The sequence below is a fragment of the Papaver somniferum genome, chromosome 2, assembly GCF_003573695.1.
Source record: "Papaver somniferum cultivar HN1 chromosome 2, ASM357369v1, whole genome shotgun sequence".
Taxonomy (NCBI): domain Eukaryota; kingdom Viridiplantae; phylum Streptophyta; class Magnoliopsida; order Ranunculales; family Papaveraceae; genus Papaver; species Papaver somniferum.
This window is the reverse complement of record NC_039359.1, coordinates 98,382,484-98,454,572: the sequence shown is the minus strand read 5'-3', so window position 1 is coordinate 98,454,572 and position 72,089 is coordinate 98,382,484. Positions and strand designations below refer to the sequence as shown.

Here is a 72,089-nt window from a genome sequence, read left to right as displayed (position 1 = left end):
ACAAGAGAGGAACTAGGGGGGATGGGAGATGATGCAGCTTTTCGGTGGGCAAAAGGGTGGAGTGGACACACTTTTATCTTTCAAAGTGACTCAGAAGCAACCCTCATGCTGATCAGATATGTATTCAAGATCAAAAGAACAAAGATATAAGATCAGTAATGACTTTGGTAGTGCAAACCAAAACTTTAGTAATTTTAAAATCTCAGCCCTCTTTCTTATTAACAAGATAGAGATAATATGGGTTGCAAACATTTCGGCTGTTTGTAATAGATTTTCGATAAAGAATACTTGAAAATGAGAACCACTACTAGGAGATCTTTTAAGCTTCAACTCCGATTACTGTAACAATTATGTAACTTGGTCACTCCCACTTCCTATAGTGGTGAGTGAAGCTCAGTATTAATATATGAGGTTCATCCTCGTTTTTTCTGGAAAAAAAAAGTTATGAAGTAATCTAAGTACCCTTTATCCAAATGATTTTTGTAATGGCTAAATTACCACGTATCCCACAATTTCACTCGGTATCGAATTCAACCTAGGTATTGGTTTCATCAGCAAATTAACATCGATTGTTGCAGTCAGTATTGTCTTCAAACTCAAACCAATACCGACTGCAATCGGTTTCTTATTTTATCCTAACGACGTTAGACACACACCTTTCAAATCTAATACTTTAATTACACGAGAAGAAGATAGATTTAAATATTTCATTTATCTCATAAATCGGGTGGGAAATAAACCCTCCACCTTCTCTCAATTTCTCTCTGTGTTTACCATTAACAAATCAGTTAGAAACAAACCCTCCACTTTATCTCAATCTCTTTGTATCTCTAAGTGTTAACCATTAACAAAATAATCTTTCTCTCCATATATTTAGGGTTTTGTTTTATTTTTCAAAATTTGAAAATCCATTTAGCGTTTGAAATTTGAATACTACCGGCTATCAATCTCATTTTTGTGTATCCGATTTCCATAAACCCTAAAATGAGTAGTCAAGTTATTAATCCACCGAGAAGAAATCATTTGTCTACAAAACGCGGTGGTCCTGGTCTCCCAGCAGATTTTTTGTAATTGTTTAGTTGTGTGGATAGAAGCATTGAAATTTTTTGTCTGATTTAGATTTAGGATTTGAGGGGGATGCCAAATTAAAAACACCCCTTAACCAAAATACAACCTTATATAACTATGAGTATCCCCCAATTTGTGAGAGTATCCCCCAATTATCCTTCTAGATAGTATAACTAATCAGATGGAGCAACAACAACGTGACTTCTAGTGGGGTAAAAATCGTCATGGAGGTGTATATCTAATTCAATGGAAACAGATATGTTCCTATAAAAGTCAGGGGGATCAGGTTTTAAAAACCTGAAAACATTCAATATTGCTCTTTTGGCTGAAGAATCTTGGAATTTGATCCATGCTTCTGACGCTTTGTGGTTTAAAATTCTTAAATGCAAATATTTTAAGAACTGTCATCCCTTTCATTATCAAAAAAACATAAAGATTGTTCATTTGTTTGGAGAAGCATTTGTCATGGTTTAAATTTCCTTGGGGGATAATTGCATTTGGGATATTAGAAATGCTAACAATGTATGTGCTTTTATTGACTCTTGGATTTTTAATTCTTCTTATCCCCTTTGTATCCAGGAACCAAACCAAACTATAAGGTTAGCATATTCATAGATCAGGACACTAAACAATGGAATATGAAACTTTTAAAAGCTTTCTATACCAATGACAACGTGACCAAAATCCGTAGCACCATAATCCCTATCACCGGCGAAGACAAGTTAGTGTGGCCTTATACCAGGAATGGTTTTCTTTCTGTTAAATCTTGTTATAGACATTTGACTACCCAGACTACCACCCATAACCAGGTTCAGAATGTTGATTATAGCTATCTATAACTCATATGGAAGTTAGATGTCATACCTACAAGTCCAACTGTTCATTTGGAAATGTTACCAAAATATTCTTCCTACTAAATCTAGGCTTGCACCTTACCATTCAAACAACAATGATTATTATAGCATGTGTGATAGTAACTCACGGGAAACAGTGGAACTCTTGATTTTTCATTGTCCTTTTGCTATGGTTGTTTGGTCTTCTCTTCCATGGAGTCAACACATCATGCATGACTTAAATAGTGATATTCCTTTTAAGGATTTACAAGGAAGTATATTACTAATAAGAATCTTAGTGATCATTTTGGTTCCATCTTCACCAGTGTTTGGTGCATTTGGCGAGACAGGTATTACAAAGTCTTCCAAGACAAAAGTCAGAATCATTTATCGACATATAGATTGGCTATGCAAAAGGCTAATGACTTGAATAGCATTTTCCATAACACTAGCCGTAACCTAGCTGTTGTTGTCTCTGCTACCCATATTGGTCAACAACTAAACTTCCAGGAACTACCAGATTGTAGATTGTTTTATTGTGATGCTAGTTATGCTGAAAACAGTTTCTCATCGGGTATTGGTACTGTAATTACAGATATCGCGGGGGCGTACGTAGGATGCAAGATGGTTCCGGGTACTGCTAGAAGTGTGGAAGAAGCGGAGAGCATGGCGGTGTTGGAAGCTATCCAGTGGGCTAGGAGGATGCAGATAAACAATGTTAACATTTATAGTGATACCCGGACCATCATCATATTGTATTCACAAAATAAAAAATAAAAAACTTTTTGGTTTAGCAACTCTATTTTAGATAACAACACTTTCCTTCTAAATAATTTTCAGTTTATTAGGATCAATTACGTTAACCGAAGGTTTTATTCAATGGCTCATGATGTGGCTAAGTATTGTAGGAAGAACAATTTGACTGGTGAATGGTTGGATAATTACTCCCCTTCATCAGCCTACCTATGTAACTCTACAAATCAATAAAATTACTTTTTTCTAACAAAAAAAATAAATAAATTACTATTAAGTTCACTAATATTAAGAAAAATATGTTGACATCTCGGTGACCGATCAACAAGGCAAGAGTCTTTAGCGGGGAAAAAGAAAAGTCATACAATTTCCTATAAAATACAACAATATATATAAGCAAAAATCGTTTCGGGTTTAAAAAAAAGTCAACTCTGTCGATCATGTGATTAGTTTTCGTTTTCTAGTTAATATATTTCTCCATTTAACACGACTTAAATATAAATAAATTTATAAAATTTGATTATTCGATAATTTTTAATTTATATATAACAAATCATATTTAGGTGTGATGAGTCGGATTATGAGAGTTAGAAAAAAAAACACTAAATCTAACTTAATATTGGTAATTCAACTCTATAGATTAATGGTTTGCACTCGATGGATGACTTGACCCTTCTCATTAGAGGGAGAGCAAAATTATAGATGACTCGCTGATTAAGACTGGTTTAACTATTATTATTAAAACCACCAAAATTTCCCTTATCACCATTTGTAAGGTTTCTTGTGAGCATGATCGATAACCACATCCTTAAACACAGTCACACTACAAATCTAAAATTGTAACCTAACCCCGAAAATCCCAAATTGTCCGAACAAACCCTCATTTTCTAAACGTAACTATGGAACATGGATGATATGGGGTTTTGTAGATTTGCATATGGTGATTTTTACCAGTAGTCATCTAGGTAATTGTTTTCGTATTGGTTTTCCTAGTTGTTGTTTTTTTCATTTTATTCTTTTTTAATTTTGACACAATCAATAGGGCTTAAGGGACCTAGCCCATTGAAAAACCAAAATAAGAAAAACCTCCACCCCATCCAGAGGTAAAAAAGCTAAAGCCCATAGTACATCTTCTGATTTCTGTCATCCCCAATGATATTTTCAAATTTATCACCCAAACTATGTTAATCCAACACCTCATAACCAGAAGGGGGATAAGTGCATGCTAGCTAGATCCCCGCCCTCTTAGTCTCGCGATAAATGTGTTCCACCTTTATCCATTCAAATTACTTCCTAAGCTTAAAAATATATCTCCAAATGTAAATGACATCCCAGGAAGGGTCAGGATTTTCACTATTTAGAAGGACCACTGCATTCATAGAGTCCAATCCCAACTTAGATCTTCTAAATCCATTTGCTATAACAACCATAAGCCCAATCTCAACCCCTTTTAACTCATGACCCATCACAGAGATAGCTATGCAAGAACCAGACATAGTTACCGAACAGACTCCCACAACATTTCTAATGATAGCTTCAAAACCCCCTAAACCATCTCCCAAAAAGCCGTCAGAGTTAAGCATAACTTCACCCTCTTCAGGTCTCTTCCACCTGTTAGAGCATTGCTCGGTTGAACCCACCAAGCGTTGGTATGTCAAGTTTGGTTGTCATATTTTAGTGAATCAAAACTCATGTTAAGAGTCGCTTGATTATGTACTAGAGTTAAACTTCGTATAGGTTAGCTTGAAAGCATTAGGATATGAGACATTACAAGTATTGCGAAGTCTTGAATATGTGAAGAAGCAAGGAGCTACAACGACAACAATCATCCTTCCACTTGAGCTTAGTGATATTTGACTTGAACTGTTTCATTCCCTAACGTATCTTTCAAGTCGCGCATATTGAAAACATAACTGCGAAGCATATATGAACTCTAGATAGACATAATATTAAGGAATACAATACGAGTTTTACTGCTTAACCATTAAACATTGTAGATAAGACATCGCCATAATCATTTGAATGCTATTGTGATTATGTATGTGTATGAGGTGAGGATTTCATCATAGGGAACAATGTTTACATGTGTGTTAAGGAAGTAAGTTCATAAACTTGTTTGTGAACCGAAAATGAAGTTTCCTGGAGTTATTGGTTTTGTTATTCATTGCATATCTTATGAACAACCAATATGTGTGATAGAGTATAACCGCTCACAATTTGTTGCGTTCTTGGTAGAACTATTCACAAAATCCTCACTTTTGTATTAGTGTAACTTTTATTAGTAAAAAAAATCTTAAGTAACCACCTGTGGTATGATCAGATTATGTCTGCCTTGGGGAAAGGGAACCGATCCTAGTAAGGGGAAGGGAACCGATCCTTGTAAGGGAAAGGGAACCGATCCTAGTAAGGGAAAGGGAACCGATCCTTGTAAGGGGTGCAGTACATCAAGGGGAACCGATCCTTGTATGGGGTGCAGCAAGGTTTATAGCAGAAAGAGGAACCGATCCTATGGACATGTGCAACACGTATAAGTTAGATACCATATTTATGTGGGGAACCGATCCTAGTACCTAGTCAACCGAATCTTTGGGAAGCTAATGTGACTATGCGTAGTACTCACATGGAGGTAGAACCGAAACTTGTTTTGGTAGAACCGTAAACCCATGATTGTGATTGAATGTTGGTTTGATCAATCATATAGATCTTGAAAGTCAGATGAACCAATTCTAAACTTGTTTGGAAGTGTGGAAAATCGGTTTCAAGGTTGTAAGTGTGAAAGAGAACTTACAAAGTAAAGATGTCGACAAACTTTGAACATGTGCTGTGAATGTTTATTTCTATAATTGTTCAAAGATATTCCTTAACGGCCAAGGGAAGAGAATCCCAGGATCGAAACATAAGTAAGTTAAGAATCTTTTAATTAAGGTTATTAATTTCACTTTGTAGGGAAAATACATAATTAGTAATGTGCATTTACTAATTAGATTTTCGAGAGATTTCGATTGTTATTTTTGGACAGAGCATTTCCAGGAATTATGAAAACCGAATCTGTGCTTTTATGAGTATCTTGAGAATATTTTCGGTTTTGAAAATTCCTTGGTGTCCAAACTTCCTTTTCTATAAATACACGAAGTTTTCCTTTCTAGCAAACTAATCCTTCGTAACAACAGACTTCCTCTTTTGTCTTTGTTACTGGTGTAGCCGCCTATCGGAGAGGAGAGTAATCTAATTAGGTGAAATCTCTTACGGCCGCTCGTTTTAAAGTCTTCTTTGGGATTGAGAAGCTCTAGCGCGACCCGTTGGTGGGAAACTAGATAATTGCGGTTTATCTTTGTTTTCGATTGATCTGATTGACTAATGGTGGTTGATATCTGATTGCACCTAGTTGTTTATTCTTGAGAATCTTCTCGTCTGATATAAGATTCACTCAAACTAGCTCAGAGTTTCAACAGGGATCTTTAGACTGTTGTTAGTTCTAAAGACGATCTTATGATAATCCATTGTTAACAGACTCCGTTCTGTGCGTGATTGATCACAAGAGATACAAGTGATCGTATGCAGGTTTTTATTGAAGATTTAATAAGATTTGAAGACAAAGAAGATATTGAAGATCTGACTTGGGTTTTATAATCTTTGGTATGCACAATACTTGTTTGGGTAAAAGAGGATCCAATTAATAATCGGTTTATCCTTGTGGTAGATTGGACTGATTAATTGAGTAGATCGGCATCAACACGGTTCTTCGGATTAAATTGTTGGCTTAATCTTAATCGATTACCTTTAGGTAATTGAACATAAGATAGATCTAAACTCGACGAAGGAGTTTATGTTAAGGTAAACGGAAGAGCCTTTGTCCGACTCATATCACTTGGTTGAATAGAGTTGATACCAAACAGATTTCTTGTTCCTTTATTGTTTGGAATATGAACCAAAGGGATTGTTCCAAGTACGTGACTTATTCATAAGTCGGAGGCGTGGGAATACAGACGGAACTGGGTGAACTATAGGGTTAGTTACTTGATCTCAACTACACGAAGTTAAGTGTAATTTTGTGTAGCGGCTTAATGGTAGGCATTTAAAGATGTGAAAATAAGACAATAAATGGATGCCTACAGTGATACCTGCAAGTGCACAGGGTCAGTTGTAGCTTGTGTGCAAGAACAGGGTCATTCCACAGGGACTTGGGGTGTTATGAAGTTTTCCTAGCTAAGCTATATGCAAGGCAGTGACAATGAGGGATAGGCCAAGGCAGTGAGCAAGGCAAAGCAATAAGGCAGAACAGTTAAGAACCAAGGCTGTAAGCCAAGGGCAGGGGGAGTTTGTGCACTGATTTCAGTGCACAACAAGCTGTAAATTGAACAAAAACTAAACAAAGCAGCAAGGAAAATTTAACTAAGCAATAAGAAAAACAGATTCGGAGTTGCAAGTGACTGTGAAAACAAATTGTGGGTTAAGCTAAGGCTTTGAATCCACCCTTGTGACCTATCCAGATAATGTAATTCTAGGTTGAATTCCTAATGGAACTAAGTGACAGCTAAGGTCAACTTATGATCCTAAGCATACAAATGGAATGGAAAGAAAATTAGCTTGCTCAACTAATGTGCTCCTAGCATTGACTGTCTTTTGACAGTACAATCAATCACAAGCACACAGATGAGCACTAATTTCTCCCATTGCTCAATCAAAACAATGCACTAAGGCTCTAACCTAGCATTCCACTATCATACAGTGCACTGAGGTTTCATCTAAACCTCAGCTGCAACAATTTATCTCATGCTCAACATATAAACAACATTAACATTCATCACATATGATAATAAGAGAAAATTCAAACAAAACATGACTGAAAATTTACAAAACAAATGAACCAACAGTTGAGGAACTGGCTAGTCCAGTCCTCTTGGGTGAAGCTCTGGCTAATCCAGGCATCCCCTTCATCCTCTACACCATGAGATATTTATACTTCAAAAGCCCCAATAATTTACAAACCCTAAAATTAAAATTAGGTATTTTCAATTCCGAAATTGCTCACCAAATCCGCTGAATTGGTGGTGACCCATGCCTTTTCTCTTCTCTCTCGATCCTTCTCTGCCCTCAATTTCAATCTATAGCCTCATCTATTTCATCAACTCTTCACGCCTAGGGTTCCAGCGAGAAAAAGGGGTGATGGGATGATGTAATAGATGGCTAGAGAGTAGGGGGATGTATAGGTGATTGAGACAGAGGAGTTGGTGGTAGAGATGGTGGTGACAGGAGCGATGGATGATGGAGTTGCAGTCGGGAAAGGTGGTAGCAGGTCGGGAGAAAGAAGAAGAAAGAAGGAGGAGAAATGATTTGGGTTAGGGTTCTCTCTTTTGGGGTATAGGGTAATTAATGTTTGGGTGTGAGGCAGTTTCATCAAATTTCGATGTCTTGCGATGCTTAGCCGTGGGGTGTGGAGATGAAGATTGATCTAACGGCTAATAGTGAAGAGGCTGGCAGCGACCGTTGGATGCATATATACAACGAAACTAACGGCGCCAGATGGAGTTAGGTGTTGTAGTGTTAGACAGGAGCTTCCGATTTCGATGAACGACGATGAAGCGACCATTGGATGATGAGATGGATCCAATCCGACGGCTGAAGATGGAGGCGGGTTTGGATATAGGAAATGGGTTTGGGTGAGGGTTTTGGGCCTTGGGTATGCCAAGCCCATATCTTCTTTAAGAACAATTCTTCCTTCTTGAGCCCATTCCTAGCTTTTTGGACTTGTGCGCACCATTCTTTGCGGCTTCCTTGCGTAATTTCTCCCGGCTTTTCACTACTTTTCTGCTCTTTTCGCTCCGCTATTCATCCAAACTTTATTTATTACCTAAAAATGCAAAATTAATTAATAAAAATATTTATTCTTGAAAACAATGAAAATACAGAATATGGGATAAAATGTAGAATTAATGCACAAAAGATGAGTTAAATGCCAAGAAAAATATATAGAAATATGCACTTTTTAGCACTCATCAAATACCCCCAAACCTGAATTTTACTTGTCCTCAAGTAAAACAAAACTAAGGAAATCCTACCTATACCACTGTCGCTGGTCTCTCGAATGCATTTAGCGTATGCACTAAGCCTTTTAAACCACTAAGTGTCCCTAGTGGACGAGTGAAGTCTCGTGAAGGTTTGCTTAGAACGTACCTACAAAGTTCTAGGTCAAAATATAAGCTCAGATTCCATCAAATGTGACATGTGCAAGTCAGTTTAAGCTCACAGCAAAATGGAGATGTCAATCTAGCTATCAAAGGCACAATCCTAGCACTGATAACAACAAAGACACGTGATAAGAGTGTAAAGTGTATCTACACATGTTTCTAGAATGACCTGAAGTTATGACTACTAATCACCAAGAGATAGTTTTTAGGCTAAGAACCGAATTCTAAGCCAAGCTAGCTGTCCGGCTTTACGAGAATTGTGAATGTTCACCCAATGAGTTGGTGATATTTCAGTTTACCCGCGTTATACATCGATGGCTGCACCCTCCTTGCTTATTACAAGACTATTTACAACAAAAAGATGACTCTTTACATGACTCTTATTTACATTGATTACTCTCTTTTATTTTTGGAACAAGAGAGAATATTGTCTTTAACATGACAAAACATAGAATAAATAAATACTTGAAATTTTTTATTTTTTTATTTTTTTTTTTTTTTGTAAGAAATAACTTTGATCTTTACAACATAGTGACACTTTTGATACATGAACAAAAAGAAAAACATAATTACATGACTCTTAGCAAGAGGTGGCCCTTATCGAATGCATCCGGTCAAATTCTATGGTTGCTTTTCTTAACGTATCCTCCAACTTCTATCCCAGCCAACCAAAAGACAAGCTAGTCAAGTCTCATTCAGTATTCTAAAGTGATTGCAATCTAACTTCCTATCAAACACCTTGAAGATCGAGGCTATACATGTATTGGTAGATCGTGCGCGTGCAAGTTTCTTATCAAAGTGAATTGTGCTAGAATCAGGGTGCCTAAATATCTAGACTAAGACTCCTAAAAATTACATATTTGCACAAGAGTCAACATTTCAAGGTAAATGAGCTCCATTTTTATGTTTTTATTTTTTTAATTTTTTTGGAATTTTTCAATTTTTTCAAAAAGAGGAGTTCTGTTTTCAATTATGGCATATTATCAAAGTATCTACTTACCCCCAAACCTAAACTAAACATTGTCCTCAATGTTTCAAAATATGAACAAAATTATAATACAACATATGAAGAGGATCATGTTGAGTAGAGAAAAAGGAAAGAGAATACCCGATTTCGGCGAAAGCAAGATTAGAACTCCGTTATTCAGGCAAAATCCAACATACTCACGAGATCATATTGGATTAGCAAATATATACAAAAGGAAAAATGATTATAAAATTTTATCTACGGATTATATACAAAAATTCACCATATACATACATCTAAAGAGTTGAGGATCAACCCAAAAGACAAAGTGTAGAGGTTTCAACAGCTTCACACAATAATAATATGATAGGCATGCAAGTGAAGCTGTGAAACAAAATGAGCTACCCCCAAACCTGGATTTTTCAACAGATAAAATTTTGGATTCAAAATCTCGCAGTTTTTGGGGTTCATCATGCACAAGGTCTAATTCGAAATGAACTTTGCTAGGGACGGGTACACATGCTAATTCCAACTGTGGTTCCTCAAAGATATTATACTTAGATGCAAAATAGTCCAAAAGGACTTGGGAAGCACACAGTTCTAAACCTAGATTAGGGACTCTCAGAAAAATTGGTTTGACAATATGGGTACAAACCAACTCTAGGTTGGGTGGAAGGGTATCAGATTGTGACTTAGGCAAGAAAGTGACATCTAAGTGTCTCACATGCATGAGATCAAGAGAATCAGTATTATCAGTCACATCAGCATTATCTAAGTCACATTCAAGATGTGTAGCATGCTCATCATCACAAAAAATTTGCACAAGTCCTAATTCAGAATCGTGGTTATCCGATATATTCAAATTATCATCAACAGAAGCAATATATTGTGGCTTAAGTATGGAATCAGACACATCAACTATGTTTTCATGCATAGGATCATTAGTGTCAACAGAAGATTTACCTAAGTCATGCTCTTCACAGGATAATTGCACAATATCAAAATCAGTATCAACATCACATGCATATGGAATATTAGAAGAAATATCATTCATGAAGGTCGGGGCAGAAAAGCCTATTGTATTTGAAACCAAAGGTTCCACAACATTTTCAGCATAGACATGTTCTTCTAACATAACATTATCATTATCATCATCATAGTAATATGCATACTTGTCCCTATTAGCAGTTGTGGTGTTATTAGTCAACTCGTGTTCCTCTAGATTAGGTTCATATTCAATATCATACACATGAGAAGGACTAGACATGCTATTTCCAAAGTTCAATTCATTACCACCTATATCATGTGACAGTGTCTCAGTTTCCCTAATGGATTCCCAGTGACGGGTTTTCTCTGCAATCTCAGTTAAAAATTTCCATGCATCATCCACAGTTTTATCAAGAAATTCACCATTACACATACACTCAACCATGGCTCGAGATTTAAAGTCTAGTCCCTCATAGAGGATAGCGACAAGTCTCCACTTCTCAAATCCATGGTGTGGACATTCGCTCAACAAATCATTAAAACGTTCAAAATAGTCAAAAACAGTTTCCTCATCCAATTGGACAAAACAATTGATACTTTGACGAATAGCGATGGTCCTATGATGTGGAAAGAATTTTTTGAAAAATAGATCTGTGAGTTGGTCCCAAGTGTTGATTGATTGTGGTCTCAAACCATAAAACCATGTTTTGGCCCTTTCCTTTAGAGAAAATGTAAACAAACGCAATTTCAAAGAGTCTTCGGACATATGATCAGGTTGCATAGTCCGACAAATTTGTTCAAACTCTCTTACATGAGTATAGGGGTTCTCAGAATCGAACCCTCGAAATAAAGGAAGTATTTGTATCATGCTTGCATTTATTTTAAAAGGGTTATTGGTTTGAGGTAAGACAATACATGATAATGGAATTTTTATTGTGGGATACATGTATTCATGGAGAGCACTAGGTTGGCCCATATTGAAAAGACACAAAGCCCACTATTTGGTTTTAAAGGGTTTTCAAAAATTTGGTTTTTTATGGGAGAATTTTGGTTTTTTATGGGTTTTGAAAACTTTGGTTTTTATGGGATTAAAAATTTGGTTTTCGAAATTAGGAGCAATTTTTTTTTTTTTGTGTTGGGTTTTGAAGCCCAAATTTTAGTTTAAAAGAAACTACAAGCCTAACAAACAACTAAATTACAAGCCCAAATAAAGAAAGAAATAAAAATAAAACTAATTATTACAAACCCACAAAAAAAGAAAATAAAAATAAAACTAAAATTATTACAATCCCAAATAAAGAAAGAAATAAAATTAAAATTAAAAAAATTATTACAAGCCCACAGATTAAAAATGGAAGCCCACAGGTTGGGTTCTCTTAATGGGTTTATGCTTACCTTTGAAGCACAGCCCAGCTGTTCAGTTTGGTTGCAAAATCCCAGTTGGGCTTTGGATCATCCTAAGCTTTGGCTTCAACACTCAAGGCCCAGTTGGGCTTTGGTCTTTCTTCTCCTTCAGCAGCTTACAGCCCAGTTGGGCTTGGTTCAAATCAGTTCACTTCACAAGCCCAGTTGGACTTTATCTTACACCAGCTGCAGCAGCTTCAGCAGAGATTGCAGCAGACTTGGCCTGGCACCAGCAGGAGCACCACAGCAGCACAAGTTCTAGCAACAATAGTGCAGCACCAGATCCACAGCAGCAGCACCACAAGTTCAGAGGCACCACAAGGCACAGAGCAGGACTTTAGGCAGCAGTTCTGGCACCAGCAGCAGCAACACCAGGTTCAAGGAAGAACCAGCAACAAAGGTGCAAATGGGCTGCAGTTCACAGCAGTTCACAGCAAGAAATGCAAAAAAAAATGCTTATACTAAGATGCAGATGATTACACTAATATGCAGATGCTTACAAGAACTACACAGCAGGTATGAGTATGCAAAGAACAGCAAGAAAAACTTCAAAAACACGGCATCCAAGTCCCCGGCAGCGGCGCCAAAAACTTGGTAGGCATTTAAAGATGTGAAAATAAGACAATAAATGGATGCCTACAGTGATACCTGCAAGTGCACAGGGTCAGTTGTAGCTTGTGTGCAAGAACAGGGTCATTCCACAGGGACTTGTGGTGTTATGAAGTTTTCCTAGCTAAGCTATATGCAAGGCAGTGACAATGAGGGATAGGCCAAGGCAGTGAGCAAGGCAAAGCAATAAGGCAGAACAGTTAAGAACCAAGGCTGTAAGCCAAGGGCAGGGGGGAGTTTGTGCACTGATTTCAGTGCACAGCAAGCTGTAAATTGCACAAAAACTAAACAAAGCAGCAAGGAAAATTTAACTAAGCAATAAGAAAAACAGATTCGGAGTTGCAAGTGACTGTGAAAACAAATTGTGGGTTAAGCTAAGGCTTTGAATCCACCCTTGTGACCTATCCAGATAATGTAATTCTAGGTTGAATTCCTAATGGAACTAAGTGACAGCTAAGGTCAACTTATGATCCTAAGCATACAAATGGAATGGAAAGAAAATTAGCTTGCTCAACTAATGTGCTCCTAGCATTGACTGTCTTTTGACAGTACAATCAATCACAAGCACACAGATGAGCACTAATTTCTCCCATTGCTCAATCAAAACAATGCACTAAGGCTCTAACCTAGCATTCCACTATCATACAGTGCACTGAGGTTTCATCTAAACCTCAGCTGCAACAATTTAGCTCATGCTCAACATATAAACAACATTAACATTCATCACATATGATAATAAGAGCAAATTCAAACAAAACATGACTGAAAATTTACAAAACAAATGAACCAACAGTTGAGGAACTGGCTAGTCCAATCCTCTTGGGTGAAGCTCTGGCTAATCCAGGCATCCCCTTCATCCTCTACACCATGAGATATTTATACTTCAAAAGCCCCAATAATTTACAAACCCTAAAATTAAAATTAGGTATTTTCAATTCCGAAATTGCTCACCAAATCCGCTGAATTGGTGGTGACCCATGCCTTTTCTCTCCTCTCTCGATCCTTCTCTGCCCTCAATTTCAATCTATAGCCTCATCTATTTCATCAACTCTTCACGCCTAGGGTTCCAGCGAGAAAAAGGGGTGATGGGCTGATGTAATAGATGGCTAGAGAGTAGGGGGATGTATAGGTGATTGAGACAGAGGAGTTGGTGGTAGAGATGGTGGTGACAGGAGCGATGGATGATGGAGTTGCAGTCGGGAAAGGTGGTAGCAGGTCGGGAGAAAGAAGAAGAAAGAAGGAGGAGAAATGATTTGGGTTAGGGTTCTCTCTTTTGGGGTATAGGGTAATTAATGTTTGGGTGTGAGGCAGTTTCATCAAATTTCGATGTCTTGCGATGCTTAGCCGTGGGGTGTGGAGATGAAGATTGATCTAACGGCTAAAAGTGAAGAGGCTGGCAGCGACCGTTGGATGCATATATACAACGAAACTAACGGCGCCAGATGGAGTTAGGTGCTGTAGTGTTAGACAGGAGCTTCCGATTTCGATGAACGACGATGAAGCGACCATTGGATGATGAGATGGATCCAATCCGACGGCTGAAGATGGAGGCGGGTTTGGATATAGGAAATGGGTTTGGGTGAGGGTTTTGGGCCTTGGGTATGCCAAGCCCATATCTTCTTTAAGAACAATTCTTCCTTCTTGAGCCCATTCCTAGCTTTTTGGACTTGTGCGCACCATTCTTTGCGGCTTCCTTGCGTAATTTCTCCCGGCTTTTCACTACTTTTCTGCTCTTTTCGCTCCGCTATTCATCCAAACTTTATTTATTACCTAAAAATGCAAAATTAATTAATAAAAATATTTATTCTTGAAAACAATGAAAATACAGAATATGGGATAAAATGTAGAATTAATGCACAAAAGATGAGTTAAATGCCAAGAAAAATATATAGAAATATGCACTTTTTAGCACTCATCACTTAATCCTGAGAGTATAAAATTCTGGACTAGGTCCCGGGGTTTTTCTGCATTTGCGGTTTCCTCGTTAAAAAAATCTTGCTGTATCATTTACTTTTATTTTCCGCATTATAATTGTTTTATTATAACTAAAGTAAATTACACAAATGTTAATTCCTATTTACTTGATAAGCAATCCTATTGTGTTTGGCTAAGTCCGAACCTTTACATCAAGTAAACATACTTTGTTGGTGTATTGTCTCGATCTCGTATCCATAGACGATCACACGAAGTGTGAACCGATTAGTTGTATTGTCTCGACTCAGTCCATAGACAATCACTTTCGGAGAAAGGACTTATAGGTAGGAAAATTTTTAGCTTGAGGTATATTTGGGTACCCTCGCCTTTTCAATTGGTATCAGAGCAGGCAAACACGAAAAGATCTAACAATCTGTGTTTGGTGCGATCCAACCTATAAGAATTGAATCTAATGAATGATTCAGTTAACATAAAGCAAGACATTAAGAGTTCTGAATTAACACTTGATGATGGCATCTACGAATCAATATCTGCAGATATCATCACTAGAGATTCTACTAGACAAGTTAATCTTGTTAATAATGTAGAAACCGATAACGACTGGAAAATACATCTACAAGAAAGATTAGATGAAATTTCCGATGATGATGACTCAGATTTTGAACAAGAAGTAGAAGAGGATATCTCAGAATACTCTGAACTGCTGGAACCTTTGAAAAATGAAAAACTGAGAACTTCGGATGTACTTGGTTTTATAACTCCTATTTGTCGTGAGAACAAGAAGTTGAAGAAGGTTTTTCAAGGATATTATATTGGTTTCCAAAACTGTAATTATCTTCTTAAAGAACGTAAAAATGATCTAAATTCTAAGAAATTAGAATGTGAAAATCTTCGAAGAGAACTGTTTTTGTCCGAAAATAAACGTGTTGAATCGGAAGCAATGTTTAATTCTCGACAAGTACAGGGTCTTGAAGAAAAAGCCAGTGCTAGTCTCTCTCAAAAAAAATTGTTAGAGAAAGAGTATGATGTTGCTCTTAAAAAAATTCACTTGTTGGAAGAGAAACTTGTTGAATCTGATGCAAGGATTAACTCTCAACAAAAGAGTTTTGAAGAAAAAGAAGGTGTATATCTCTCACGAGAAAAATGCCTTGAGGCTGATCTAGCCAGTGCTCTTGATAAAATCAAGATGTTGGAAGAAGAAAATTTGGACCTTAAAAAGTTCAATGCTAGCTCAAACAATTTAACCTCAATGTTAGAAGCAAGTAGAAATCATCGTGATACACGAGGATTGGGCTATAAGAGAATAGATGTTTCAAATATTAGCAAAGATGTAAAATTTGTTAAAGCTACAAATGCTTCTCAATCAGAGGTTTCCACTGATGACAAAGATGCTCATATTTCTTGTAAAGAAGGGAAGTCTGTCAAGAAGGCAACAACGTTGAACAAGGATAAGAAAAATAAGAAGAAAACTCGTCAAGCTACAATGCAAGAGGATCCACAAAAAGGTAACATTAAAACTCATACTTCGTATATTTATACTAATCATTGTTATTATTGTGGTAATACAGGACACCTTCAATGGGGATGCAAAGTTCGTAAGATGCAAGATGCACTTTCTTTTGTATCAAATGAATTGGCTAAGTTTGCTCCTCATAAGAACTCAGATCGTTATTGTCCTAAGTTTAGGCAAAAAAATTATTATGATGATAGTTTTGCATATCACTCGACAAGGTAATCTCATAAAATACCCAATTATAGAAAGAGAGATGACGTTTCAAATGCAAGACAAGATCTGATGTTCCAGATTGGATAAAGGATGTTTCGCAAAATATTCAAAAGGACAATGATCCTAATGGTATTGTGCAGGAGAAAGCTGCTCCTGCGAAACCCAACTCTAAATGGGTCCCTAAGTCCTCCACAGCCAAGAAGGGACCAAAATTTAGTCACAAGAATGACTCTCAGTTGTTAATTGTTGGTGACAATAATTACAAGAGTCTTCTTGAAAGACTAAAAAAAGACATTATGTCTGAAATCTCTTGTACTAGTAAAGGTTGTGATAATGACACTCTTCATCACAAGTCAAAGAAGAAAAACAAGAGATGGAACAAGAGAAAACAAACCAAACAAGAGGTCAAGAATGATGATTCGGTGTTAGTCACTTGTGACGAACAAGACAAGGATCAACTTAACACAACCTGGTTGTGTTAGAATATGCATGCTCACCTTAGTGCTCAATCTTTTTAAAGGTGAGGAAGCACATGAAAAACTGAGCACATGATCTCTCGATTATTATATGACTAATTAACATCTTTAGGGAGATTTATCTTCTGTACTCATACCTTATCTATCTTTATTTTGGGTTTTGATAGAAACGGTAATTTTTAGTTGAGATGTTGATATATACTGATCATATATGTGTAGCTCTTGCTTTTGTGGTCAAAAAGAGCCAAAAATCACTAAGTTCGGACATCGTATGCAAAAGTTATATCGAAAACAGTTGAGTGTTGTGATCTGTCACAGGTACCCTCATTGGAACCGATCCTAGTACCCTCATGGGAAACGATCCTAGTGCCATGTCATGGAAGGGAACCGATCCTAGTGAGAGGTCCCCTTACGAAGAAGTGTAAAACTGTTTTGCCCATAACTTCTTCGTCTGAAGTCGTAATGACCTCATTCTTTTTGCGTTGTTTTGATAATTCAATTTCCTACAAGATTGAGGTAATTGAAATACTTGATTTTATGTTGAATATTTATGGTGTACTGCAAAGTGATTTATGGGATGTTTGTTTTCGGTTTTACTACCTTAATATTCGATCTCATATATTATGAACCCTCATGGTTTGGGTGACTTTTTGATTTAACGGGATTAAGTTCTAGCCCTAGTAGGTAGGATTTATCAAAGGATTATGAGGGGTTCTAATAGAAACAGTATGTGAAAAAGTCGCAGTATGTTGAATCGGTTTTGGTTTAGCATAAAAGCATATGTGTTTCGAAGGTTTTCAACTTTTGCTTGCAATTGTTAAAACCGGTTTTCAACCTTTCTCTGGTAAAGGTTGAGGTGTGTTGTTATTCTTTTGTTTATGCATAAGGATGACAACATGGTGATATTTCGATATCAATTCTCCCTGGACGAAAATGCTATCATATTGGAGAAGTGGATGCGAAATTTGAGGTAACAATCTTGTTAGTTAATTGTTTTCCTGTTTAAGAAAATCCTGAGTTTATATTATATATATTTGTTTCTTTTGCTTTACAAAATTTCGGTACAATTGACGTTTGTGTGATTCAATTGGTTCCGGTGAAGAAAAACTATCGTTATCTTGCTTTTGTATAATTTCAATGGTTTAGGCTTACAAAATTATGGTGCAATTGCGGTGCTTTTAATGTCTATGTTGTTTCAATTTCTTCCGGTTGAGGTGAATAATTATGCAAGTTGATTTATGTTGGTTTGTATGAATTATTTATTGCTTAACTAAATAATTTGTGTACGGGATGAGTTGTTTAGTCCAATTCGATTCCGGATAAGAAACTAAGTTAATTCTGATCTTAGTTTGTCTTATCGAAGTGAGGTTTCGGTTATTCAAGTCTAATTGAATGCCTAAACAAGGAAATGCTAGTTAACTAACCTAGTATTTGGTTTGTTTAAAATTGGAAGGTCTAAGTTTATGGATAATTAGAACCTGATGAGAAAAATGTATTCTATCTTTATTTTGGTCTTGTCGAATTAAACGGTTGTTTTCGAACAATCGAGCAAAGGAACTAATGTGATTAGTTGTTTTTGGTTTGCTAAACTAAATGGGAAAAATTGTTTCGGACAATTGTTTCCTTGGTAACATATCAAAATAAGACTACTTGTAGTTTCGGTTTTGATATCGGTTATCAGAACATGATATGTGGAACCCTCGTGCTTAACTCTACAGGTTTGCAAGTCTATTATGAGATTTGTAAGATTCTTTTCGTGTTGTCCTTTATTTTTTTTCATTTTTTTGTCATTTTTGTGATAAAAAGGAGGAGAAATATATGGAGTAAACGAGTAATACTATAATTGATTTTATATTAATTGGTATCTCTAAGGAGAAGAACATTGGTACTTGAATGTTTTATATAGCAAAAGAGTGAAAGCACAGACTAAGGGGGAGTAACATGTCATATGAATTGGTATAACAAAGCCTGCGGTTTAACAAAGCTAATACTCTTTTTCTTTGTTATTATAATGTCAACAGCGGCATTTTCAAGTATTGAATGTAAGCAGTTTTACTGTGCTGTTGAATCGGGAATCAAGCGGAGTGTAATGAATTCTTGTAATTTGTTTATCCATATGATGTAAGAGTTTTGTCACTAAAATTGACAAAGGGGGTATTGTTAGAGCATTGCTCAATTGAATCCACCAAGCGTTGGTATGTCAAGTTTGGTTGTCATTTTTTAGGGAATCAAAACTCATGTTAAGAGTCGCCTGATTATGTACTAGAGTTAAACTTCGTATAGGTTAGATTTAAAGCATTAGGATATGAGACATTACAAGTATTGCGAATTCTTAAATATGTGAAGAAGCAAGGAGCTACAAGGACAACAATCATCCTTCCACTTGAGGTTAGTAATATTTGACTTGAACTGTTTCATTCCCTAACTATCTTTCAAGTCGTGCATATTGAAAACATAACTGTGAAGCATATATGAACTCTAGATAGACATAATATTAAGGAATACAATACGAGGTTTATTTCTTAACCATTAAACTTTGTAGATAAGACATCGCCATAATCATTTGAATATTATTGTGATTATGTATGGGTATGAGGTGAGAATTTCATCCTAGGGAACAATGTTTACATGTGTTCTAAGGAAGTAAGTTCATAAACTTGTTTGTGAACCGAAAAGGAAATTGCCAGGAGTTATTGGTTTTGTTATTCATTGCATATCTTATGAACAACCAATATGTGTGATAGAATATAATCGCTCACAACTTGTTGTGTTCTTGGTAGAACTATTCACAAAGTCCTGACTTTTATATTGGTATAACTTTTATTAGTAACACCAATCTTAAGTAATCACCTGTGATATGGTCGGATTATGTGTACCTTGGGGAAAGGGAACCGATCCTATTAAGGGGAAGGGAACCGATCCTAGTAAGGGAAAGGGAACCGATCCTTGTAAGGGGTGCAGTACATCAAGGGGAACCGATCCTTGTATGGGGTGCAAAAAGGTTTATAGCGGAAAGGGGAACCGATCATATGGACATGTGCAACACATATAAGTTAGATACCATATATATGTGGGGAACTGATCCTAGTACCTAGTCAACTGAATCTTTGGGAAGCTAGTGTGACTATGCGTAGTACTCACATGGAGGTAGAACCGAAACTTGTTTTGGTAGAACCGTAAACCCATGATTGTGATTGAATGTTGGTTTGATCAATCACATAGTTCTTGAAAGTCAGATGAACCAATTTTAAACTTGTTTGGAAGTGTGGCAAATCGGTTTCAAGGTTGTAAGTGTGAAAGAGAACTTACAAATTAAAGATGTCAACAAACTTTGAACACGTGCTGTGAATGTTTATTTCTATAATTGTTTAAAGATATTTCTTAACGGCTAAGGGAAGAGAATCCCAGGATCGAAACATAAGTAAGTTAAGAATCTTTTAACTAAGGTTATTAATTTCACTTTGTAAGGAAATTACAGAATTAGTAATGTGCATTTACTAATTAGATTTTTTGAGAGATTTCGATTGTTATTTTTGGACAGAGCATTTCCAGGAATTATGAAAACCGAATCTGTGCTTTTATGAATATCTTGAGAATATTTTCGTTTTTGAAAATTCCTTGGTGTCCAAACTTCCTTGTCTATAAATACACGAAGTTTGCCTTTCTAGCAAACTAATCCTTCGTAACAACAGACTTCCTCTTTTGTCTTTGTTACTGGTGTAGCCGCCTATCGGAGAGGAGAGTAATCTAATTAGGTGAAATCTCTTAAGGCCACTCGTTTTAAAGTATTCTTTGGGATTGAGAAGCTCTAGCGCGACCCGTTGGTGGGAAACTAGATAATTGCGGTTTATCTTTGTTTTCGATTGATTTGATTGACTAATGGTGGTTGAAATCTGATTGCACCTGGTTTGTTTATTCTTGAGAATATTCTCTTCTGATATAAGATTCACTCAAACTAGTTCAGAGTTTCGACAGGGATCTTTAGACTGTTGTTAGTTCTAAAGACGATCTTGTGATAATCCATTGTTAACAGACTCCGTTATGTGCGTGATCACAAGAGATTCAAGTGATTGTGTGCAGGTTTTTATTGAAAGATTTAAGAAGATATTGAAGATCTGAGTTTTATAATCTTTGGTGTGCACAATACTTGTTTGGGTAGATCGACATCAACACGGTTCTTCGGATTAAAGGTGTTGTTGGCTTAATCTTAATCGATTACCTTTGGGTAATTGAACATAAGATAGATCTAAACCCGACGAAGGAGTTTATGTTAAGATAAACGGAAAAGCCTTTGTACGACTCATATCACTTGGTTGAATAGAGTTGATACCAAACAGATTTCTTGTTCCTTTACTGTTTGGAATACGAACCAAAGGGATTGTTCCAAGTACGTGACTTATTCATAAGTAGGAGGCGTGGGAATACAAACGAAACTAGGTGAACTATAGGGTTAGTTACTTGGTCTCAACTATACGAAGTTAAGTGTAATTTTGTGTAGCGGCTTAATCCTGAGAGTATTCAATTCTGGACTAGGTCCCAGGGTTTTTCTGCATTTGCGGTTTCCTCGTTAACAAAATCTTTCTGTGTCATTTACTTTTATTTTCCGCATTTTAATTTTTTTTTATAATTAAAGTAAATTACACAAACGTTAATTCATGTTTACTTGATAAGCAATCCTATTGTGTTTGGTTAAGTCTGAACCTTTACATCAAGTAAACATACTTCGTTGTTGTACTGTCTCGCGTATCCATAGACGATCACATGAAGTGTGAACCAATTAGTTGTATTGTCTCGACTCAGTCCATAGACAATCACTTTCGGAGAAAGGACTTATAGGTAGGAAAAGTTGTAGATTGAGGTATATTTGGGTGCCCTCGCCTTTTCACCACCAACACCCCAATTCAATTTTAAGTTTAAAGAAACAAGATACATTCCAGTTATAAGATAATTGTCTAGAAGAGGGGGTACCCTCAACAGTAATATTATGTGCAATCAAGTTTTAGTTTAACATACTCTACAATTAATCAACTGACCTGATTAGTTACCTGATTTTGATTCATGAAAACCCTAGTATTATGCTCCTTCCAGATATGATAAGCAAAACTGTTGAATGTGAGTTTCCTAATAGTTGTAATGATAGAAGATCCCACAAAAATAGAGTTGCACCATTGAATATCCTCCTTCCAGTTGGACATCTTCCCTGTCACATAGCCCATTTTAATAAGCAGCCCCTGCCAAATCTGAGAAGAGAATAGACAATGATGAAACAAATGTTGTTCATCTTTTATTCCTTGATTGCAAAGCACATACAGATGAGACATATCCAACCCCCACCCAATAAGCATGATTTTAGTCTTAAGTTTAGAATTCAAAACAATCCAAGTAATAAAAGATTGTTTGGGGATATAGAGTTTGAACTAAACGAAGTTAGTCCAGAAAGGAGACTCATTGGAATTCATTAAGGCTTTATAAGTATCCTTGACAGTACACCATCTAGAGGAGCTGGGAGACCAAATTACATGATCCTCCACAAATGGACCCACACAGATACTCCCGGTCTGATCAATAAGAGTTGCAGTGAAATAGTCTTCAGAACGAGGGAGTATTCAACCATGCTCATCAATGTATTCAGCCACTCTACAATCTCTACCCAAAAAAACAGAGTTCACGATCTCCTCGGGAATCCAGTCAATGAGTATGCCATAAAGATGCCATTTTCCAGTTAAGATAACAGTGGACATCCTATTACCAACACAAGTCCTCGAAAATCTAGCAACTTCAGCTCTCTGGCCCAAAATATGTCTCCATCTCCAAGAGGCATCTTGTGGACATTGCATAGTCCAATTTTAATTTTCTTTAATAAGATTTTTCTTTATCCAATTAGTCCAAACTGAACTTTTATTGGAGGCCAACTCCCAAACATGTCTTATACCAGCACCCAAATTAGTAGTATGAAGATCTTTGACAGCACGCCCACCCTCATTATAAGGAGAACAAACATGATTCCAACTAATGGGACAACTACATTTTTTCTTTATCTCTGCGCCTACAAGAATTTCTTGAAAATAGAGTCAAGGCACTTAATAACCTTTTTAGGTAGAACAAAGCAAGAGAGCCAATAAAAGATCATTCCATTAAGGACATTCTTAATAAGAATTAATTTACCAGCATAAGTAAGATGTTTAGACTGCCAAGACTTTATGCGACTAGTGACTGTATCAATAAGAGAAATACAGTCTTTGAAAGAGAGATGAGTAAAAAGAAAAGGTAAACTAAATACCTTACTGGCAATTCCAGTAGCACACATCCCAAACAAGACACAATATTTTGCTGATTTATCTCACTGAAAGTTGAAGAAAATAGGGAAGATTTTTCCTTACTGACCTCAAGACCAGAGACAGCACTGAAATTTTGGAGGGCACTATTGATCGCATACTTAAAATCACCTTTAAATAAAATCAACACATCATTTACTAAACTGAGATGAGTGAAAGAGGTATTCTTGCATTTAGGATGAAACTCATAATCACCACTCTTCACCTGATTCTTCAAGCAAACACTTGGAATCTCCATAACCATCACAAATAAATACCGAGACAATAGGAAACCTTGTCTCAAGACATACTTAGCACCGAAAAACCCATAGGGGGGAGGGGTCCATTTATCATGATATAGAATTTAGATGAAGTAATACAACATTGAATCCACTCAATAAATATACTCTAAAAACCAAACTTCTCCAAAGTAATGATCACCGCCCTCTAACTAACCGTATCATAAATTTTCTTTAGGTAAACCTTGAAAGCATATCTCGGGGACCCCGAAGCCCTATGGTAGTTTGTTATAGCATAGCTAGGTTGAAATCACCAAGCATTGGTATGTCAAGTTTGGTTATCATATATTAGTATCAAAACTCATCTAGAGTCGCTTGATTAAATACTAGAGTCAACTTTGTTTAGTTTAGACTAGAAATTCTAGGAATGTTGAGACATACAAGTATTACTCCGAAGACCTGAAGAATGTGAAGAAGTAACGAACTACAACGACGACATCATCCTTACACTCGAGGTTAGTAATATTGACTTGAACTGTTTCATTCCTAACGTATGTTTCAAGTCGTGTTATATTGAAAACATAATTGCAAATTTGTATATATTATACATATTGTATAATACTCTAGTGATGTGACATGATCATAGTATTAAGGAATTAGACTACGAAGTATAACTCTTATATTTTGACCTTCGTAGATATGACATCGACATAATCTTGTATATAGTGTTATGATTATGTGAATGGGTTATGGTGAAGATTTCATCCTTGGGAACAATGTTATACATTTGATTAAAGGAAGTACATTCATGAACTTGTTTTGTGAATCGAAAGGGAAATCAATAGGCTTATTGGTCCGGCTATTCATCGCATATCTTTGGATGACCAATATGTGTGAGATGGTAGAACCGATCTTGACTCGGGTTATGTATCTTGGTATAACTAATCACAATGTATATACTTATGATTTGGTATGACCATTTTTGATAATTGGTGTAACCGATCCTAAGTAATCACCATGTGATGGTATGATCGATCCATGTAATTGGTGTGACTGATCCTAGTAATTTTTGTGACCGGTCATAAATGTTGTGTGGTCGATCCTTGTAATTGGTATAACCGGTCCTGGTAACTGGTGTGACCAATCACAATTAGATACCATGTGTAGATGGAACCGATCCTTGTAACTAGTGTAACCGATCACAAGCAATTCCATATTTAGGTATAACCGATCCTAGTGATTGGTATAACCGACTGAACCCATGTATGTGATTTGATATGATCAATCACATAGTAGTCTCGGAATACAGGCAAACCAATTCTAAACTTGTTTGGAAGTGTGGTATAACCGATTCCAAGAATGCAAATCCATGCAAATATGAAAGGATTTGCAGTGAAAATATGTAAACATACTTTGAACACGAACAATAACTCTTATCATTTAGATATTCATTGGTACTCAACATGATCTTGTGCCGAAATAAATTAAGAATCTTTTAATTAAGGGTTTTGGTTTTATATGCTTTAATTACCAGCAATTAATGCATAGCTCTAGAAAGTAAAAATTAGTAATGTGCATTTACTAATTGGAGATTTTATATTGAGAGATGTCAAAAATATTGGACAAGCATTTATTGGAACTAGGAAAACCGAATTTTGCCATTCATTGCATATCTTGAGAATATCTTTGGTTTTGGAAATTCTTTGATGTCCAAACATCATTGGTCTATAAATATAACTAAGTTTGCATTTCTAGCAAACTATCCTAAGAGCCATGCAAACTCCATTTCTTGTTGTTTCTGGTGGAGCTGTATATTCGGAGAGGAAAGTATCCTAATTAGGTGAAATCTCTTATGACTGCTCGTTTAAAGACTTATGTGGGATCAAGAATCTCTACGAGTATCATTGGTGGGAAACTAGATAATTGCAGTGTTATTAGTTTTCGATTGATTTGATTGACTTACAGTTGTTGAAACTTTGATTGCACCTAGTTTGTTTGTGCTTGAGAATCTTTTCTTTTGATATAAGATTCACTCAAACTAGATCAGAGTATCGACGGGATCTTTAGAATTGTTGTTAGATCTAAAGACATCTTGTGATAATTCATTGTTAACAGACTCTGTTCTGTGCGTGACTAATCACAAATAATAGTATGCAGGTTTTGAAGATAAAAGAAGATTTGAAGACGAAGAAGAATTCTTAATAGTTTTCATATCTTGTGAATTGTGTGGACAGAACCTTGATCAGCTGGGATCCAACTAGAATCAGTTTATCTTTGATAGATCTGATTGATTAGTTGCTTGAGATCGGCATTCTGTATGCTTCTCTTTGAGATCTATATTGATGGAGTGCGAATCTATACTTGACTATTTCGGTAGTTAAAGTTAGATTGATCTAACTAGAAAAGAAGTTTATTAGATTAAACGAAAGAGCCTTTGTCAACGACTCATCTAAATCTTTAGCAAGATTGATTAGAGTGGTTACCAAACAGATTCTTCATTTACTGTTTGGAATACGATCCAAAGGACTTGTTATTCACGTGTGTGACTCTAGAAATCGAAGACGCAAGGATACTGAGGGAACTAAGTATCTAAGGGTAGTATGTTTGGTTTCAACTATACGAATTTGGTATTATATTTTGTATCGGCTTAATTATGAGAGTATTCAAAACTGGACTAGGTCCGGGTTTTTCTGCATTTGCGTTTTCCTCGTTAACAAAACATTGTTGTGTCTTTTACTTTCATTTCCGCATTATAATTGTTTATTATAATAAAGTAAAATACACATATGTTAACTCCGCAGTACTTGATAGTGATCCTATAGAGTTTGGTTATTACCGAACCTATTATCAAGTATCACACTTTGTTGTAGTATTGTCTCGATCTTGCATCCATAGTCAATCACACAAGTTATCTTGTTGTTGTATTGTCTCTATCTCGTATCCATAGACAATCACACAAAGTGTGAACCGAATTGTCATATTGTCTCGATTCTGTCCATAGACGATCACGTTCGGTGGAGGGCTTATAGGTTGAAACAAAAAGATTGTGGTGTATTTGGGTACCCTCGTCTTTTCATAGTTCCTTAAAATATCATGAGCCACAAGAACGTTTTCTTTAATAGATCTCCCAGAAATAAACGTAGACTGATTCTCACTAATCAAATTAGATAGCACAGATTTCATATGCAAGGCAATGATCCTGGTCAAACACCTGTAGATCACGTTACAAATGTTATTAGTCTAAAATCTATAACAGAATTGGGATTTTGTTTTTTTAAAACTAAAGTAAGAAAGGTGCTATTTACCTCCTTTGGAAGTTTTCCTTTGCGAATTTTTTTGAATAACATCTATAGAATCGTCTCTAATAATACTCCAACTAGATTTAAATAACCTAATCGAGAAGCCATCCGGGACCAGAGCTTTGCTAGAACCAATGGAAGATAAAGCAGTCACCACTTCATCTCTTGCCACAGGTTTAGATAAGGAAGCTCTATACTCATCAGTAAAAATATTAACAAAATGAATAACACTAAACATATCAGGGTCGTACACAAAATAAGAAGACACATCATCAAATAAATCAGAAAAGAAATCCACACACTCCTCCATAATCTCCTCATCCTCCTGCAACATCACATTATCCCTTGACATCATTGTCAAAACATTGTTTCTAGAATATCTGGCTTTTAAGGAATTATAGAAGAAATGGGTATTGGAATCCCCAAGGTTCATCTATCGTACTCTGGATTTTTGCTTAACCATATATTCTTCATACATATAAACCTTAGCAAAATGACGAATAACCACTTTTACCTTTTGAGCTGACTCCACACAAAGAGGAAACTAATGGATATGCTGCTGACTAGATTTTAGTTCCATCTTATTTTCCTTTTTCCACGGTATAATCTTCCCTTTAACACTGTGAAGTTTAGTCACTAGCTGGACATACATTGGATTCCCTCTCGTTGTCTTCATCCAAGCCTCTCTCACCAAATCCAGAAAGTCGGGCTCTTCAGTCATGAGTTGAAAAACTTAAATGGAGATAGACCATGATGGCGATTTTAAAAAATTGAAAAAATCATTGAAGAATGATAAAATATCCCTGTTTGGAGAAATTCAGCTTTAGAGTTCGGGAAACTGCTCATCTGATTCATATTCACAAGAACTCTATCAATCTTTAACAAAATTCTACTATCATCAGTATGACCATTTTCCAAGTATAAAAATATCTAGAATAGGCTAAGTCAAAAATATGACAACTCTGCGTACAATTCCAGAAATGCAAATATTGCTAAGGAGAAAAAACACTGCCAATCTTCTCATTAGGGAACATTATAGAGTTAAAATCTCCCATAATCAATAGAGGCACAAAATAAGAAGTAGAAAATTAAATAAGATCATTCCAAAGCTTCTTTCTAATCCCAACATCATTATTCCCATAAACAAAACAAACTACAAATTTCAAATGTCTATTAATATCTACTTCAACAAAAATTGCATGGTTTGAAGAATAAAGAATAGAAAGTTGAACCTCAAAATGATCTCACCATATCCAAACTCTACCAGATTCATTATTTATATAATTATTAATTATTTATATAATTATCAACAAAATTCCAATCTGGTCTAATAACTCTTCTAATTTTATCTTTATTAGAACTCTGTACATGAGTCTTAACAATGCCTATAATAGACAATCTATTCTCCCTAATTAAAGTCTTTACTTACCCTTGCTTAAGAGGATCATTCAATTCTCTTATGTTATAATACCCTAATTTAAACAACAATTACAACTAGAGGTATATACTTCTTTCCTCTAGCGGACTTCTTCAAATCTGTGCCCTTCTGATGTAGACCAACATGACCAAGATGAGACTTCTTTACAAAATGAACTCTAGCACCGTTCCTTCGAATAACATTGAAAGAATTCTTCACCACCCCCAACATTTGAGTTCTCATTTTTACCTAGAGAACTAACTATACTTTGAGCATTCATATCTCCTCCCTTAACAGGTCCCCTATCTTGTAAAATATCAAAAGAATTCTTAACAGGTACTAAAGAATTTGAGACTGCACTAGTCCTCTAACCAACTTCAGAACCCATAACTTCTCCATCATACCGCCTCTTTCTACTTTCAGGTGCAGATTCCATAGTAATCTCTTCAACCACCGCATACCTTTTTACAATCTCAGCATCCATAAGCTCCGTCTCATCAAGAAACACAGTAGGACCAGTTGGAGGTATCCCTTGTTCTTTCCTATGAGTCTTCACAACCCACTCAGTCCTTTAATGTTGTTGCTACTCATTTCCTTTATTTTACTTGCCATCCCCCTCCACATGAGATTTAAGACAATTAACATGAGAGTGACCAAAAAGTCTTACATCCTCCACACTTTGGGGGTTTCCATGAGTATTCCAAAGGTAGATGAAAAGATACCTTACCATCATTAACCACTGGAATTTCAGTTGGGTAATCAAAATCGAAATCAGTCTCTACATATACTCTGGAAAAATTCATCATAAACCTCTCCAATGTTCTCCTATATGTCATAATCCGTATACCCAAAAAGCTAGCAATAGTCCCAATACACATTGAATTCCATAAGAACATAAGAATCTTCCTAAGAGAGACCCTTATGGGAACCGTTTTCAAATCCTATACCATCTTCTCAACCAGGGAGACCATGGTCGAATCATAAACAAACGACTTGCAATATACAATGACCATGCTCAAGAACTGCTTGTCTATCCTCAGGGAGACTAAATTCAAAAGAAAACAAAGAATCACTACGAAGAGTCATATGAACCTCACCTTTCAATTTCCATAGATCAAGAAGAGAGTTCTTTACAAAATTAAAGGAGAGTCTACGGCCCACAAAAGCTTCATCAATCAGATCCTCACATTTCTTAATGTCTTTCTCAAAACTAACCATAGAAATTTCCGGAACCATTTTTGGATTACCAAGCTGAAGAGATGTAAACTTCAATGAACCATCCTCATGAAATTGAGGAACATCTCTTAGTCATGCATCCATATTATCCCAATTGATCTTACTCTGCACAGATCCACCACCAGCCAAACCCAAACTAGGGTTTCCCCACTTACCACCGGGAAGAGAAGGAAACTTCTCCAAATCATCCTTTTTACTAGAGATATTCGATGCTTCTCCCTTACCCTACATCATCATGGAAGAAGATAAAAGAGGGGTTACTGAAGCAGTGAAAGAACCGGCGACACCAACAGGAGGTGATGCCATGAGAACATGAGAAAGATAGAAGAAGGAATGTCAAACCCTAAAATCGCCTTGGTCAAAAGAGAACGGCTAAGGTCAAAGAGAGATAATATTTGATTAATATTTGTGGTTTTCCTGGTTACTGGTATAGAAGAAATTATTCGTGGAGGTGATCCCAGTACAATAAATTAATTACGAGGATTTTAGTGATCATCATTTTCGAATAAACACTAACTCGATCAAGAATGAAGCCATGATAGGACCAGTAGTACATAACATCATCATTGTAACAACAATTAGAACAAATTTGATTCTTTCACGCGTTCCCAACTGGGTTTTTCTCGTTTGACCAATTGTTCTTAATTTTTTTTAATACAATCAAGAAATGCCAAATAATATGATAACAACCCGTGGAACACAACTATATCCATATCATTTAAGTTTCATCATGTATAAATGATTTGATCAGGGTTAATGATTATAAAAAAAAAATAGTCAAAAAAATAATAAAAAATTACTCATTATCTGACTCGGTGAGTCAACTACAATTTTGCTTTTCTCAGATTTATTTTTGCTCTTTAACAAAAATCAACTTTCACATGCCCTTAAGTAAAATTTTGATAAACTAATCACCAATAAATTAATAACTTCTTTAAAATGTAATAGTATTTTTTCGTCCCGGCTTGCAAGAATAAATTTGTAAGATAATAAAAACAAATCTAATATGGCCTAACTGATGTATAAACTTATCAAAATAAGTAAAAAAAATTTAATATATAGACAACGGCCTTCAAAAAGGCGAATGGTCCCCCTCAACAACTGGCAAGAACCAAATTGGGGCACAGACCAATACATAGTAGACTTGTTTGTTTTAGCCCATGAGCAAGCTCATGAGCAACATAATTACACACACGGGGTTGAAATGAAACATAATCATATAAACTAGAAGAGTATTGAATATCCTTAAAAATTGCATCCGCTCTAGAGTCTCTATCGAACACACCAACAGAAAATTTGTCGATGAGATCTTTAGCATCACTTTAAATGATGATGTGAGAAAGTTTTTTCTCCACAACTTTTTTCAGGACACCCCAAATAGCTCTAGATTCAGCTTCTTCAACAATATTTAATTCGAAAACTATAGAAGCACAAAAGGAAGCTTTACTGGAAAAGTCTCTCATCACATAGCCTGCACCATTTTTCTCAAAAATGTCATCAAAGGTACCATCAATATTACATTTTATCCATCCAATGGGTATGGGCATCCATTTATTACAATAACCAATGGATATGGTGGAAGAGATGATCATATTTGGTTTCCTAGTCAAAAGCATGGTTCTAGGCCTAATTAGAACAACAATATGAGTTTCCTTAGTGTTTCGGAAAACCATATTATTTATACTACTCCAGAAAGACCAAAGGATGGTAATACACAAGCATTGAGATTCATCAGGAAGCTTAGAATCAGAATCAATAAGCCAGAAAGTCATCCAATCTAGAAAAGACTTGTTACTAAAAGCCTGGGAAGACTAGAAATTGCTGAATCAACTGCTCCTCCAGTATTAAAACACGGAGAAGAAAGAAACCAAACTCGACTAACAAAAGGACAAAGAAATAAAACACGCATAACAGATTCGTAAGGATCATTACATCTAGAAAAGTCAACAACAAGCACAAGCATTCTAGTATTTAAAACAGTCATAGTAGGTATGGCATTTCTAGTAGCTTTCCAAGTAAAAATTTGAATTATATGAGGAACTCTGATTTTCCAAATGCGCTTCCAAAGATTACTACAAGGGGAAGACCTAAGTCCTCTAGTCCCAACTAAGCAGATTTTGAGGAAAATTTACCAATTATTTGAAATATCCCAAGCTCTCTTGTCAGGAGCGCATAACTGGCTTAAGGGAATGTTGATGATCTTCTCAATAGAATCATCATCAAAGTGGGCGTTTAGTCTCCCAAGATCTAGTAGTAGCATTAACGAAATAAGAGACTTTAATATTAGGATCTGAGGGGACAAGAGGGTTAGGTGTGGCAGATCCCATAGTTGGAATCCATTTATCACACCAAGGGTCAATAAATTGACCATCTCCCACAATCCAAGAAATAAAAGGTTTTATCATTGCCTTTATAGCATGAAGATACTTCCAAGTCCAGGAACAGTTGCTGGGACATTTAGCATTTAAGAAGTCAGACTTGATATCTAGATTTAAGAATAATATCCAACAGGCAGTTAGGATTTTCTATAATCTTCCGAGCATTTCTGGCTAGCATAGCCAGATTTTTTAACTCAGCTTTCCAGAAGCCTAAACCATTTCCAGACTTGGAAAAGCAGATGATATTCCAACCTAGCAGATGAAGCTTCTTATATTTTGGGTATAAAGTTTTTCCCCACAAGAACTTACAAAGATATGAATCCATTTTCCTACAGATATATTTAGGAATAAGAAAGGCCCCCATTTGGTTGAGAGGGATAGCCTGCCCAACATGTTTAATCAAAGTAGTTTTGGCAGCCTGAGACAGGAGTTTATGAAACCAAATAGATATTGTAGCATCTACAGCTTGAAGAATACTCATATGGTTTGAATTTTAGAATCTTGAAAAATAATAGGAGTACCAAGGTATTTTTATCCTAAATCTCTATTTTGGATATCAAGAATATCAAAAAGTTGTTTTTTAAATATTCAGGGATTTTATTACTAAAAAGAATGCCAGATTTGTCAAAATTTATTTCCTGACCAGAGGCCAAGCAGTACTTTTGAAGGTACTCTTTGTTAGTCTGAAAATTTGTGATGGTAGATTCATAAAAGAGTAAGGAATCGTCAGCAAAAAGAAGGTGTGTCATGGCAGGGGAATTTTTACACACTTTAATGCCTCCAACCAAACCTTTTCTAGTAAGAGCATCAATATAGGAAGAAAAAGCCTTAGAAAAAATGATATAAAGATAAGGGGACAGAGGGTCTCCTTGTCTTAAACCTCTCTCAGATTTGATAAGCCAGTATGGCTGCCATTGAGGAGGACATAGTAAGAAACAGAAGACAGACACTGATTTATAAGCTTAACCCAGTGGTCAGACAATCCTGTTTTCTGTAAAAACTTTTCAAGAAAAGACCATTCTAGCTTATCATAAGCTTTAAACATGTTAAGCTTTATGGCAGCTATGCCATCTGTTTTCTCATGATGATTAACAACAAATGTGGCCTCATTAGCTAGAAGAATGTTATCAGAAATACTCCTCTTAGGAACAAAGGCACACTGGTTTCGAGAAATAATGTTGCTCATAAAAGGTTTCAGTCTATTGGACAGAGTCTTAGAAAGGATTTTATAAATGAAATTACAGAGCCCTATGGGTCTATATTGGGAGACCGGTTCAGCAAGATGAACTTTAGAAATTAGAGCAGTATTGGTATGGATAAAGACTTTAGCTATATGCCCAGTTCTAAAACAAGTCTGGGTCATATCAATAACTTCCTCACCAATAATATCCCAATATTTATCGTAAAAAATTCATGTAAAACCATCAGGTCCAGGAGCCTTGTTTCCTCCCATTTGAAATACAACATTCTTAATTTCTTAGCAGTTATAGGATAATTCTGATGAGAGTTATCTGCATCCGAGAACTTCATAGAGAGATCTAAAAGAATCTCATCCTGAAACTGTTGAGGATGGGAAGAATAAAAGGTCTTAAAATAGTCGACAAAAGAAATTCCAATACTATCTCTATCGGTTAGAATAGTACAGAGGAGTTCTTGATCCAACTAATAACATTTCTTTTTCTTCTGAAGAGAGTGACTTTATGGAAATAGGGAGAGTTTTTGTCTCTTTCCATGAACCACACCTCTCTGGATTTATCCTTCCAGTATAGTTCCTCTAAATTATAGAGGTATTCAAATCTGGCTCTAAGTCTGAAGATAAAGCTAGAGTCAGTTGGATTGGAAGTTTGAACCTCAACTAACTCATCCCCAGTAGTAGAAATATTAGTTTGGATATTACCAAAGGATGATTTGTTCAAATCACGAAGACATTTCTTAGTGTTTAAGATTTTAGGTTTTAGTTTATAGGATGGAAATCCCACAACATTAACAGACTAGGAATTAGGTATTGTATTCCTCAATCCACATAGCCATAAAATGAAAAGGTTTGGGCATGCAAATGTCATCAAAATTGAAACCTATATGCATAGGGCAGTGGTCAGAAGAATCTCTAGGAAAATTATTAACACAAAGTGTGGGGAATAAAAGTTCAGCAATATTATTAATAAGACATGTATCCAATCTCTCAAGGACAATATCATTGCCCTGTTGCATATTAGACCAAGTAAACCTAGGACCAGAAAAGCCTGGATCATGCAAAACAAACATACTACAAAAATTTCTAAGGTTAAAAAATCAGAGTCATCTACTTCTAGGTGACCATTTGTATTTTCATTCCCTAGGAGAGCATTAAAATCACCCACAAAGAAACACAGGCCCACTAGGGGGAATTAGAGGCAATCGACATTAGTTATCCCAAAAATCTTGTTGAAGACTACTGCTAGGTTCTCCATAGATAAAGTGAATATGGCGAAGTTTATAATGGATAATATCATTGGTCGTTGCATAGGTGCCCCTCGAACTGGAAGATAAAATGTTAAGATGTATCTCCTTTTTCCAGGCCAGAACCAAGTCACAACTTCTGCCAATACAAGGAACATTAAAGGTACAAGTGAAGCCTATGGTTCTCATATTCCTAGCAGAAATATCTTTCTTCATCTTAGTTTCATGCAGAAAGACTATATCAGGGTTAATGTTCTTGCAAAGCAGATTTAGCTCTTTATTAGCAGATTTTTTACCTAATCCTCTAACATTCCAGCATAAAAAATTGACATTATTGACATGAAAGGTAGGAACAGGGTTTATGGTAACATTTGAAGCATTTAGAGGAGGGGAGGTAGAAGAATGTACCTGATTGGTGGAAAGAGGATCACCATTAAGCTGAGAACTGGTTGTGCCACCATTTTGGTTAGCTCCCTGGGAATAATTGAGATATAGCTTGGCAGCATCGTGATGAGATTTATTGTGGACGACATTGTTATCCTGAGAAGTATCAGAAGGCACATTGCAGCTACCATAGGGATTAACCAAGGAATGATTATTGAGGGAACAATTGGATAAGTTTATAGTTGGTAGATCTCATAGCTTAGTAATAGGAGGACAGAGATTGGTATAATCAGGTTCTGGAGAATCATTTGACTCGGGAATAACCACAATACTATCTAGGGTAGAAGAGCTACCTCTAGTACGTTCTCTGAGATCAACTCTAAGATTTATCTTCCTTTTGAGATTCGAGATAGCATCATGTTCAGCTGCCAAAGAGACAACTTCTTCTCTCAAAACAAAAATCTTTTGAGGAGGAACAGCTGGAGATTTAAATCTCCTTGTTGAGATAGAGATAGGAATCATTCCCGATTTAGCCGACTTAGGTGTCAGACTTGAGTCAGCTACAAACTCAAGCTGATTCGCAGTTTGTTTGAGAATGACTAGGAGACCATTGTTTTAATGGAACTGGGTTAAGTTGTTGAATAAGACCACTATCAAAAATCTTTAGAGAAGCAGATCGATTGACAAAATGGCCCATTTGAAAATTATCCTTCAAAAATTCTTGAACAACTTTATCAATAACTTGAGTGGTAACAACACCTTTCCTTCTATTATTACTATGGGATATGAGCGTATCATCTAGAGTATCAGGAATAGTTTCAACTGCAGTCATGGTATAATCACTAATATTTGTTGAAGTGTTTGATTGTGGTGGTATAACAACCAATTTTGGCGGCATCATGAGCTTTGACATTCTAGGGAGGTTGTATCTCGGGATAGAGGTGCTAGCTTATTTTAAAGCCTTCTGTTTCGCCATCCAAGCTGGGCAAGACGCGTTTTTATGATCAGTAATACAACATGAAGTATAAAAGTTTATTAGTACTTTAAAATATCTGCATTGAATCAGAAAAAGTTGAACTCTGCTTCTAGTGACGAAATGAATACCAGCAGGGAGGGCTCTTTGGACGGAGATGCACAGACTTTAACATTATTCTTCAAAGAATGATTACCATATGGCTCCTTAGCATCAATAAGTTCACCAAGCTTGAAAGTAAGTTTCTTCAAGTCTTCAAAATTTGTGCACTCTTTTGGAACATTACACAAAATGAGCCACATTAGTTCTTCTGCAAAGGACACTTGATAATTTTCTGGCCATCCAGTTGGTGGAACAGCTCTCAGAACTATTAAGAAACCACAAGCAAACCAGGGTCATTGATCATGAACTTTATTAAAATCAGTTTTCGCCAGAAATCATATTAGAACTTTGTTTCTCAAGCTACTAAAGGTAGTAACAGTAGGAGTTTGTGCTAGAGGCCATTGAGAGAAAATATAATGTCTGATAGATGAAGTAGGGACAAGAGTTTCACTACATACATACCCAACCATACACCATTTCCAGTTATTATTAAATTATGAGTGAATAACTTGTTATCAAGAAAGATTGGTTCAGTGAGTGTTGAAGGTAAGGTGAGTTTTTCAGCTATTTGAGAAGTGAGATTTTGGATATCAAGTGTAGTAGGTTGAATGTTTCTTGAAAGTGAAAATGCTTCATATAAATAAAATAGTTTAAGAGAATAAAGAAACTTAGATCAGACCGAGTTTTAAAGTCTGTGTTTGGAGCAAGTTTATACAATATTATCTGGATGCGAAAATACCATATGATAAGGGAACATGTGCTTAGATATTTGCATACCACATAAATATTCAAATTATAACAAAGGAAAATATTTGTTGAAGGCTGGGCCTTAAAACGGAAAATATATGAAGGTTGGAACTGGTGTTTGTGTTGGAAAATGGGGAATATGAAGAAACTATGAAATTTTTAGTGACATGTCTAGGTACAAAAGTACCTCTCACTAAAGACCTAACAAATTTATATTTTCTTTTATGATATATTCTGGAGAGCTTAGTACAAATGCTCACGTGGGTTTGGTGACGTAAAGCTAAAAACAAAACCATTATACATACGAATATTGAGATATTTCTTTGCATAAATCACATACGCAAGCATGAGGTAAAAGGTGGTGGTTGAGAAATGAATGCAGTTGTCTTCTATGTGGTAATTGTAATACTGGTGGCACATACTGCCAAATGTGACTAAAGTACTGAAATTAGGTTTGTTGTTGATAAGAGACAAGTTTGGAACGGGAAGGAAGTTCGACTCTTTTTTGAGATTTTTTTTGGTAAAGTGTAGGGTATTGGTTATTTCTTGATTTTTGATTTTGTATTTTCATATTACACCCAATGGTACGTGTATCTACAGCCGGCCTAGCCAGCATACCCCAAAGGGCAATGCCACCTCTCAACAAGTACTGCCTTCTCTGAATCTGCATAAAAAATCAATGACTTTAATTAGTTCCCAAACAAACTTATCCAAATTAGGTGAACAACCAATGCACCTTTTAATGATAATTTTAAAGAAGTTATCGAATAATGAAACGTCTAGGATTAGGTTTTGAAAATAGGTTTGCAAAGAGTAATGATGGTTTTGGTGTAGGTGCGCATGTCTTTGAATTGGTGTGAATAGCCAAGAGACAGGACTTTTAACCAAATGCCATAAATGACTATTAATGATATTGATTAAATCTCTATAAAAGGGGCTAATATAGAAACTGCCATCAGAGCAAGCATTTACCCCAAAGAGGAAAATATTAGAGGTAGAGAAAAAGATTTAGGAAATGACAAATCCTGGAGAAAAATAATCCTGAGAATCCCCCCACTTATGCTTCTGACAATCTTGCAAAAGTATCGCAGTAACATTGAATAATAAGGAGTTGGAGAAATTGAAACATGCATTGCAGATTGAGAGTGATCGCCGTGTTCGAGAATTAGACAAACATCGAGAAAGAGAGGATACTGTAATTGAGTTTGCTGCTTGGATTGAGAAGAGACGAGAGGAAGTTTGAGGAAAGATCAGAAAAGTATGGATACGAAAAATGTGATAGTGCACCCGAGACTGAATCAGATGATCATAGTGAATGTTATGAGTATCATGTTGAGGCAATAGGTAAAAGTGAAGAGGATTCAGATGAGAAAAAGAGAATGGTAAATATCACGAGGAGAAGCTTTACAAGAGGTATCTGCATGAAAAGGCCAATCCGAGATGTTTGCCATAACCATGCAGGAAGAAGAGGAGAGCGATGATTATGAAGAATTGTTGGACAATGAGACTGATGTAGATGAATATAAAGATAGTGATGACATCGATTCATATGATGATGATGATGTTTCTCCTGCATCTTCTGGAAGCGACTAAAGAGAGCAGTATGAAGAGGAAGACACCTGGAGCTACGATGGGGAGGATTATTGAAAGTCCCCCCAGGGGTATCGAGAACAACCAAAATCCTTGGCTTTGAGAAAAGTTTAAAGATGGTTAACAAGTATTTTGTAAATAGGTGTTCTCGATGCTTGTTTCCAGTCTTTATAATTTTTTTGTGGTAGTTGATCGGGTTGTTGCTGTACTTTTTCCTTTTGCCGACGATATCTTTTTTTTGGTGGTATAAATTTTGATGTAGATAGGCAGTGGTATCTATGATGCGTGTGTGTGTGTGTGTGTCTTTTAATTTCTTCTGTATTTAAAGCTTGTTGGGGGCTGTGACTTTCTGTAAGACAGTTGAACTGGTGTACCGGTTGATGTTTGGTGTTGATTTTCAGGTTGGTTTGAATGAATGTGATATTAGTGTTATGAAAAGTACTATCTTGGTTGTGTTGGATGTAGAAACTTGTATTACAACTTCTTTTAATTTCTGTTCTTGTGAAATCAGAAAACTCCTTACGCGAACTAGTAATAAGCTTGATGAAGACATGAATTAGATTGATGATTATTCGAAATAGGAATTTAAATTTCCCAGAGACTAATTCACTAGGATGAACACAAAATTGCATCTAAGGAACAAAAAGGCTTAATAACATCACAATTGTTCATCTTTTGTTCACTTTTATAAACTTCATCATTTATTTTGTAGTCACTTGGAAGTTTCAGCTCCTATGCCCTACGTGTTTGGATGCCAGAAGCAAAAGGCAGAAGCAAAACTATCTTACTTTACAAAAAGTTATCTTTTCGACTTCTAGACCTTTTAAATAAATTTATATGCCACCATGATTAGATACATGAAAGATGCGGTAAATCTTTTTCATCTACTGAACAGTAAGCCGAGTACTAGATCAATTAAAAGTAAAAAATGAGTGAAGTGAGATCATACCATCTTAAAAAGTGAATGAAGTGAGATCATACCATCTCTCCCAAAAGATGCAACTGATAAGAAATGCTAAATCAATCCCTTTAAAGTACTTAGTCAGTTGAGTTGGACTCCCATCATTGTGTGGAGGATGCTAAATCAATCCCTTTAAAATGTTATGTGCACTTGGGTTCGAATTAAAAGTACTTTAACAATCTTATTTAGAATTTACAAAATCTCTTCGATTCAACTTGCGGGTTTCTTTTCCCTTGAACTGCATTATCTTTGAAAGAATTTATCAGATATTAAAGAGTTTCTTTATCAGAAATTTTAAAGTGTTTTTCAATACAGGATTCAATACAGACAAAGTCTATTATATACAGACACAATGATGACTTGACAGACTGTTAAAAACAGTTGTGTCAGTTACAGGACTTGTGTGAAATACACACTTACAAACTGACTCATATACTGACTCATATCTGAGTTATCTGAGTTGTATCTGAATCCTTACAACCCCCCTCAAACTGATACTGATGCAAACAGAGAAGCTTGCTGGACAATGAGAGAAATACAGCATGAACTAATCCCTTTGTAAACAAATCATCCAACTATTCTCTAGCTAACCTTCAAGAAACCAGCACTGACTAATTCTCTTATGAAATGATAATCAATTTATATATGTTTAGTTCTGGCATGAAAAACTGAATTTGTGACTAAGATGTTGGCAGAAATATTGTCACGTTTCAGACTAAAAGGAGTATTGAGAGACACACCTAGCTCTCCAAGTAAGAAAGATATCCATACCACCTCAGCTGCAGTTATATCCAATGCTTTATATTCAGCTTCTGCTGAAGATTTAGAGATAGTAGGCTACTTTTTGGAGGACCAAGATACTAGAGAAGATCCAAAAAATACACATACGCCTGAAGTGGATCTTCTGGTATCAAGACAACCTACCCAGTCAGAGTCACTAAATGCACTGATAGAAGTAATATCACCTGCAGAGAGAAGAACACCAGAACCCAGAGTGCCTTTCAAGTACCTCAAAATTCTCTGAGCAAGCAATAGATGCTCATCTGTAGGAGACTGCATGAACTATGCAACATAGTTGACACTGAAACTTATATCTGGTATTGTCATTGTAAGATACTGTAAGCCTCCCACTAGACTTCTATACATAGTAACATCAGCTAATGGCACACCAGTGGAAACATACAGTCTAAAACCCTTTGCAACTGGAGTCTTAGATGGTTTGCAATTAATTAGATCATACTTTTGTAACATCTCAATAGTGTACTTCTGCTGAGTTAATAAAAGTTGTTGAGAGTTATTCAGAAAAGTATCTTCTATGCCCAGAAAAAAGTGAAGAGTACCAAGATCCTTGACTGGATAAACCTTCATGAGATATTGAAGAATCTGATCACACAAAGCACTGGATGAACATGCCAAAATAATATCATCTACATATAGTAAGAGAATAGCCATAGAATCTCTATGTTGATAGATGAACATTGAATAATCAAAAGAAGACCTGAAAAATCCAAAATCTGTTAATGATCAACAAAACCTATCAAACCATGCTCTAGAAGCCTATTTAAGACCATACAGACTCCTCTTGAGATTGCAAACATAATCAGGATGTTCAGCATCTTCAAAATCCCTTGGTTGCACCATACAGACATCCTCCTCAAGAAATCCATGGATAAAAGCATTACTTATGTCCAACTGTCTTAGAGACCAATTCCTTGTGAGTGCAATAGTTAAAATAACTCTTAATGTTGTAGCTTTCACTACAGGATTAAAAGTCTCAAAATAGTCCACTTCATCCAGCTGGTTATAATCTTTTTCCACAAGCCTAGCTTTACACCTGTATATTGTCCCATTAGCTTTCAACTTAACCTTGTAAACCCACTTGTTACCCAATAAATTGTAACTTGGATCATTTGGAACTAAATCCCATGTATCATTCTCCTTTAAAGTTGTATTATCTTCTTTCATAGCATTCTGCCATTGTGGAATTTTGATAGCTGTTTTGAAGGACTTTGGCTCAGACAATGAAGTAATCTCAGCAGCAAAAGCAGAATAAAGTGGATGTTTAGCTACACAATGAGAAACAAAATCAGATGCTAACTGTTTAGGCTTTGAGACACCAGTCTTGGACCTTGTAACTATAGGAGAAGAAGAAGTAGTTGAAGTGATAATTGTATCAGTTGAAGAGACCCTTTCTGAGATATCATGAAGACTTGTAGAAGCATCCTCAGAACCAGTAATTGTAGAAGTACAACAATATGAATCAAAAGGGAAATAATTCTCATCGAAGTTCACATGAACTGAGATATAAATCTTCTTAGTCTGTAGATCATAACATTTATAGCCTTTATGAATTGGGCTATATCCTAAGAAGACACACTTTGTACTCTTAGCACTAAGTTTATCAGCTTTATATGGCTCTAAATTTGGGTAACAACAATCCAAAGACTCTAAAGAAAGAGTAATCGGGCAGTGTATTAAAGAGCACTTCATAAGGAGATAGAAAATGAAGTACCTTAGCTGCAAGCCTGTTGATTATGTAAGAGGCTGTTAAGAATGAGTGATACCAAAAAGATTTTGGTAAAGATGCTTGAAAAGACAATGTATTACCCATCTATGTGATGTGTCTATGCTTTCTTTCCACTAGACCATTTTGTTGATGTAGATGGGGATAAGAAACTCTATAAACAATCCCAGACTTATCAAGAAATTCTTTGAATTGCCCTTTTACTAATTCCAGTGCACCATCGCATTGAATTTTTTTTATTGAAGTAGATAGAATGTTCTCAGTAGTAGTCTTAAAATGTTGAAAACAAGCTAAACTTCTAGTTCTGCACTTGAGTGGATAAATCCAGTGATACCTTGAATAATCATCAATGAACAATATATAGTACTTGAATCCCAAGTGTTAGATCATTTCTCGGTCGAACTCGCATGTGTTGCTATCTCAAGCATGTTTGTCAATGTTAGTGATCAAAACTATAAGTCTTGATTTCTAGTCTATTATAGTTAAGTCTTGGACTATGATATAAAGTGTAGTTGAGCTCAAGGACTTCATGGAGATTCATCATACAAGTAGAAGAACTACTCAAGGAACCGGTGGAACTTCTCGACAAAAAGGTATGTGAAGACTTGAACTTATCTGTCACTCAAAAGTCTATCTACTCTATCTCCTACTCTTTGAGACAAGAATTCATATGCTATATATATAGACTTGGATTATACACATTTGGTATTTCGAGCCGAGTATACCTCGCCTATCTATATCTCGAAATATGTGTTGGTAAGCTTTTCGCTTCGATCAAGTTTATCTTTACCATGTGACGAAAGTCATGATATGTTTCAATCATCTTGAAAATTGCTTTGACGAGAAATGGTGTAACAACTATATGTAATCCTCTAAGAATGTTTCAATGATTGAAATGAGAGTTTAGATTACATAACCAATGGTGGACATAAGCATTGTTGTGGAAACACATTTATGTATAAGTCTTATTCCTTGAAACAAAGTTTGCAAACTTTGTTGATCAAGAGAAACGGAATGTGGCGTAGCCAAGTCCGCGGACCGGCGGAAGTTTTCGTCCGGGAAATTCTGCTGGAGTTTGTGAACTCCTTCCGTGAACTTAAGTCCGCGAACCCAGTCCGCGAACTTGAGTAGGTTATATCTAAAGATGTTGATCGTGAACTAATACTTATAAAGACTAAGGAATGTAGTATGCAAATCGTGGCTATAAAGTTCATGAACCGATTCAAGTGAATCACATCATCTTTGCTTCAATTGTATCTTGTGTAGTACATAAGATTTCCTTGCAATTGAACAACTCTCTAACTAGTTCATTTGAAGTCATTTGAACTAGTTATGGTGAAGAAGAACATGGTTGATATGAAATGCTCATATTTCTAACCATTTGGTTAACTATTGTTGAACCAACAAGTGCATACGTTTGGGTACGGTTAACAAACCTAGAAACATGCATTGTCAAGTGTGTATAACAAGCTAAGTTTTTGATCTAACGGTTGAGAAATATTAGCTTGAATCTAAATCAGGTTTTCATCTAACGGTGGATATTGATTGATTTGTTACCAAGGTAACCTAATTGCAAACCCTGATTTGAAAGACTATATAAAGGAGACATATAGTATTGTGCAAAACTAATCCCCACACCTTACGTGTGATACTAGTTTGCGTGCTAGAGTTGTTTCTCCTTTAACCTTTGGTTTTCTTCTTCTAAAACCAGGTTAACGACTTAAAGACTTCATTGGATTGTGAAGCCAGACTGATACTACTTTTATCGTAGTTGTGTGATCTGATCTTGCATCTTCTATCGTACGATTACAATCGGATTGATTGGCTTGAGATTGATATCTTCGATAGGCAAGATATAAAAAGTAGTCAGAAACATCCTCGTCTCATTGTTTGTGATTCCGCAACATCTTGTTTCGCTACCATATGATTAAGATTGTTGTTAGATGATTGATAACTCTAGGCTGTTCTTCGGGAATATAAGACCGGATTATCAATTGGTTCATGTTCACCTTGATTATTATCAAAAGATGAAACAAAACCTTTAGGGTTTATCTGTGGGAGACAGATTTATCCTTTGATAGACTTGTCTGTGTGAGACAAATTTGTTTATTGTCAAAGCCTGCGATTTTGGGTCGTAGCAACTCTTAGTTGTGGGTGAGATCAGCTAAGGGAATCAAGTGCGCAGTATCCTGCTGGGATCAGAGGCGTAGGGAGTACAATTGTACCTTGGATCAGTGGGAAACTGATTAGGTTTCAACTACAGTCCAGTCCGAAGTTAGCTTGGAGTAGGCTAGTGTCTGTAGCGGCTTAATACAGTGTGTGTTCAATCTGGACTAGGTCCCGGGGTTTTTCTGCGTTTGCGGTTTCCTCGTTAACAAAATTTATGGTGTCTGTGTTATTTCAGTTTCCACATTATATTGTTTTATCTTTATAATTGAAATAATACATGTTGTGCGTTAGATCATCAATTAGAGTAATCCAAGCTTTGGTTGTTGATTGTTGATTGTCATTGATTGATCCTTGGATATTGGTCTTTGGTACCATCCAAGTTATGCATTGTGTTTGATTAAAGACTCGCTGATTTCTATTAGCTCGAGTAAATCAAAACAAGAGAGAGATATTAACTCCTTGATATACTTTAATCTAGATTGAGTCTGACTGTCTAGTTGATTCTCTGGCAAAGTATATTGGAGTTAGTCCATACAGATTTCTAAGCGAAATATAGGGTGGAGTTGTTAGACCCCCGCTTTTTCACCAAGGATGAAGTAGTTGGTGCTGGTCCCCAGATTCACAATGAACTAAATGTAGAGGTGTGCTGGTAGTTCTTTTAGATAAGGAAAATGAAAGTTTATGGTTTTTACCCATATGACAAGATTCACAAAGACACTCAGCTGTTGAATCAAGGTGAATGGACGAAGTAGAAGCAATTTTGTTGAGAACTGAAGCAGAAGTATGACCCAATCTTTTGTGCCAAAGTGCATTACTAGTCTTTGAAGTAAATGCAGATGGTTCAGTAGTTGCAGTTAGAGCAAATGCAGTAATACCCTCCATAGGGTATAAATTGTTCTTGATTTTACCTTCAGTCGAAACCCTTCTTGTTTTAACACACTTTATTTCATAACCCCATTCAAAGAATTCGACAGACACTTTGTTATTTTTTGTGAACTTTGCTACGGATAATAAATTCTGCTTGATAGTAGGCACATATAAAACATCATCTAAATGAAATTGACTGGTATTTGTACCATGAACTATATTGCATGTTTTTTCAATCGGTAACAAAGTACCATCACCCACCATTACCTTATCAGAACCAGAATAATCCTGTGTTAACAAATGAGCATCCTTGGTTATATGATTAGTGGCACCTGAGTCAGGTAACCAAACTGATGCTATATTGGAATCTGAATTAGTAACCACTGCAGAGTTGATATGAATTGCAGCAAAAGCTTGTTGTAAGGTATCCGGAACCAGCATAAGTAGATGATGATGGTGCAGAAGTAGATGTAAAAGCATTAACCTTATTAGGAGTATACCTAAAATGACATCTATTTGCAGTATGACCCTTTTTCTTGCAAATCTGACACTCAACTTGACTGAAATCAGTCACAGTATTGGTATTCCTATTATCAGACTTGGATTTTGATATAGATGCATGATTATTCTTTGCATAATAGGCTGAATTATGAGAGTCAATAACAGATGTAGTCTCAGCCTCTTCTGCCTTAAGCCACTGTTCATGATGCAAGAGTCTTAACATATCTTCATTAAGAGAAAAAGCAGTTTCTCTATTCTGAGCAGATATAACAAATTGTTTGTACTCTTTTCCTAACCCCATTAAGTCATGCATTACTATATCAGATTCATTAATTGTTTCTCATATAGCTGCTAGTGAATCAGTAATAACTTTTAACTCATCAAAGTAAGTGGAGATACTTTATTACCTCTCTTGAGAGCATGAAGTTGACTGCGCAACAAGGATTTCCTAGTAGAGAACTTCTGAATAAATTGCCTTTCAAGATGGACCCAAATCTGTCGAGCACTTGAGAAACCAATAATCCCCCTTTAAATTGTTTCATCCAAAGTAGCATTCAAACATGACATAACGAATATGTTCATCTTACGCCAATGAAGAAACAAAGGATTCGGTAGAATTTCACCATCAAGATCTATTGTTTCAAACGGTTGAACACTTGTACCATCAACCATCTCAAACAAATCAGTAGTAATCAAGATCGACTCAAATTGATTATTCCAAATCAAATAGTTGGAGCCATCTTCTCTGAGTTTAACAGATACAAATTTAGTAATATTTTGAAATGGTAGTGAATTATTATTACCAGCCATTGTAAATAAATCACAAGAACTCAAAAAAGTGTAAAAGAAATCAATGAAGATTCTGAGAAATCTTGCAAGAATTGAATGAATAAGACCTAATTCTTGATTTAGAATGTAAATCTAGGAATATTAGTATTACTGAGAAAGAAGTACTAAAGATGTGAAGAAACTGTAAAAGTAATTTTAGAGATGTTCAGAGATTGTAGAAGCAACGAAAATTGTGTTTAGAGTTTTTAGGATCGAAAAACGAAAGAATCAAAATCTTCCTTAAAAGACTGACACCATGAAAGAATTTATCAGATATTAAAGAGTTTCTTTATCAGAAATTTTAAAGTGTTACAGGGGTTGGGTGAAATACACACTTAAAAACTGACTCATATACTGACTCATATACGAGTTATCTGAGTTGTATTGTATATGAATCCTTACAATCTTATTGCTCAAAGGACTCGGTTTATTATCTGTTGAATAATAAATTTTTGGCGATGGTGCATTAACGGCAAACATGAAGAGGGTCGTGCTAAGAAGGATACACTAGTCTCTGCCATTCAAGCCATCCTATTCATGTGTGTTCACGCGTAGTGGAATATACAGGCAGACGTTTGTTTCCTCCGTGGGTCAGTGTTGTATGCCCGTTTTCCTTAGTCACGACCAAGGTTTGAAAAACACCCGTAACGAGCGTTAAAACGGTCACACTCATATATCGTGGCCGTGAGGGTCCCCGAATCCCGTTCCTTTACAATGCCGATAAATAGAAAATGACTGCAGTTTTTTAGGCCCGTTTATCTAAAATTAATAATGGTTTTTTTTCTAAATAACATTTTAACGTGCGATTTTTAGAACTGTTTTCCCGTTATCACGCACGTTATAATCGTGTAAATAACTTTCTTACCATTTTTTTTTTGAGTTTTTTTCTTTCTCTGAATTGAAAGCTTAAAACTTCGAATTAATTTTTTTTTAAATAATACAAGGAAAGTAACTACAGGATTAAAAACTTCAAATTTAAAAAACATAGGATTGTTAAACTAGTGTTCATCATTTAAAAAGCTATGCGAACCAACTACGACCACCACCTTTTTTTTGATTTATTCATGTATTCTTGATTTTCTCGGGTGTTCCTTTCCACATCATAGTCGTCGTCGTGGGGGTACTGGCTATATTCGTCTGCATAAGTATCATCATTATTATAACCTCCATTATCGTCATCATAACCTCCTTCATTTTCATCATCATTGTTACCTACTTCATTATTGTTATCAATATTAGAATTATATCCTTCGTTCATATGTTGAACACCATGGTCCGAGCGATCAGAAGTGTAACGAGAATCATATGTTGGATTTACATTCTCATAACCTTGTGTATTTTCTCCAAATGAAAGATTACTAAAGTCATAAACAAAGTCACTCACTGGTAACCTTTCGTATGGGATTTGAACTTCAGGATCATGCCAGTTGTATGGTGGAAGGACATGCTCTGGATTATTAAAGACTTCCTCTTCCAGCATATTTAACCATTGTTCTTCTTGAGGCAAAACCGGTGTTTCGTCTTCCCCCGCTATCCACTCAAGCATATTGTCATCCCTCAACAGACTATGAACGTCGTGAACATCAATGTTATGTCGCCTTGCTTTACCTTTAATTCTTTGTTGCTCCAACTTCAAACTGTGGACATACATCAGATCATTTATTCTTGATGAAAGTAAACGATTGCGTAGTTTAATGTGGATTCTTTCAAACACACTCAAATTCCTCTCTGATCCAGACGATGTATTTGTTTGACTTAATATATTTACTGCAATCTTCTGGAGGGATGAATACTCAGCACCATAAGATAACCACCAACTTACAGGATCACCATGTTGAGCTGCAATACGTGTTGATGGTGATGCAAATTGACCTTGCATCATTCACATTCTTCCTGCCTACAAAGAAAAGTACAATTGTTACTAGAAATTCAAATTATTTAATTATACATATTTGGAGATAGTATTAGTAATTTTGTGCCTCTAGCATGCATTTTGCTTGTTCTTATGGGCCACTAACCATTTTTGATATAACTTCAGTAAAACAAATTTGCGGCTCAGAAATTTCATTATTGATGAGATTAGTTGCTGGGTTAAAGATGTAATAAGGATTAAGAAAAAGCGATGCAGCATGAAGAGGAGAACTCAACTGACTTTTCCATCGTTTATTTATTACACCCACGATAAAAGCATTTCGATTTGATCCCAAACCCATTTGTATAGTTTCCACACATGTAGCAAGTGCATGGAACAAAGAGCCCATGGTGGGTTTGTCTGAGTCCAAGAAACGAATCATTTTCAATAAAGGACCAACCATTATGCATGCGTTTTGACACGTCGTCCAGAACATCTCATTTGAAATAATATTCTTCACTTGTCTAGCTTGTTTAGTTTTTGCCTCATCCGATTTCAGAAATTCTTTGTCCATATATAGGCTCTCGATAGCATTACGTTGATCAACGATGCTTTTGATTGCAATAAAATTCGTTGAAAACCCTGTTAAGCCAGGGCGCAATTGAATCTTCAATTCGTTGCCTCCCCCAATTGGACCAACTTGAATCTTCAATTGATGAACCAAGTTCTCTGCTTTAGTTCTTTGTTAAAACTTAAAATGAGATTAAATTTTTTTTATAAATACATCATCATGCAGTGGTGGTGGGATACATGATTTGGATTTTGGACGTAATAATCATATCATCTTATAAGTAGTGTCATTTTAGTTCGAATCTGATAATGGGTTGATTGACTCTACCCCATGCAATTCCTACTTTACCGAGTTTTTTAAGCATTCAATAACTAACTTTTAGAAACTAGTACCATATAGACTTGTTAAAACCCTGCCTACTTCTTGGCATTTGATGGAAATTCTGCAATCTAATAAAGGGACAAGTATACCTAGCTAATTGCCGCCGACGAAAATTTAGTGGCTATAATTTACCGTCACGAATTTTATCAAACTTTCGTAAATTGTATAGTGAAAAGCATTTTAAAACACTTATGTAAGGAATATAAACATGACTATCGAATTATACATATTTCTTATACTAACAATAATCAATTAAAATGGTAGTATTAGAAATATTCTATTTCTTAATGATATAGGTCATCTATTAGTGAGACAAAATTTAAAAATTAATAGGTCATCTATTTAGGGACGACGGGAGTATTAAAAAATAAAAAAACCTAGTAACAATGTTTTTTAGACACGTTAAACCGTTTTCACGCACGTTATAATCGTTACATAGGAATTTCATATCATTTTTTTTTATTTAACCGTTACAACGCTCGTTATTTTCAAAAAACGTCCAAAAAACACATTTTTTACTATATAACACGTTTTTTACCCAAAACATGCTCACACCAGTCAAAACGCATTATAACGGTCACCCCTAGTGTATTTTATAAAAAGAATCAGAGTTCAGTACCTTTTAAGCTCTCTCCGAGTTTTTCTCTCTCCCCTTAATTTGGTGAGAAGCGCGAAAACTGTTAAAAAAAACCTTATTTTCTCTCTCTTTCCTTAATTTCGAAATTTCAAATCGAAACCAACAGGGACATCATCTCGATCAATATAATCTGTCTCTGAATCTATCAATCGTTTTTGATGGAGATAGATTCAGGTCCGATTAGTTCATGTTCGAAAGAGCATCAAAAGATTTACCAGACATGGTTTAATCACGCTGATACAGGTCTATTCCGATCCTTGAATATTTGAGTTATTTTTTCTGTGATTTTTATTGAAAACAAGATTTAAATACTGATCTTTGTTTATGCAGATGGAGATGGTCGAGTTACCGGAAATGACGCAACTAAGTTCTTCGCTTTATCGAACTTATCCCGACCTGAACTTAAACAGGTTTCTACGTTATACACTCTTATTAGGGTTTTATTTTACTTCTCCCGTTTAGTTGCTATACTTGAGTTTTTTATGATATAGAAGAACTAGGTTATTTTTACTGTTCCCCAAATGCTCAATTTATTTTTGTTTGATTCGTTATTGGTGGATTGACTGATAAATATTTCAATTAGTGTTGTAACGGCGTTGGTACGGGTGGTGGACTGATAATGAGCTGTGTACATAAGGAAATTTTGTGTATTCTGAATTAGTAAAGTTCTTATCATGTTTATTTCGTTGATTTATGGCTTTATGAGGCATGAGTTTGGTTGTGCAAGTAAATTCTTACTTGAATGTTTGAGTGGATGGGAGTGGTGATCTGTGCTGAGATGCATTTGTATACTCATACACTTTCCAGTGCCCAACAAGCATGTGAATAGTTAGTCCCGTTGATCCAACTAACCAAGATTGTGATTGTAGGCTGTTTCCCCGATTTCAGAAAGTTATTGTTGAGTCTTGCCTTCAATTCTGTAACTCTTTCGTCTCTCCTTCTTCAAATGGAAGCTACTTAGTATCTCGTTTTAAATTGGTTCAACTGTCATCTCTGAAGAGCAAAAGATACATAAAAAATTTAGTGAGGTGATACCTGATGCTTGGTTGGTAATGCACAGAGGCTCTTGCATGCTCAATTTTCCCATATAATACCAACTTTCTAGTGTGGTGACTCATGATGCTTGATGAGATCATTCTATGTCTTAATGTGAATTTGACTATCCTTAGTTTTCAGGTATGGGCTATTTCTGATTCCAAACGACTAGGGTTCCTTGGGTTCAAAGAATTCGTTACTGCAATGCAGCTTGTCTCTTTGGCACAAGCTGGACATGAGATAACAGAGGGACTTCTCACCGCTGAACGTAAGCAAGTTTCCTATCCATTTCTTTCACGAATAGTAATGAATGTTAATGATAACAGAGGGACTTCTCACCGCTGAACGTAAGCAAGTTTCCTATCCATTTCTTTCACGAATAGTAATGAATGTTAATGATAAGTATCTGCCTTTCTGTGTTAGTTCTCCGGATTATGCTTACCTGATTAACGTACTGAACTCTTGCAGTTGATTTGGAAAGCTTGAACCCTCCAGTGATGGAAGGGTTGGATGCATTGTTAGCTGTAAGTGTAACAATTGATTTCTCTATGAACTAAGCTTTTGTAATCTTCTAACTTCTCTATTGATGGGTAATTTCAGAAAAAACGTTCACCAAAGAAAGTAGAGCCTGACCTCTGTAAGTATTGGAAACGTTGATAGGTTCGCAACTGTAGTTTCTTATTCTGTTCATTATCTTAATTACAAAATTTAACTGTATTGTGCAGCAATCTCTCCCCAACCATCAATATCGGCTAATTGGTTTACCTCTAAGTCTACAAAGAAGGTATATTGTGTTTGTCTTTGGCTCAAAATTATGTTTACTTTTTTTGATATTTTGGTAGAGAAGCTTTTTTATGTACTCCTGCTTGGCCTTTATGCCCTCTTTGAGTTAACATGTCATATCCGCAAGCTAAAGTACTCATTTGCCCTGTGAAGTCTCACTTGCTCATGTTTACTCATATACTTCGGTTAAAGAACCTTGAGCAATCTTTAAAAACCTATTTTGGATTATTTACAAGCAAGTCATCATCATTTTACGTGGCCATCAAGGTCCAAGTTCCATTATTGTCGTGGTTTCGACGATGGTTTCTAATTGTCTTACATTGTAATTTGTTCAGGTTCCTTTAAGCTCGGTCACATCAATAATTGATGGGTTGAAGAGGCTATACATCGAAAAGCTGAAGCCGTTAGAAGTTGCATACAAATTTAACGATTTTGTATCTCCACTATTGGTGCGTGATGAACCATGTAGGATTGAAACTTCGGGGCTTTTGTTGATGTTTTGACAGAATTTAGATGTTTGATTAATCACAAGTCTTCTGCGGAAATAAATTGAAATGTTCTTATTTCCATGGATTTTAGTACCTATGTCACAAACAACTTATTTCTTTGTTTTGCTCTTCATGTAATGTAGGCAAACAGTGACTTTGATGCTAGACCAATGGTCATGCTTTTGGGCCAGTATTCTACTGGAAAAACCACATTCATCAAGCATCTATTGAAAAGTAGTTATCCAGGTACTTTAAAAAGCATGACTCACTTTCCTTGATTTCTTATCTGAAGTTATGATCAGTATAATTCCTCTGCTTATCATTTCCTTCTTTTAAACAGGAGCTCACATTGGACCAGAGCCTACAACGGACAGATTTGTTGTTGTTATGGTATGTCAGAAATACATGTTGTATAATTTAGCTGCTTCTGTTATCTATTTATTATGAATATTCAAGATTAGATGAATTTTGATCAAGATTGATTGGTGGGGTGAAAACTTCTTCTGTTTTTCTCTTTCAAATCTTTTAGTGGTCACTTTAAATTTTAAAAGAGTAGGAAAAACTGGCTGGATAAGCAACTGAACAATGAATTGGTAATAGTGTGTCAGTGTCACTATAAAATTAGAACCCAAACCATGTTTGGTTGAAATAACTTTGTGTAGGTATGTGAACATTCAGTGGTGCAACAACTTCGCTATTCACAAACTAGACCATGGTGTCTTTTTGCCAATTGTTAAGAACTCGACGTCGAGGTTATGGAGTAACCTAATATGTGTGTATGAATTGCATTAAATCACCAAAAATTTGTTTCTTACTTTTGTGTTTAACAGAAATCTTATCACAAAATGCTACCATGTAATCATGGATAGACAATTCTGAATAACTAATGACTTGCCTTTAAAACTTGGAACATGTTATTATCCCATTTTGTGCTTGATGTTAAGTATGGAAAGCTTTTAATGTAACTGTTTTTCTTTTGGTGCTTTAATTAGTTCTATAATATTATATTTGCATATAGTCGGGACCTGATGGAAGGAGTATTCCCGGAAACACAATTGCCGTTCAAGCAGACATGCCATTCAGTGGCCTCACAACCTTTGGAACTGCATTTTTATCAAAATTTCAGTGCTCCCAAATGCCACATCCGGTTGGTTCTCCCTCTGCACATTATGTAATTCTATAGGTGTGCCTTCTATTATAACATATGCTCATCGTCTTCTTCATGTATGCAGCTGCTAGAGCATATCACATTTGTAGATACTCCTGGAGTTTTATCCGGAGAAAAGCAACGGACACAACGGAGCTATGATTTTACTGGAGTTACATCTTGGTTTGCAGCTAAATGTGATCTTATTCTTCTTCTATTTGATCCTCATAAACTGGATATCAGTGATGAATTCAAGCGTGTAATTGGATCTCTACGTGGTCATGATGACAAGATACGTGTGGTTCTGAACAAGGCAGATCAAGTTGATACGCAACAGGTAATGATAGAGATAGTTGTTTATGCTTAAAGCAAGTAAAAATTGAACACCAAGTCTATTTTTTTGAAAATGTCTTTCTACTGGCTGTTACGTTCTCCTGGCAATGGATGCCAGAATAATTAACCAGTTCAACTGTTGAAAACTTTGTGCAGCTGATGAGAGTTTATGGGGCATTGATGTGGTCACTGGGAAAGGTTCTGAATACTCCCGAGGTTATGCGTGTTTATATTGGGTAATGCTTTCTCTTCTCGAAATTGATCCCGCTCGTCTGAGTTATCGAGGTTTTTTAGGAGTAGGGATATCCTGTTGTAGTCCTTGCCTGTTCTTTAGGAATTCGGATAGACGGTATATCTGACATGTTCAACCATTGGTTAGCCAAACTTAAAGGTATCTAAAAAGATAGGAAAATCTTAATTCAAAGATCGATTTTGAAATCCTGATGTAGGTTAATGTACATGCATCTAATAACTTGCAACTTCATGCCAAACATGTAGTATATACTATTTGGGGTAAGGGAATTGTTTTCCTTTCAAACTCACTCTAGTTTGATTTTTCTCGAGAAGAGATTGAATACTATGTGCAATTGAAGACTTCATTCATGTGATATATTTCTTGATTACGCAAACTTGAGTTGATGCTCACTTTTATTTTAAGTGGCTTAATGTTTCAATCCCTGATTGTGGCAGCTCATTCAATGACAAACCTGTAAATGAAGCAGCAATTGGTCCTCTTGGAAAAGAGCTTTTTGAGAAGGAGCAGGAAGACCTTCTTGCTGATCTAAAAGATATCCCTAAGAAGGCTTGTGATCGCCGGGTATGTGAACCACTTTTATCTCAGCAGTTGTTTACGCGTTTATCTTGTTTTTACTGTTAAAACCGTATAAATAAGTGAAAACGTAAAATGCAGATCAATGAATTTGTAAAGCGTGCCAGAGCTGCTAAGATTCACGCTTACATAATTAGTCATCTTAGAAAGGAGATGCCTGCAATGATGGGCAAGGCCAAGGCACAACAGAGACTCATAGATAACTTGGAAGATGAATTTGCAAAGGTTCCTCCCTCCCTCTCTCTCTATATATATTTGTGTATATATATATATATATATATATTATATCTGCATCACTATATGATATTCGTGATACCTTTAGATTTTTTCCAAAAATGTTTTCTAGTTCAACATTCTATAATTAAATCTAGTAGCGGACCGATTTTTTCATCTTTAACATTAAGTGTAAAACCATCTGACACGATTCTACCCTAGCTGTTCCCATACACATGCTGTAGAGACCAACATGTTACTAATTAATAGCAATCTTTGGTGTTGGCTTAAACGGTTTCCTAGCTGTGAAAACCAGTTAGGCTACATGTGTATGTGGAATGTGGGTGTGTGCATTGGTTAATTCTGAAACCCCTTATCTGTAAACAGGTCCAGAGAGAGTTCCATCTACCAGCTGGGGATTTCCCAAATGTTGAGCATTTTAGAGAAGTACTCAGCGGTTACAGCATCGATAAGTTTGAGAAGTTAAAGCCGAAATTGATACAAACAGTCGATGACATGCTTGGTTATGACATCCCCGACCTCTTGAAGAACTTCAAGAATCCGTATGAGTGAAAACAGTTACCTCTTGAAAAAGCAGACATTGTATGTACCATGCATGACTAGCTATAATTGTGGGATTTTTCTTATTTAAATCTTATAATCAGTGACTGGTGTGTGCTCATGTGTCCTGTTCAACTTGTTAGTATATCAAGTGTTGAGAGGTTTGGTTTCATCTGAGAAGTGCGTAAGATACAATTTTCAATCATGAATAGTTGAGCTCGGTACTTTGTTAGATAAGAGATTAAGATTATACCTTTTAGCTTCTGAGGTGATGAAAATAATGTCTGTATAATCCGTTAGTTAATGATGTATAACTGCCTTGTTATGTGAATCTTATAATTCTATTTTTCCTATAATGTCTGGATTCAAATGAGCATTTGCCCATTTTGGGTTCAAATGTAACAAAAAGTAACAATTCGCGAAGCCTATTTTTACTGTAAATTTCATTATTGCGATGCAGTTAGCAGGTTAATTGTATATCAGTTACATCTACCTGAACCTTGCTCGCATACATTTTTGCTCTCCTTAATGTGCCTCTTGAAATCCAAATCTTTGTTAGTTTTACTATCTGACCACAAACTTTCAATCCAAACTTTTTATTTTCGACAATTTTTAAATTCGAATCCTAAGCCTCATCATCATTGTCATTATGAAATTTTAACTGTACTAAAAACGACAACTGACAAAGTTTAGTCACAGCTTTTCTCCTTATTCCTCTGCTATAATTGATGAGAAACAATGTGCAAGAAATTGACATATGTATTATGGAGCTCTACCAACTCAAAAATTTAAAATTTAAAATTCTTAGGAAAAAGATATAAAGTGCCTGATTTTTCAAGGTGTCAAATTTGATGGTTTGTGAGTCCATCTTTCTCACGACACTTTAATTCTTTATTGATTCTTATGCTTAACTTTTTTGCTAATCAATTGATTTGATGTAAGTTCATGATTGAATGGGTAGTAAGAAGAATCATTCTCTATAAACGGTGGGGTTTGCAAAATTAGTACAAATTCCACTATATTTTGAAAAAAACACACCAATAAATTTGTAAATTCTACCCACTAATTTTTGAAAAAACACACACGAATTTGAATTTGAATGTGAATGTGAATGTGAAAGTGAATTTCTTTTTTTATACTTGAACAAGGAAATGTGGGAGGAAGAAACAAATTCAGCACCACCAAAAATAGCACATGAGTCTGAGACAAGCTAGAGACATGGACATAGATAAAAACAAAGTGCTATACACAGGTCATATTCCAACATCAATGTTGTCTTTACCTTCATTATCATCATCACTCATTCTTAATTCAGAATAACAAAGATGGCATTGCTGTTTGAATTACAGGTTAACAATGGCTTCATCCTCAAAATGAAAGAACCCAGAATCTAAAATTTCTATTAAATTCACAATAATCATTAAAAAAAAAGAAAATGCAAAAAAATAAAACCAAATTACAGTTTCTTTTCAATGTTTAGAACTCTTGACAGTGGATGGTGATGGAGATGGAGATGAGGACAGTGGTAGTATTTGTGATGAATTTTGATGGTGGTGGTGATAATGATCAAATTCACTTTCCTTGTGTTTATTAACCACTGTTACAGTGAAAGAACCATCTTCCTCATTTGATGAAGCCATTGATGAAGTTGGAGAAACTGCTGCATTCTTTTGGACCTTTTTCAAAGCTTCTTCAATCAATCTTCTCTTACAAAATTTATCCTCAGCATCTTTCAAGAACTTGAATTTTGGAGGAGGTGATGGTCTTATCTTATACATCTCAGGATCAACAGATGATTCAAACAAAGGGTTAATACCACTTTGGTTATAACTATGAATTGGAGTAAGAGGAGGAGTTAATCTTGGTGAAGACATTGGTGTTAAAAATGGTGTCTCAACTGCAACAAGAAAATCAGCTAAACTTTTTCTTGATACTTTATTATTTCTAGATCTTCCATCTTCTGACTCCAGATCTTCTTTAGTTTCCTCTTTAATGGTGAACAACAATCTTGGTGGTCCTGAAAGATTATGCAATCTCATTAATTCAGCTTCAATACTATCTTCACCAAATGAGTTCAAATATAGCTGTTTGCTTGAGCTAAGTTGACTTTGTTGTTCAAGATCATTAAAGAGTTCTTGAGGGTTTAATCCTGTTGAACTCAAAGAAGATGGCTTTTTCCAGCAAAACAAATATAGAAACTCTCTTGCACTTGATGAACTGCAGCTGCTGCTGTAATCATCTTGAATATCATTATTGATTACTCTTTTCTTCTTCCACCATAGTAAATAGTATAACTCTGCAACAAGTGCTAGTAAGAGTAAACTAAATACTAAGCTTAACCCAATTCCTAAATTGCTCAGAGATGTCATTTCTACAAAATCAGATCCCAAAAACCACACCAAATTTATAATAAAACTATCCTTTACTTTTCCAATCTTGAATATATCTTTCTTTCCATGACATCAAAACTAGTTCTTTATTTATTCTTATCGTCGATGATGGTGGTGGTAGCTGCAAGTGGAGGCGTTGCCTGCGCTAGAGAGAAGAGAAGAGAAGAGAAGAGAAGAGACGACTAGTTGAGACTTGAGAGTGAGAGACTTGAGAGTGAAGTAGGAGCTTCTTCTGGATATCTAAGTTATGAACGGACGGTCCTGATAATATTTAGAAATTTCATCAAAGAAGATTTTTACTATTTACTTGGAAAGTGAAAAGTATTCAATTATTTACTGCTTGCAAAAACAATTCAGTTTTCTTCGTTAGTATCAAATTCGTCGACTGTTTGGACTCGTTAAGAAATTGATATTCCGCCGGTCATGGATGGATATTCTTTTGGATTAAAACCTAATTACCACTAGCTAAATTGAGAAAATTCAGAATTTCATTTTTCAAGTGGAGAAACGATGATCAAAATGAGATTCCAGGGGAAAGTGGCGATAATTACAGCTTCAACACAAGGTATTGGGATGAGCATAGCAGAACGACTTGGTTTAGATGGAGCTTCTGTTGTCATCTCATCTCGTAAACAGGTTTTAATTGGTTTCTCTCCTTTAATCGTTTTATTAGTCTGGGTTACAATTTTCATTTAGATTTAAAACAAAACTAATTTGAATTTTGGCTCTCTTGTTCTTACAGAAAAATGTAGACGAAGCAGTAGAGAAGCTAAAATCTAGAGGTATTGAAGTTTTAGGGGTTGTATGTCATGTGTCAAACGCTCAACATAGAAAGAATCTCATTGACAGGACTCTTCAGGTTGATGGTTAACACAATTTACTCTACCTTCACTTCTTTGTATTAAGTTTTGGTTATTCTTTTTCAGCGTTTTTGTATAATACTCATTTCGTTTCAGGAAAAGTGATACTTTCACTTTTTCAACTAAAATGGAAGAGAGGTAGTAATTTATAGTTGTTAGACAAAGGTATAGGAGACCCATGGATCCTATCTGTGGTATGGGGGATCACTAGTCCTAGCCTAGCGTGTATATAAGATCATTTCTATTTGAAATTTGAATCAAACAACCAAGAATCCTATTTTCTTTTAGCTTTCTCTGTGATGTTTTGCCCTTTTGGTTCAGTGGTTTCAGTAATAGGGTGTTGTGGGCATTTGCTTTGCATTCTCTTATCTACTATGTTTTGGCGAAATTCTCTTCTTAATTACATCTTGCTCGGTTAAACGATTGATAACTTTCTCCGAACTTCATTGTCAATGAATCAATGGCGTCAAATATCTTTAGAGTTCGGTAAGGGGAAGGTTTACTTCTATTAATGAGTTTTGCTTTGCTCCAAATCTTTTGTAATGAAGCTGAATCTGCTCTAAGGATTTCTTGATTATACTTGACTACAAGATGAATTATGTTATAAGTAAGGTGTTTTCAACTATGTAAACTAATAAGTTACCACCCAAGTAGCAAACTTGTTTTTAGACAGTAGAATTTCTTTGGATTAATCTTGAGTTTATTCTGTTGTACTCGCAGAAATATGGAAAAATAGATATTCTTGTATCAAATGCCGCAGCGAATCCATCTGCAGATCCCATGTTGAGAACTCAAGAAACTCTTCTTGACAAGCTCTGGGAGGTTAACGTTAAGGCATCTATACTTATCTTGCAGGTTCACATCTAAAACTTGTTTGTTTCTTTTTTTTGTATGGTTCCGAAGACAATGAATTTACGAACTATAGTGAGATCCAAATTGGAAGGAAAAGTCAAAGAAGTATCAATAAAAATGCATGCCTGCTTCAAACTGAATTGATAGAATTAAAAAGTTTTTCAATGGAAGTAGTTGCCATTTTATACAGGATGCAGCACCTCATTTGCGGAAAGGATCATCAGTTGTGTTTATTTCTTCAATTTCAGCGTACCGGCCTCCTTTGTCTATGGGCATGTACGGAGTGACTAAAACTGCTCTTCTAGGGCTGACCAAGGTATAAAATCATTTGATTGCAGTTTCTTATACGGTCTAGATTTCAGTCTTCATGTTATATGTGCCTGTGTGTACCAGGGAGTAATTTTAACTAATTTCATTGTTTCGGTTCTAGTTTCACATACTTCAGTCAAATGGCCTGTGCACAATATAATTGATTACAGTTCTGCTTGCTTTGTCTTCAGTAGAAACAGAACTGAACTAATAAAAAACTAAGGAACTTGCTTTTGGAAATGAAACTGAGATTTAGGCACTTGCAAGCCATAGCTGATTATCTCAGTTCAGGTTATGCTTATTTGAATGCTTGATTTGGATTCAGTAAAAACTGATACCCACATTTGTAACGTACTATGTGAAACAAATACTATAACCACAATGCATTGCCTCTCTCACCACTTTTGTAAAATTTGAATCAAAGCTTGGAATGCAAAACTTTCTACTGTGATGCGTTTGTTGTCTTCCAACAACCTTAACTCGTCCTGTATCAACAAAACAGAAAACGAAGAGAGGATTATGTAAATATTCAATTTATCAATCTTTTCCTTTTCTTTTATGTAGCAAGATTACATGTTTCTGCTTTATGCTTCTTCAAATTTTCAAACAGCTTACAGATTTCGTTCTTCTTTTCTGGTTTTGTAAGGCTCTAGCGGTCGAGATGTCCCCAAATACCCGAGTGAATGCTGTTGTTCCAGGAGTAATACCCACAAACTTTGCTGACCACCTCATAAAGGATGAATCTGCTGTAAGTTTATTTTAATACCTTATGATCTCTGATATTCTTTTTTCTTTTGGTTGCTGAATATGATGGTACTAAGTAAAAAGTCAGAACACCAGTACACCGAAAATGATAGACACACGAGGTCGGCTCGGATAGTAGCTGAGCCTACACGTTAACACTGGAACATGTGTGGCAACTAAACCTGACAGTTAATCATAATGGGGTTTGGCAGGAAATCTAGAAGAAGTCATGACTGCATCAGTTGGGCATTGCATCGACTAATACTTGGTTTTTTTTTTTTTTTTTTTTTTTGTTGTTGTTGTTGGGGTGCAGAGAAAGGCTGCCGAGAGAGCCACATTACTTGATAGGCTCGGCACGACAGAAGAGATTGCTGCAGCAGCAGCATTTTTGGCATCGGATGAAGCTTCTTACATCACTGGAGAGATTCTGGTGGTGGCAGGAGGAATGCTGTCAAGACTTTGATGCACTTTCATATTTTAAATGAGAAACTCTACTTCATGATTTTAAAGCTATATACTGTTCTGCTAAGCGAACTCTTATTCGGTCATGAACAAGATCTGGTCTCCTGAACTAAATAAAATTGGTTACCTGAGTAAGTGGACTGGTAAGAATATATGCTGTTCCAAAAAGAAAAAGATGGAAACTGCATTTTGATCTTTGTGTAGCAAACTTATCTTCAAAGTGTGTTTAACAAATGGAAACGAACCATTTTCTTGCTTCCTGCGTAATTCCATCTATGGACATGTATTAGAAAAGGAGAAGATTTTGAGTATTTTCTATACTTGACAAAAGAGACAATTGACAAAGATTATTCTCTTAATTGATTCACAAATATACTTTTTTATTTGGACAGAATTTCAAGAATAGGGGCATATATTTCAAACATCTTCAAACCACAATAGACGGACATAGACATAACACCGACTAAACTGCTCATAACAAAGATGATCCCTTTGGAGCATCTCTGCCGTATATGTACAAAAGAGAGACGGAAAGAGACCGACCGAGTCAACCAATCCATAACGTAAAAAGAAAAATGAACACAACAATAATACAACACATTCTACCAGCATAAAAAGGGTGGAGGGAACACTTCTCTCTATTCTACTCTCGATCAGAAACATAATATAATATTCACTTGTATCTGTGTGCTTATCTTCACTTATTTATGGCATCATCTTTCTCAACCGGTCTTGAACTGATCTTGCATCTTCTAGACAAACTTTACATATGCTTTAAAAATCTGGAAGAGGATTGAGAACAGTAGTTTTGCATTTTACAGCACGTAATCTTCTCTTCACATTTTCACCTTGAGTATATATATGTCCTTTTTCGTGAATGATAAAGCACGAAATAGCAAAAGGGAAGAGTTTAATTCTCTTACACAGGGATAACATCAGAATTTTGGTTCTCATCACACGTCAAGATGAGACCTTCGGTATAGGAGGGGAATAGGAAGCGGAGCCACTGACAACCCATTGATGCTGGCCTGTCAGACGGAACAATCATGAGAACATTTTCATGACGTCGGACAACTCCCATGACACTTACAGTGCTCCCTTCTTTAATATACCTGAAACGGATTATGGTGTTGTTAATAATTTATTTAAGCCAAATGAAAGTATAATAATGCTTAATTCACTTTCTTCCTACTCAGCGAAATCCAATAAATCATCACCACAACTAAACACTTACAGATAAGGCAGCTATCAGTGATTTATGGGTCCACAAAAGTAAAACAAAAGTGGCTTACCCTTCTTCAAGACGCATGATGCGGTCATCAGTAGAGAGCTTGCGATCAGATATCCACTGCAGAAAGCTTGGTGAAAGCTCCCGGTTATCCTTGGTTACATCAACCACAGTTGAAGGTTTCACGAATGGAGCAACTTTAGCTCCATTGCCTGCTTTAACTAGTGCTCTAAGCCCTGACTGGAAATCCGAAATATAAAAATCCGCCACATGTTTCTGTTAAGAAGGGATTAAATATATTAGCACTGAAAATCGGAAAGATCGTTGTCATTAATTACTAGAGCAAAGTGTGAGATAACTGGCCATTTCACAATATATGCAAATTGAACCAAACATCAAATTATACATTCCCACCATATATCCATTTCTCACTCGAATGTTTCAGAGAAGGATCTTTTAAACTAATCTCAGATATGTGAGAATCTCCAACAGTGAGTGGAAAAACCTTATACTTGACCTCTAGGCATTGAAGTTTCCGATTATACTTCAGTATATGAGGAATGAGTCGGATGGCTAAATGTCTCAATGAAAAATAAAAAATCAAAAATGCAGAAATGAAGGAGTCACAGGTGTGTTATTTCTTGGTAGAACATATAGATTTCAAGGTGGTCACAAATGGAATAATTTTCATATAAAAGACTGATGTATGCACCCAAATAAATCCCGTTAGTGGCATCACGGTGTTGATTTCTTAAAGAATTGGATAGATTTGATGCCCCTCTTTTACAGCAGGAAAAAGATATAGCCACCACTCGCGAATCTTAATCGAAGCTTACCAGCTATACCGCTAGATGGTCCAAACTGTCCAACCATTCCATGTATATAGTTACTCAAATTAATGAATATCGATACTCAGCAATATGACAATATGAGGTTTTTCAGTCAAATCTCCGAAACAAATGTAAATGCAGTTACAGCTATAACGCTAAATGGACCAAACTGTCCAACCATTCAATGTATATAGTTACTCAAATTAATGGATATCGATACTCAGCAATATGACAATATGAGGTTATTCAGTCAAATCTCCGAAACAAATGTAAATGCAGTTAGAAATAGATGCAGCTTCAGTACAAGGCGAAATTTACCTCAAAATGTCTCATCCCCCATGAACAGGGCCAGTGATTAGAATTCGCAGACTTTCCACCACATCCTCTGTACTCATATAATTCTGTGGATATGTATACACACCGAGGAACCCTCTGGTACGAAGACTCAAGTGGAATGCTACCACATGTAACAACCTACACAAAGATTTGTGATACATCAATTTCGAGACGAGAATTTTAAACATGTAAGGAGAAAAAACCCATAAGGTAGCACGATACAACTTCAGCTACTTCGCATGCTCAAGTATAATAATACAACGTGAAAATGGTTTTACCAAATACAGCATCAAAGTTGCTATGGATATATTCAACTTGTGGAAGCAACTGAGCTAACTGTAGAATTAACTACCTATAAGGTATCAACTACCTATTGTAGAATTAACTTCAACAATCTTTATACAATTCTTTCATATACTCATATAGACATGCATAGTAACATATTTAATTGGCAAACTTGATTAAATCATTGTAAGCTGACCCAATCTTGTTCCATGCAGAAATAACTTCTAATTCCTATGCAGTCTTTATTATACTCGTATAGACATGTATACTATTATGTAGTAAATTAGTAGTAAATTACAAACTTCCATGATGACCCACTGGAAGATGCTTAAGCTAAATTCACAAGTCACAGAGCTTCAATTACATACTTTACTTGTATGCTTCACTCTTAAACATATTCTCCACGTGAAGACAGCTTCCACAGATACATATCTCCCAGACCTCAATCTCAATACGTTTTACCCGCTGTTAGTTTACCCTCTCCCACAACCAGTTTGCAGGAACCAGATGTTTTGGATTGCAACTTCTACTCTTTGTACACGTAGACTAAGTCAAAGACCTAACTACATCGGTCACAACAACAATTCTACACTCCAAATCTATCAATTATGCATGGATGAATGGACTACAAGCGCAATATGTTAGTTCGCAAATGAAGACAAAACCATTTTTGGTACAACAACCGCAACGACAGTGACAATTTCAAGCAATATACAAGTGAATAGTCATGTTGAAATCAATTTCAGTGACAATCAGTAGCTATTACCAAATTAAGAAGAAGAAAAATCATCCAAAGTAGAAAGATTGAGAAAAAACAACAAAACTGGAAAAGGAAAGAAAAGAAAATGAAAGTTACCCCAGTGACTTTAACAAACTGTCCATCTTGAGCACCTCGGAGTTCAGCATCAGGATACCTATTAAAATAACCTAATAAACCTCTTTTCCTCCAAGAGAAGTTCCAAACTACAATCAAAGTAACCAAAACCACAATCCCAGAAACAGCAACCAACATAACCCCATTTTTAACAGTAGCCATCATAAAAACCCCAACAACTAATAACATGATAATTCCAACTCCAACAACCCACATTATTGCTTTAGACAGTTTAAACCCAAATTTAACATCTTTTCCTATATTTGTAACAGCAGTACCATAAACAGCTTTACCAATTGAAGAAACAGAATGTTCCAATTGACCACTTCTACCCCCACGGTTCCCACTGACATTCCCTGAAGATCCAAGTGGACCTGAAGTAATTAACCCAGTTGGCTGTAAATTCATCATCATCTGACCAGAATGAGTAGAAGATGATTTCTTCTGCAGTGTTGGTGGTGGCATAGAACCAGAATTTGAAGATTTATTATTTTGTGGACCAGAATTAGAAGTAGATCTTATAGATCCACTATTATGTTGAGAAGAAGATGACTGTCTTGATGGTTTAAGTGATGATTGATCAAGCACTGGTATATCAAACATTTTACCAAGTTCACCTGATTTCTTTACATCTCCACCAGTATATGGTACTGCTCTAGATCCCATTGTTGGTTGTCTTTCTTTTGATTGTTCTGGTCTTCCTCCTGATACATATAGACCACTACTCAGTTGATGTGATGGTATTCTAGTAGCCATTGATGACCACTACTAGACCACACCCACTACTCAAGTTTTTTTTATCACTTCTGCAGAGAATCAGAGATGGATAAAAAGGAAGAGATGATGAGTTGCAGACAGAGTGAAGTGAGAGAGAAGAGAGAGGTTTGATTGAAGATGAAGAAGGAGAAGGAGAAGATGATGGGAGCTGGAAATGGTGGGGGTGATGAGTGAAGAAGATGACGATAATAGATATGTTTATTTTGATAATGACTTAGATATCCTCAACAGTCTTGTGCTGGAACAGTTTCATTCCTTCTCCCTCAAGACTCGGTTTGCAAACTTTCCCTATCCTATTTCTTCACCCAAAATATCTTGCACACCTCACCATGTGTGAATGTTTGTCGACATTAGTTTTCATAGTCATAGCCGAACATGGATTTTGCTAGAGATTTTCGTGTTGGCAGCGATGTAACTTCTGTTTGTCAGATTCAGATCGCTGGGCACCCGCGATGGTGAAATACCCGGCCTAGGACCGCCTAGCTAAGAGCATAGGACTATCAGGGATTGGTACGAGTTTTTCTTTTCTTTTTGGAAAAAGAGGCAAGTAGCAGCTGAACCAAGAATCAAAAATGAGAAGGGGTGGAAAAAAAAATTATAGACGTGATAGAAAAATTATAGGCCGGTTCTCCAAGATTCAATATTTTTAGTAGGGATGGCAATGGAGCGGGTATGGGACGGGACCTTGAGTCCCATCCCATCTACTACCCGTTATCCATAAAACTGGGCAGGAACGGTATGAGAAACACCCGTTCATCCCTTGGATTACCCATAACATTAGACGAGATATTTAGGATTCTATCATAATTCCATATATTGTTATACCATTGAAGTGAAAAGTGCAAAAAAATATTCTCTATATAATCACAGAGTTTTTTAAAACGTTCTCATTCACCAAGAGCTCCACGTTGATTCTGATTTCTAGCTTTTGGTTGATTCTGCCCCCACCATTTACTTTTTTAGTAATAAAATATTGAATTTAAACTAATAAAATATTATTTTTTCTAAAAATAGGATAACTAAATCTTAAAAAATCTTCTTGCCTCGGATAACAAAATCTTGAAAATCTCATAACATGCCGAGAATATATATCAATCCGCGATTTCATCATGATAATCAACAAAATAAAAAACAACATCCACGATTTCATCATGATAAATCGAATGATCATCACGTGATGAGAAAATAACGTCAAGTGTCCAATGTCCATTTACATTCTTAAAAAATGTAATTTTCCTAATTACATCCCAAGATTATCAATTAAATCGAGAAAAAAAAAAACTAAAGAAAAAACCTGAATAGCACAGTGATGGATCTCTTTTCCGCAGAACCTGATTAGCCCGGTCATGGATCTCTTTTCCACAAATCTTTGTTGGTGGCATTGCACAGCAGTTGGATTTTTGTTAGTATTTTGTATGAATGATTTGGAACAAATATTATAATTTGAATGGAGCTAATACAAAACAAACAATGGTGCTAATACAAAACAAACAAACATTGGAAAAAACTACGAATCAATAATCGTCCTAATTTGCAAAGATTATTTTCTTTAATTTGTTTTTCTCTATAATTGAAAAAGAAAAGCATAAGATATGTTTAGAAATTCTTTTCCTTATTGATGAGATATTATTTCCTGATTACTAACTAATTGTTTGTTTAGAATTATGTAAACTATAAAAATATATTTTCTTAAATTGCAAAGATCGGCAAGATTTCTTAGATGCAAATATCTCTTGCGTTTAATTTGGCTATCAACAACATATACTCGAAATCCAAAATTATATATAATTGTGTAAATTTTTATATATTAATTAATATTATTTCCAAAATATTGTCGTTTTTTTTTAAGAATTTCTTGCCTTGGTGTCCCGCTAAATAAAGCGCTCGAGCCGACACCATATCGCATTGTTTTTATGTTATTTTTTCTTTTTTTACTAGGGTTTCAGTTGTTTTTCTTTTTCTTTCATGTCTCTTCCTGTTAATGGTTTTGTTATCTTATCTATTCGTTTTTTGTGTAATCAGTGGGTGCGACAGTGGAAGATCATGAGGATTGAGATGGTTTTTCTAAAACGTTGTCGTCATACTAATAGATTCATTAAAGGTATAGAATCGTGAAATCCTATTTTTTTTATATATATATTTATTTCTTTATTTTGTATTGCTTTTACTTAGATTTTATTTGGAAGATGTTGATGATACCTCACGAGCTTTGGAAAGACGGGTATAGGATCGTGAAATCCTGTTTTTTTGGTATTTATTTTCTTGATCTTTTTTTGCTTTTGAATAGAATTTATTTGGAAGATGTTGATGATGCAATATGAGCTTTTGATTTTGTTTGCTTTTGTATAGAATTTGTTTGGAAGATGTTGATGATACAATATGATCTTTGGAAAGATGGGTTAAAGATTCATTTTTTGATCGAATTTCCGATGGTACCTCACAAGCTCTTCATGTATTTTTTTTCATGCGGTTCTCTTGCCAAATTTTTCGGCAAATATGGGTTTCTTCTTAACCACTCTTTGATTTATTAACCACGGAGTTTGGTTATTGGTTTGGGTACAAATGAGTTTGATTGTGTCGATATTTCTCCACTATGTCATCAGTTCTTAACTAAAGTCTTTATCTGCTTTGTTTCGGCGGTGAAAGCATGGAAAACGCATTACATGCATGTTGCAAAGGTATCAAAATTGGAAATATACTGATGCACCGCGATGGGGACAATGGGCAGCAGGTATTCCCTATTAAAAATTTATATTGCTGCCCGTACTAATGTATTCTCCCTTGAAAATTTTTCTCACGGTACATTTCATGTTGAATACTGCAAGAAGGATATTTCGGAAAGGCATGTTTTGCTTCTGCACCCGGTTCTTGCTACAGGTAACTTTTCTGCATATGAATCAAGACTTGAAGAGATCCACACTGTAACTCGTGATGACATGAAAGTTGTAGATTTAACTGTCTACATGCATGGAGCATCTTTAGGTGCTTCTTTATTGTTTTTCTTTTTAGCAGATGTTTGAGTTCTTTTAGTTTTACACTACAATTTAAGTTTTATACTTCCTGTGTTGTGAACAGTGCAACTTCAAAATCATGCTCTCATTTTTAATGAATCTACGCTGGAAGCAATGCAGTCTTTCGATCCCGCTACTTAATTTTTCTATACTTATATTAGTTTTGATACATGTTCTTTATATTTTTCTCCAGTTATGCTATCACGGTCATTTTTCTCTATTTGTCCTACATCACGATTAGGGAGTTCGAAAACATGGATCAAATGATTGTTTACCAGGATAATGATAATCTGATGGTCAATAAACCTAACTGTTGTTGAGAGCTTAGGATGGCCATTGGGAATCACATATTGTGGAGGTAGATACAACACTACCAAATGTAAATATTTCAAAAAATCATTGACGACGACAAAGTTAGGTGATTATGACCGGGATGATTACCATTCTTTAAAAAGAGATGTTACTCAACAAGTATCTTTAGATGACAGGAATAGCTCAACATATGCGGGATAGTTCTACTTGCACAAGGTAACTCATTTCATTGCTTTTCTATGGAACGTTAATTACAGTTGTCATACTAATATGGATTTTTGTTGCGTACTTTCACATAATTACAGAATTTGCAGTAATCTAATATCCAAAAAGACTAAAGCCCTCTTTGGGATTGTTTTTTTTCAACCAAAAGCACTTTGTAACAAACTTGTAACAAATTTTTATCAGAAATTGTGTTTGGTAAAATTTTTTCAAAGTGCTTTTGGAGAGAAACACTTTCATTTTATGCTTGCTTTTAAAAGCTACTCAACACTAGCTTTTAAAAGTTGGAAAAGCAGAAGTTGTGGACCCACATAATTCGATTTAATTGATTCTCTATTTTAACCTTGTTAATTTATTATAAAGACAAGTTTTACCCTCAAATATTGTACATTTAACATTATATTTCTAATTTTATTTTATTTCTCTATTTTTTTCATTTTTTATTTAAAATAGTAAATACAATAATAATTAAAAATAATAAAAAATTTAATAAATATTAAAATAATGATATTTTCTAAGCAAACCGTAATCATAATTTTTTTAATTAAATTATAAAAAATAAAAAATATTACTTATATTTTATTAAATATGTTAAAATTAGAAATATAATTTATTATAATAAAATTTTATTTAAAACTAATTTTTAAAATATGTCTATTTTCGTCATTAACTACATCACCAACACTTTTAAATAACAGTTTACCAAATAGAATTTACAATTTGTTAATTGCACAGTGTTTTTTATATTATAGTTTACCAAACGTCATGCCGATTTATTTGCACAACACAACATAGCAACGCACAACACAGCACAACAGAAAAACGCTTTTCTAAAATTCACAGCAATACCAAACTAGCCTTAAGTACTACTGATAATAAAAAGGACAGCGACTTAACCAATAATGATAAAGGCATGATGATAGAGATGAAATCGTTAGTAGTTCCATTTTTTGTGGAGAAAACTGTTGGTATAGTTTTGATCTTATTGATGACGAGAAACTGTGGGTATGGTTTTGATCTTATTGATGACAAGGAAAAAAATAATCTGTTACTCAAAAAGGAAGAACTATATGACTAAATCTAATTATGGCTTATGTGTACATGTTTAATACTTCTTTTATCAGTAGGTGTAAATTTCAATAAAAATGCCAGGATGAGGAGTGGGCTGGTGATGATGAGATGATTATATGTGTAATTTCTTTACATAGGATTAACTATCCTTCCCAGTTTAAATTCGGGTCATGTATTTAATCATTTTTACCTCTCCCACGTATATACCAAAACCAATGTATAGTATCTCTGGTATTACTTAGCAAAACCTTTAATATGTTTTTACCAAAACCTTCAAAACCAAGTATCTTCCAAATCCAAGAAACAAAATATTTTGTAGATCACCGAATTTTACCTCATTGGATGTATTTACTCCCGAGAATATCAAGTTATTTTCGGGTTTGTATGTTGATTGTCACCAACATGTGTGTTCAATAACTATCTTGGATGCATCAATATTGTATTCGTGTTTTGGAATCACTATGTTTGCATTAATTTCTAGAGATATCTTATAAAAGGGTGCCAAATTTAATCCATGGGAACAATCTAGCAGACGTTTTACCAAGACAAAAGTGGAAAATGCTTCATTTCCAAGACAACAACCGTTCCAGATAGAGAAGAGTCGTGAAGAAATGTTTTAATCACAAGACAATATAATATGTGGAATTGTATTGTTTCTCTTGGAATTTATATTCGTCTCTCTTGGAACATCCTTTTTGCTTTCACACCATCTCGGATATTAACTCATTTTTACGAATATATAGTACTAAATTTTTTCGTAATAATTTCATTTTTAATACTTTAAAACATGAGTCAAGTTTTTAAGCCGTAAGAAACAGACATGTGCATCACACAGGTGAAAAACTAGTATTAGAAATAACGAAGCTTTCAATGGCGAAGGTTTTTTCTTCATATTATTCTTGGTTACAATCGGATAAGCTTGATTATAATGTGGAATTAATAATTAACATTGTAAGATCGACCAGTAATAGTATAACCTGTAAGAGTGAGTTATAGAAATACGTTATGCGCACTGTATCCTTAGTAAATATCTATAAACGTTATATGAAACAATAACTCAACCCTACATATGAAAAGTACGGGACGGGTATGGAGTGGGGACATTAAATCTCATCCATACCCCATCCCCGCATCACTAATATGGGGGATTATCCATATCCCGCCCCGTTTCCCGTTTGTTCGGGTAAAACCCTATACCCAATAGAGGCGAGTCCTCATGAGAATGGGTTTGGGTGATCCAAATTGCCATCCCTAATTTTAGAGAACCCATGTCATTTAAATTCAATGTCCAAGCGTAGTGGGAATTCAAGATTCAAAACAAAGACGCCATTTAAAATGACACTTGATGTATCAACCATTAGATCACCAATAAGACTATGAATCCAATGGTCTATACGATACTAATTTTTGAATTTTCATAAAGTATTTCCCACGCCATGGTGTCTTTTTTGGACGCCAACCCTAATGGCGTCCCAGTGTTGATTCCATCTCACGTTCAAGCAAATTGAAGACAACTCGTTGAATTCAAGCAAATCGCGACACATAAACGAAACTTCTCTTACAGAATGTTGAATCTTACTCTCCAACTAGAATAAGCCTAAACAATACATATACTAGGTATTTAGTGGATAATTTATGCCAATACAAACAATTAGGTGGACCAAACTTAAATTTTGTATAGACTAAACATAAAATATGGCAACATGAAGGACTAAAAAAGGATTTTAAGATTTTAGGAGGGATAGGGTCGGGCCTAGCCCAACCTTGGTTCCGCCATTTAGTTTCATTGCTAAGAATACCTTGTTTTAAAGACAGATATATTAAAGGACTGTGATCGGTTTTAAGACCGAGCAGAAAGTTTCCAACTATCAAAAATATTTCAAACTGACAGCCAGCATAATGAAACCACTCAACAACATAATTACATGATAAATTTCGAAGTAGAAGCCTGACCATTCCATAAGATTTTCTAAGTAACATACTCAATTTAAATGTCCTAGTTTGGATTGAAAATAGCACAACCAAACCATATAACAAATCTACAATCAGCAAGGATGTTAGGATCCAAAAATCCAACCATTTCTCAAATCTTTTTTACTTTCTAAAATGGTAAAACACATGACATAAGTAAAAATGGATCCATAGATTTACCCATTTGTCTCTTGTTTTCTCAAAGTAATAATAACAATAGCAAAGATAACCTGAATCGGTCACCACAGGAAAAAATCAGTTTTCGGACTCGGTCTGGGTCTTCATCAGAATATGTATTCTGGAATTATTTGTTGCTGGTGTCTTTAGTAACTTTGGAGTTGTTGTTGGTGTTCTTGGTGAACATGTTGTTTTTGTTAGTGACTTTGGAGAACCCGATGCTACCGAACAAGATCGTGATGAATAATGTTTATGTTGAGGTTGATATAAATCTTCTTATGAGTGAATTTTCATCCAGATATAGAGGGTCGCGTTAACCTAAATACCACCTTAAAATAAAATATGAACTTGCCAACTAAGAATCACCAAAATATCATAGCTTCGTTGAATCTCGTGTTGAGTTATCCCAAAAGTCCCGTATATTACATGTTCATAAAAATGTTATGCAACAGAATTTTCCAAAAAATTGTAGAATATCTTTTCATGATAAAAAAGACAAGAATTATCATTTTGCCAAAAATGTATTCTTGGGAGATATTAAGTGATATGTTCAAGCTTTGCTATTAAAGTATTACAAAACAAGACATCAAGGATTCGCATCTCATCATTTCACATTCTATCCTTGTGTGACTCA

At 35.5% G+C, this 72,089-nt stretch overlaps 5 protein-coding genes across 6 annotated transcripts; 2 read left to right on the top strand and 3 right to left on the bottom strand.

Annotated features, from left to right (window-relative positions):
* Positions 1-46,947: 46,947 nt before the first annotated feature.
* Positions 46,948-47,793, bottom strand: LOC113351669 (putative uncharacterized protein DDB_G0281733). The gene has a single exon (XM_026595612.1). It carries the CDS (start codon positions 47,791-47,793, stop codon positions 46,948-46,950), a length of 846 nt encoding a protein of 281 aa, XP_026451397.1.
* A 1,568-nt stretch (positions 47,794-49,361) lies between these two features.
* On the top strand, positions 49,362-55,100 carry LOC113348530 (EH domain-containing protein 1). 2 transcript variants are annotated; one of them, XM_026592337.1, is made up of 15 exons: positions 49,362-49,598; positions 49,686-49,765; positions 50,532-50,658; positions 50,859-50,914; positions 50,991-51,027; positions 51,116-51,174; positions 51,509-51,622; positions 51,805-51,907; positions 52,002-52,051; positions 52,680-52,808; positions 52,894-53,145; positions 53,298-53,377; positions 53,832-53,958; positions 54,052-54,195; positions 54,571-55,100. In XM_026592337.1, exons 1-15 carry the CDS (start codon positions 49,514-49,516, stop codon positions 54,754-54,756), a joined length of 1,629 nt encoding a protein of 542 aa, XP_026448122.1. In that variant the 5' UTR covers positions 49,362-49,513; the 3' UTR covers positions 54,757-55,100. The 2 variants fall into 2 exon arrangements, with proteins under 2 accessions (XP_026448122.1, XP_026448123.1); XM_026592338.1 differs by lacking the exons at positions 49,362-49,598; positions 49,686-49,765; positions 50,532-50,658 and adding an exon at positions 50,687-50,737 and having other exon boundaries at positions 54,571-54,991.
* A 1,113-nt stretch (positions 55,101-56,213) lies between these two features.
* On the bottom strand, positions 56,214-57,113 carry LOC113351668. Its single transcript, XM_026595611.1, has one exon. It carries the CDS (start codon positions 57,111-57,113, stop codon positions 56,214-56,216), a length of 900 nt encoding a protein of 299 aa, XP_026451396.1.
* Positions 57,114-57,329: 216 nt separating this feature from the next.
* On the top strand, positions 57,330-60,702 carry LOC113348529 (tropinone reductase-like 3). Its single transcript, XM_026592336.1, has 6 exons — positions 57,330-57,770; positions 57,877-57,993; positions 58,715-58,849; positions 59,037-59,162; positions 59,802-59,903; positions 60,213-60,702. The coding sequence occupies exons 1-6, from the start codon at positions 57,645-57,647 to the stop codon at positions 60,360-60,362; spliced, it is 756 nt and encodes a 251-aa protein (XP_026448121.1). The 5' UTR covers positions 57,330-57,644; the 3' UTR covers positions 60,363-60,702.
* Positions 60,703-60,755: 53 nt separating this feature from the next.
* Positions 60,756-64,816, bottom strand: LOC113348528 (uncharacterized membrane protein At1g16860-like). The gene is made up of 4 exons (XM_026592334.1): positions 63,897-64,816; positions 62,738-62,893; positions 61,654-61,865; positions 60,756-61,473 (listed from the first exon to the last, which is right to left on the bottom strand). Exons 1-4 carry the CDS (start codon positions 64,668-64,670, stop codon positions 61,281-61,283), a joined length of 1,335 nt encoding a protein of 444 aa, XP_026448119.1. The 5' UTR covers positions 64,671-64,816; the 3' UTR covers positions 60,756-61,280.
* Positions 64,817-72,089: the final 7,273 nt, after the last annotated feature.

Bases quoted from the DNA above. Each gene is read 5' to 3' on its own strand.
- LOC113351668 (XM_026595611.1), bottom strand. From the start codon at position 57,113: ATGACATCTCTGAGCAATTTAGGAATTGGGTTAAGCTTAGTATTTAGT.
- LOC113351669 (XM_026595612.1), bottom strand. From the start codon at position 47,793: ATGCAAGGTCAATTTGCATCACCATCAACACGTATTGCAGCTCAACAT.
- LOC113348528 (XM_026592334.1), bottom strand. From the start codon at position 64,670: ATGGCTACTAGAATACCATCACATCAACTGAGTAGTGGTCTATATGTA. The intron at 62,894-63,896 runs GTAACTTTCATT...ATCTTTGTGTAG, and splicing joins AGTTTGTTAAAGTCACTGGG to GTTGTTACATGTGGTAGCAT. The intron at 61,866-62,737 runs GTAAATTTCGCC...CCTTCTTAACAG, and splicing joins GGGGGATGAGACATTTTGAG to AAACATGTGGCGGATTTTTA.
- LOC113348530 (XM_026592337.1), top strand. From the start codon at position 49,514: ATGGAGATAGATTCAGGTCCGATTAGTTCATGTTCGAAAGAGCATCAA. The intron at 51,175-51,508 runs GTATATTGTGTT...TAATTTGTTCAG, and splicing joins CCTCTAAGTCTACAAAGAAG to GTTCCTTTAAGCTCGGTCAC. The intron at 53,378-53,831 runs GTAATGCTTTCT...TGATTGTGGCAG, and splicing joins GTTATGCGTGTTTATATTGG to CTCATTCAATGACAAACCTG.
- LOC113348529 (XM_026592336.1), top strand. From the start codon at position 57,645: ATGATCAAAATGAGATTCCAGGGGAAAGTGGCGATAATTACAGCTTCA. The intron at 57,994-58,714 runs GTTGATGGTTAA...TTGTACTCGCAG, and splicing joins TCATTGACAGGACTCTTCAG to AAATATGGAAAAATAGATAT. The intron at 59,904-60,212 runs GTAAGTTTATTT...GTTGGGGTGCAG, and splicing joins TCATAAAGGATGAATCTGCT to AGAAAGGCTGCCGAGAGAGC.